Source organism: Chenopodium album, chromosome 7, assembly GCF_948465745.1.
Source record: "Chenopodium album chromosome 7, dcCheAlbu1.1, whole genome shotgun sequence".
Taxonomy (NCBI): domain Eukaryota; kingdom Viridiplantae; phylum Streptophyta; class Magnoliopsida; order Caryophyllales; family Amaranthaceae; genus Chenopodium; species Chenopodium album.
In genome coordinates this window covers 48,782,980-48,855,068 of record NC_137840.1, presented here as the reverse complement: position 1 = coordinate 48,855,068, position 72,089 = coordinate 48,782,980, and the positions used below count along the sequence as shown (strand labels likewise).

Below are 72,089 nucleotides of genomic sequence, written 5' to 3'. Positions count from 1 at the left end.
TTAAAGCATGTGGTGAATATGCTTGGCATTCATAGGAAGTGGGAATTGACATTACGATTAGGGACAAGGAAAGTAGGGAGCCGCCAACAAGTTTTTAAGGAACTTGTAAACCGTTCACGGATCATAAAAAGGCAACCACGATAGGCAACAACGATTGACCCGTGAAGGTTACACCCCATTCATAATCCATGAGATTACTAACTCCATATGGTTCGGAACCACGAAAGGAGGATCGGGGATGATGGTACGAAGTGAGTCATGGAGTCACATTCGCCCGTATTGGCCTCTACTCGATTCTTATATTGAAAAGCATTCCTGTGATCTCAAAGGCATACAAACAAAGATTCAATTTGCTCCAATCTATTATTATGCTAAATTGGTTGAATATTAATGCAACACATAATTCTAAAATATTGTGATCACTTGAATTAAGCAACAAGATTAAAAGGAACCTAAACCGGTTTGTCCAAATTATCTTATTAGGCGTGATTTTCAATTACATATTCCCTTTAAACATGCAATATGTTGATCATAACAATTATAGAACAACATTAATATTAAAACCAATTTAATCACAATTCCAACAACATAAAATCGTTAGAAAAATAATAAAAACAAAAGGAGCATGATCCTTACTTTGATTCTGTTTGTTTGCAACTACAAAATAATAAACGAGTTAGTAACTTCAAGGAAATAAATAAACAGTAATTAAATTAAATTAAATAAGATAAAGTTGATTTTGGGGCCAAACCCTCAAACAGTTCTACCTTTCACGCCTTGGCTTAAGGACAGAACCTCGAGTAAAATATGGACTCCTTTGAGTGCTTGAAGAAGGAATTTTGAAGTGAAAAGGGTAGGCTAGTGTTTAGGCTAAAGCATAGAAGAGAGAGAATAAAATAAGAGAATTACTCGGTGACCCGTACATCAGAAATGAGGGGGTATTTATAGGGAAAATGTGCTGAGGGAGCACACGGAACCCTAAAATGATAAAAACCCTAAAAAAGTATCCCGTGACACGATCAGACTGTACCGTGACACGGGAAGCCCCACCGTCAAACGGTACACTTTCCCGTGACACGGTACAGTTTTGGAGTGACGCGGGAAATTTTCAGAAAACGGGATGAAAAACGCGTTAAGGGTTTACGCGGAAAGGACACAGAGCGTCCCGTGTCACGGCAGACCTCCCGTGTCACGGGAAGTCCTACCGTCAGACGGGAAAGATTCCCGTGACACGGTGGCAGCCTGCCGTGGCGCGGGAACTTCCAGTCCATTTTTCCGTCTAAATTCATGTTTAACCCTAATTTCTTTCGGCTTTTTAAGTGCCGATTGATAATTTTGGGCTTTTTCTGGCTTTTAATATTCGGGCTAAAATAAGAAAATAATTAAATAAAAATAAATAAAAGGTTTGGGCCAAAAATAAATAATAAAACAATAAAATAAAAAGGTTTGGACTTAAAATAAGTTGGGCTGAAATTAAAACTATGCTTTTACCAAACAACAAGACTAATCCACAGACTGTTCAAAAATATGAGTTTAATAAAGTACGATTTTTTAAGCACTCTCGGGATTAAATACTAAACCCGACCAATAGTGGCGGTGAAAGGTTGTTCATCATCGGGTTTGGTTTTGGGGAGACATTTTTAGGTGTCTACAGTACTTGAATTTGATTTACATAAAATATGTAGCACTTACACATTATAATTATATGGTGCTATATATGTTTAGAGACAATTTACTAAATGGAGAAGGATCGTGGTTGGATGTATGGTAGACGCGATACATTGGAATTTTGGAATGGGGTTCAAGAGTTTTGCGAGAGGACTTTAGCTTATCAACGCATACTGGGAGGCAAAGCCCTTTATTGTCCTTGTGTTGATTGTAATAATGTGAATGTGGTCGATAGTGTTGAAATCATTAGAGATCATGTATTATGTCGTGGGTAAGTGTGTGTCTGAAATAATAGTGTTGAAATTCCTTTCCTTTAAATGCACACTTTACTCCTTTTAAAATACGTTTTAGGAATATCTAATACATTACCGCCACCGTGAAAACGGCTAAGGGAACTATCAAAGATACACAGCGGAAGACTTGAAAACCAAAACTATTTAGATAACACGATTTAAAAACCAAACCAACGAAAATAAAGTTGAAAATCAACAAAACCAAAGCCAATTAAAATCCACTACAACTTGGAACCATTTAAGGCCCTTATTCAAAACCGAACCACCAATCTTTTGTGTTAGTCCGTAAAGTAATATAATAAAATATTCAATGCATAAAACACATCGTATTCTAATAGAAGCTAGCATGATTCTCTCTTCACTCATGCCCCGTCATGAACATGCTTCAATACCTGAAAAGTGTATCTCTACTTGCCCCCACTACTCTCCATTAAAATGGATCATCGTAGGGCCAAGATAAAAACATGGCCAGACACAAACAACACATACAATTAGCAAAGCTGAGTACATAGGCGTAATTAAACACACTAACATGCATTCTACTATCATCACACACACTTACCTCATTGCACCTGTTTACAAGCACACACAACAATTAACACGACACTTTAACTAGACACTAAAAATTCATTTAACGTTGATTACGCATCGAACGGGTTTCCAACTAATCCTATCCCAATAAATTGGGGTTAACTGACACGGGAGCTAACCGTGCCAGCAACAAACCTTAGCATGATACTACTTGTAATTGATTGAAATTAAACCTAGCATGATTCTACATCATCAAAATATGCTAAGTACGCGAACGTACCTTGAATACAATCTTAAAATCGTCACAACTAGTAAAAATTGCTCACTTCGAAGTCTCCTACACATTAAAATTATAATAGAGCATTAAAACCCACTCTAAACAAATTTCCAGCAATATATACTATCCTAAAATCCCTCTTAGAATGATTAGAATAAGCTGAAATTATATTTAAAACACTCTAATTAAGTCCAACTTAATGGGTAATTTAAATTTCCTTCAAAAACATAATATTAAGTGCTCTACATAAAATTCCAGCACTTTATTCTAATTAAAACTTGCTGTAATTTAGTCTTAAAACACTTAAATTGAAGATCCAAACATTAATTCCTCATATGCTTTCATAATTTTCATAAATCAAAGACCTAGGGTTTCAAAAATTGGGGCTTTTTAATTAAAACCAAATCTGAAAATTAATTCATACAATTACAATTATCAAACATCAAAATTAAACCCCCAAACTCATAATTTATATTTAGATCCAAGAATAGATTCAATTAAAACAAGAAAGCTTCAATTTTTTTTTTTTTTTTTTTATATATGGTTCGAAAAAAAGGGAAAAGGGGAAGAAGGGCGGCAGCCACCACCGGCTGCCGGCTGCTGGCGGCGGCGGCCACCAGCCTGCCGGTGGCTGGCAGCGGTGGTGAGGGAGGGTAGCCGAAAGTTTAAGGGGAAGGGGGAAAAAGAAAAAGGAAAAAAAATAAGGAAGAGAGAGAGAGAAGTTTACCTTGGGTTTTCTCCAATCTGGGCAAAGTTTGATTTGCCTCATAAGTGGAATATTTATACCCCTTCTCTACTAACCCTCTTCTAGGTTTTTCCTAATTCCTTCCCTAATAAAACTTGTTAAAAAATTAAACTTCCAAAAATAAAACCCCAACTTTTAAATAAAATAATTAAATAAACTTTCCTTTAATAATAATATTAATTAAAATACTTTAATTAAAATAATTACAACCATTAAATACTTTATAAAATACATACTTTAAATAAAATGCGTATAAAAATACGGGGTATTACAGTCTACCCCCCTTAAAAAAAGTTTCGTCCCGAAACTTGGGGAACGAAATTCAAACCTTTTTCCTTAATATGTATAGTATTGCTGTACTTTTTGTCACTCCTTTACTGTTTTATGTCTCTTTGAGAGCATAAATACTCGAAATACTTGTTTAAATTCGTGCAAAGAGCACAAAAATAACTGAATTATAGGGAAAAAGCGCGAAATTCTACCGCATTCTACCCCCCTTAAAGAAAACGAGTTACGCCCCCGTAACTCTACATACCTGAAACAACTCTGGGTATTTCTTTTTCATTTTATCCTCTGCCTCCCAGGTGGCTTCCTCATATTCTTGGTTAGACCAAAGTACTTTTATAATCTTAACGTTCTTGTTGCGTGTACTACGCACTTTACTGTCAAGAATCTTGACAGGTCTTTCTTCATAAGTTAAACTTTGATCTAACTCGATGGTTTCGGATCGTAGCACATGGGATTTATCGGGGATGTACCTTCTCAATTGGGACACATGAAATACGGCATGTACTTTACTAAGCTTGTAGACACCTAAAAATGTCTCCCCAAAACCAAACCCATTGATGAACACCTTTCACCGCCATTATTGGTCGAGTTGAGTATTTAATATTTGGAGTGCTTAAATCCATGTTCTATCCAATATATTTCATGAACCAATCCAATTTCTAGCTCATTTCCCTAAACCATAACCTATTTTCCACTTTTCGTGTCCACATCGCAAAACTGAGAGAAACTGATTTTATGGCTATAAAATTTTGATCCAATTATTATTTTTTTGGATAGGCCTTTAAATAAGCTTTCCAACCATATATCATAAGCCCAATTTCGAGCTATAACGAAAAAGATATGAGCAAAACATTAAACTCGGCCCAAAACCGACACCCTTCTACTAAAACGGCTATATCTTAAAATATACAAATTATTTTGACCTGATTTCAATTGGGTTGGAAATTATACTTGATAAGCTTTCCAATGATATATTATATGCTTTATTCCGAGTTACGGATCAAAAGTTATGATGATTTTAAAAACGCGTAAAAAACTGGAATTACCGTGCAGCAGCTAAAATGCCGCGACGCGGCAAGATCTGACTTGGCACGGGAGAAATTCCCGTGACACGGTAATTTGGAGGGGATTTTCATGTTTTTTTAGTGCCCCGTGACTTGGCATAAGTACCGTGACCCGACGCCATATGCCGTGACACGGTGGACTTTGCCGCGTCACGGCGTTTTCTGCCGTGTCACGGTGGGTTGCTGACGTGTCACGGTAATTAAAACTTCCCCGCGTCACGGGGAACTGTGCCGCGACACGGGAATTACTGCCGTGTCACGGTAGGAATTCCCGTGTCACGGTGCCAGTGCTGTGACACGAGACAACTCCGTGTCTTTTCTGCGTAATCCCTTCACGCGTTTTTACTCCCGTAGGTCAAATATTTCCCGCGTCACTCTATTTTTCCCCGCGTCAAGCTAATTTCCCCCGTGACACGGTAGAATCTGCCGTGTCGCGGTAGCCTTTTTTAGGGTTTTTATCTTTTTAGGGTTCCGTGTGTTCCCTCTGCTCATTTTCCCTATAAATACCCCCCTCCTTTCTGCAGTTCGGGGCACCAATAATCATTCTCTCTCACCTTACACCAAAAATCATTCTCTTCTCCCTCTTTAACCTAATTTCTAGCCTCCTTATTCTTCCATAATAATTCCCCTAAGCACTCCAAGGAGTCTATACTTAACCCGAGGTTCCGTCCTTAAACCAAGGCGTGAAAGGTACAAATAACTGAGGGTTTGGACCAAATCAACTCTACTTTTGTATTTAATTTAATTTTCATTTACTTTGTATTTTCATTGAAGTTACTAACAGTTTATTCATGATGTAGCAATTCAAAGGAACGCGCAGAATGTGAGTAATTAATCAATTTAATTACTCTTATTTTATTTTAATATTGCTAGTATCATGATTAGGGTTATTTTATATTTGATTTGACTAACGCTATTATTGTTAAATTGCTTCCAATATTAATGTTTATTCTATTATTATTTATTGATCACTATATTGCATGTTTAAAGGGAATATGTAACTGAAAATCACGACTAATAAGATAATTTGGACAACCGGTTTAGGATCCTTTTAATCTTATTATTAATTGAAGTGATCACAATATTTTAGAATTATGTGTGCATTAATATTAAACCAATTTAGTTAAATAATAGTTTGGAGCGAATTGAATTATTGTTTGTATGCCTTTGAGATCACAGGAATGCTTTTCAATATAAGAATCGAGTAGAGGCCAATACGGGCGAATGTGACTCCATGACTCACTTCGTACCATCATCCCCGATCCTCCTTTCGTGGTTCTGAACCATATGGAGTTAGTAATCTCATGGATTATGAATGGGGTGTAACCTTCACGGGTCAATCGTTGTTGCCTATCGTGGTTGCCTTTTTATGATCCGTGAACGGTTTACAAGTTCCTTAAAAACTTGTTGGCGGCTCCCTACTTTTCTTGTCCCTAATCGTATTATGTCAATTCCTACTTCCTATGAGTGCCAAGCATATTCACCACATGCTTTTAACGTAGGCGCACTTCGAGCGACGCCTACAAAGCTCCATAGGTAAGGCTAACCTATAAGCTACTTTGCCTACTCTTTGTAGTATTTCATATGGACCGATGTATTTTGGACTAAGCTTTCCTTTCTTCCCAAATCTCATCACTCCTTTCATCGGTGAAACTTTTAGTAACACCTTATCACCGATTTCAAATTCTTCTTCTCTTCGCTATAAGTCTGCATAACTCTTTTGGCGATCTTGAGCTGCTTGGATTTTAGATTGGATTTCTCTTACTTGCTTGACCGTGTCCTCAATCAACTGAGGCCCAAGAATCATAGTTTCACTAATGTCGTTCCAACAAATTGGACTCCTACATTCTCTCCCATATAAAGCCTCGAATGGTGCCATTCCTATACTTGCGTGGTAACTATTATTATAGGAAAACTCAATTAAATCCAAACTGTCTTCCCAACTTCCCTGGAAGTCTATTATACAAGCTCTCAACATGTCCTCCAAGGTTTGGATGGTTCTTTCGGTTTGCCCATCTGTGGATGGGTGAAATGCTGTACTCATCTTAAGTATGGTACCAAAATTTTCCTGAACACTCTTCCAGAATTTTGAGAGAAATCTGGAATCCCTGTCAGAAAAAATATCTTTTGGGACTCCATGTAACCTTACTACATGCTTGATGTAAGCCTTAGCAAGTTGCTCCATCTTCCAAGTTTCTTTCATTGGAATAAACACTGCCGATTTCGTAAGTCTGTCGACCACTACCCAAATGGTGTCATTTCCACACCTTGACTTAGGTAAGCCAGTCACGAAATCCATTGAAATGCAATCCCACTTCCATCCTGGGATTTCTAATGATTGTACAGTCCCTTGAGGCCTCCTGTGCTCTATTTTCACCTTCTGACATGTTAAACACTTTGCCACAAATTCAGCAACCTCCTTTTTCATTCTAGGCCACCAAAACATCTTCTTCAAATCCTTGTATAACTTGTCTCCTCCCGGGTGTACAGAGTAAGGTGTGTTGTGTCCTTCTTCCATCAACTTTCTCTTCACTTCCTCACATTTCTGTGGTACACACCATCGGCCTTCATACCTCAAGCTCCCATCTTCGTGAATTTTGAAGTCTATAGCTTTTCCTTGCTTAATTTTCTCACGAATCCTGTCCAACTTTACATCCCCTTCTTGGTTCTGTCGAATCACGTCGAATATTGTTGGTTGGATACTCAGATTCGCAAGAATACCTGCTGGTACTCCCCATTCCACGACTTCTAAATTCAATTTTGCCATTTCTCTACATAACTCATTAGCTACTACTAACGAGTTTAATCCATGACTAGTTTTACGACTTAGAGCATCCGCAACCACATTTGCTTTCCCTTCGTGGTATTGTATGTCTAGATCGTAATCCGTCGTATACTCTAGCCACCTCCTTTGACGAGAGTTCAAATCCTTTTGGGTGAAAATGTACTTTAAGCTCTTGTGGTCTGTGTAAATTCTACATTTCACTCCATACAAATAATGGCGCCAAATTTTCAGTGCAAAAATGATGGCGGCTAATTCCAAATCATGAGTTGGATAGTTTACCTCGTGTGTTTTTAGCTGCCTTGATGCGTATGCAATCACCTTTCCATTTTGCATAAGCACACACCCCAAGCCATTCTTTGATGCATCACTATATACATCATACAGTCCACTATCATCTGGAAGTGTAAGCACTGGTGCTGTAACTAATTTGTGTTTTAAGAGTTGGAACGCCTCTTCACATTTTTCATCCCATTCAAACTTCTTGTCCTTCTTCATTAGAGTAGTCATAGGTTTAGCATTCTTGGAAAAATCCTTAACAAAGCGCCTATAATACCCTGCTAAACCCAAGAAACTTCTCACATCAGATACTGTTTTGGGTGTCGGCCAGCTCTTAACAGCTTCTATTTTGGCTGGGTCTACCTCTACCCCGTCCTTGGACACAAAGTGTCCTAAGAATGCTACCTTCTCCAACCAAAACTCACACTTAGAGAATTTTGCATAAAGATGGTTTTCTCTTAATGTTTGCAGAATTGTCCTTAGATGTTCTGCATGCTCTTCTTTGTCCTTTGAGTATACCAAAATGTCATCTATGAACACCACTACAAACTTATCCATAAATTGATGAAACACTCTATTCATCAAATCCATAAAGATTGCTGGAGCATTCGTCAATCCGAAAGGCATAACTGTAAATTCGTAGTGTCCATATCTTGTCCTAAATGCCGTCTTAGGAATGTCCTCATCGGCAATTCTCAATTGGTGATATCCAGACCTCAAGTCAATTTTCGAAAACACTGTGGCACCCTTTAGTTGGTCAAACAGATCATCTATCCTTGGTAAGGGATACTTATTCTTTATGGTCACCTTATTTAATTCCCTGTAATCAATGCACAGTCTCATGCTTCCATCCTTTTTCTTCACAAATAGAACAGGTGCTCCCCAAGGGGAGGCACTTGGTCTAATGTACCCTTTGTCCAACAAATCTTGTAACTGATCCTTTAGTTCACTCATTTCTGCATGTGCCATTCTATATGGTGCCTTGGATATTGGGGCTGTTCCGGGTACCAAATCTATGGTAAAATCGATCGCCCTTTTAGGGGGCATCCCGGGGATCTCTTCCGGAAACACATCCAGAAATTCGTTGACCACTTCTATGTTTTCTGGATTTGCCACCTGTTCATGGTTCATATCCCTAACGCTGCAGAAGTATACTGGATGTCCCTTCTTCATGTACTTTGCTAATTTTAACACTGATATTATCCTTGGACACTTTGTTTTACCATCCATCCAGTAAGTCACTGATTCATTTCCATTTGTGATCATCTTCACTTTTTGTGATCTACAACTAATCTCAGAATTATACTTACTTAGCCAGTCCATCCCCAAGATAAGGTCAAAGTCGCTCAGCCCAAACTCGATAAGGTCAGACGGAAATATCTTTCCCTCTATTTCTAAAGGCACGTTTATAAAAGTTTTGGTACAATTCACTACCCCACCTGTCGGGATGGTTATAGGTAAATCTATTGCCTCTACTATTTTTAAGCAGTCCCTAAGTTTTGAAACAATACCCTTAGAAACAAAAGAGAAAGTTGCACCAGAATCAAACAATACTTTAACAGGAATAGAGTTAATAGAAAAAGTACCAGTGATAACATCTTTCATGGCCTCTGCCTCGTGCCTACTCAAAACATTCAGTTTCCCTGCAGTTCCTCCCTTTTGTTGGCTGTTACCATTGTTGGTGTTACTGTTTCTCGCCCCATTCTGTTGCACTCCCTTATTTCCAGAAAAATTGTTGTTGTTCCCCTGGAAATTCTTCTGGTTTCCTCCTGAGTTATAGTTGTTCTGTTTATTCCCATTAGCATTCTTGGAGTAACACTCGTACTCCCTATGCCCCAGTTTGTTGCAAGCGCGACAAGCAACTAAATTGCCTTCACAATCCCTCCTAGGGTGATTGTTCCTACACCTCTTGCAGAAGTAAGACCTTCCATTCTTATTATTCCCCTGGTTATTGTTTCTAGCCCCTCCATTGTTGCTACGTCCCCCTTGGCGGTTATTATTCTGGAAATTATTATTATTGGGGAAATTATTGTTGTGGTGGTACTTCTGCTTCTTAAACCATTCTGGTTTCCCTGTTGGTTTCCAGAAACTTGTCCTACTTCCTTCCTTTTCTCTCTTCCTTCTATTTCAGCTAACTCTTTCTTCTTCTTTTCCTCCAGAGCATAAAGGTGTGCGACCCTTCCATATACTTCATCTAGGGTCTCAAATACCTGCCCGCACAGCTTCAACTGCAGATCAGTAGTTAACCCACTCTCAAACTTCCTAGCTTTCGCTTTCTCCGTGGAGACGGACCCTTCAGCAAAACGGGAAATCTCAATGAACTTGGTGTAATATTCCGTAACTGTCATCTTCTCCATTCTAAGGTTTGAAAATTCCTCAGCCTTCTGCTTCTGCAAAAAGCTAGGATAGAACTTGTCTCTCACTTTTTCTTGGAATTTGGTCCAGTTGAACCCGGGTAACGCTCTAATGGTAGCCTCATTTTGTTGCCACCAAAGGTCAGCTTCACCCCTCAGATAGTAGGTAGCACATCCTACTTTGGAGTTTTCAGGACACCCCACAGCTCCAAACAGTTTCTCAAATTCCCTTAACCAGTTTTCCAACACCACAGGATCAGGCTCGCCCTGATAGGTTGGTGGCTTGCTTTGCGCCACCTTTTTAAATAGCTCCCCTTGAGCATCCCCATTACCAGTTGAGTTCCTTGCCAATTGTTGGGCAACCGCTGCCAATTGTCTTACTACATCATTCAAATCATTTCCACCACTACCTGAACTTCGTCCCCCTGCCATTTGGTTTCTCCTGAATATAGGACAAGGATAACTATTAGAATTTGCTAGGTTTAGCTTTCAAGACGAACACCCTTATGTATTTTAACAACTCTTTCGAACATTTACAGTAAAATGTGAAGCTAACAATTTGGGATAGCGATTGCTAAAATTTCCCTTAATGTAGCTTTATCAATCAATAATGATTGCTAACCAACCATCAATTAATAATAAATCACAATAAATATAAAAATAATTCCCTTGGACGTTTGGTTTATAGTTGTTTGTTGGAGATAAGTTGATTAGCATTTCGATAATTGCCTGAAATCAAAAAGTGCTTAAAAATCGTATTTAGAGGCTGAATTTGGCCACGAGAGGGTAGCGCTCACTACCAAAGGTAGTGAATCTTTCTTAAAACGTTGTTTCCACTCGAAAAACACTACTTTTTCATCAAAATTGGAGGAGTTTAGAACCCGATCGGGATTAAAACAAATCAATATTAACAGTCGGAATTCAAGTATTTGCGTGTTCAAATAGTGGTGTGAAATTTGTAAAACAAAAGAATTTATAAATAAAAATTTATCAAAAAAATAATTAAGGTTTATTAATTAAAATAGACTGAAGACATTAAAATAAAAAATGTGTTCCAAAAACGGATGTGGTCATGCCACTTATTTGCTAAAGCTGAAATAACAAATAAAAATTTTAAAATAAAGAATATGAACTCTTTGCGAGGAAAGTCATAAGATTTAATCCTTTCGAACGTTGTCCCTTTTGTCGGTGGATTGCTTGTAGCTTGAAGGATCGAAGTTAGAATCATTTGACTCTTCCATTGGTTCAGGTGATTCAGGTTCAGGTTCTACAGGAATAAACTCCCCTTCTTCTTCCTCATCCGATGAGATATCTATAATTATTGGAGTTGGAGGTGGATTTGGATCAGAAATGTCCATAAGTGAACTATCACCCTCTTGTTGTTCTCCATTCTCTGCTGGATTTCCCCCTGACGAAGAAGAAGAAGAAGAAGCGGAATTTTCTGGTTGTTGATTTGGAGGAGGATTGTTCTCTGCTGGGTTATCAAAGTAGTAGTCAGGGTAGGGAAGGTTTAAGCGCTGACAATAAACTTTCTCCACCCTTACGAGATATTTGGTTAAGAAAATATAGTCTGGATACCACTGGCCATAATAGTCTCTGTACTTATGGTAATTTGGGATGTCTCCTGGGAGATAAAAATCAGAAAATCGTTGTTTGACAGCAAAGTAAGGGGGCTCCTCTGGAAGACAATGGACAATCATTGCCGAAATACGATCAGGGGTGTCATAAACTTTCTCCCGTAGGACATTGCTCATGTAGGAACAAAAGTATCTGATCTTTTCTACAAAGTCATAGGGGTGTTCATTATTTTTCTTTACGAGAGATCCCATTTGGGTAAACTTGCTAGGAAAAATTGGCATCCTGTAGAGAAAAGGTTTAGAAAAGATTTCCCTCCCCTAAAGGAATAATTAAAAATTAAATAGATAGTACAAAGTTCGGTGTTCAATCATACAATCTGAAGAATCACATAAAATAATCCATATATTGCATGCTTTCATCACAACATTTAGTCATACAACATGCTTGAATATTCTAAAATAAAATTTATGCACACAGGGAAGAAATTAAATTCTAGCCTATATGCCTTTTCCTTTCCTACCCAAGCTCACCAACATGTTAATAAAAGCTTTTAACACATAATTCTTACCTCAATCCTTTGCTCCCTGCAAAATTAACAAACTAAAAATATTTTATTTTGCTAAAAAAAAAAAAATTTGAAATTATAAGGAAGGGCCAACTTTCGGCCTTCACAAAATTTAGAAAAAAAGGGAATTTCGGACACTAAAAAAAAATTTCGAGTGTCCCTAAAAAAAAAATTTCGGACTAAATTAAAAAAAAATGAAATAATTTTTAAAAAAAATTTGGCCCTCTTAATGAAATAATTTAAAATAAAATAAAATCGGAATGAAATTGACATTGTAAAATTAAATTAGCACTTGGCCAAGTTTAAATCAAAATAAAAAAAAAAACGTTTTCATGTTAGTGGTAATTTAAAATCTCAACCTAAGCTTCCAGATACCACTTTGTAACACCCTAGAAATTCCTTTCCTTTAAATGCACACTTTACTCCTTTTAAAATACGTTTTAGGAATATCTAAGACATTACCGCCACCATGTAAACGGCTAAGGCAACTATCAAAGATACACAGCGGAAGACTTGAAAACCAAAACTATTTAGATAACACGATTTAAAAACCAAACCAACGAAGATAAAGTTGAAAATCAACAAAACCAAAGCCAATTAAAATCCACTACAACTTGGAACCATTTAAGGCCCTTATTCAAAACAGAACCACCAATCTTTTGTGTTAGTCCATAAAGTAATATAATAAAATATTCAATGCATAAAACACATCATAGTCTAATAGAAGCTAGCATGATTCTCTCTTCACTCATGCCCCGTCATGAACATGCTTCAATACCTGAAAAGTGTATCTCTACTTGCCCCCACTACTCTCCATTAAAATGGATCATCGTAGGGCCAAGATAAAGACATGGCCAGACACAAACAACACACACAATCAGCAAAGCTGAGTACATAGGCGTAATTAAACACACTAACATGCATTCTCTTATCATCACACACACTTACCTCATTGCACCTGTTTACAAGCACACACAACAATCAACACGACACTTTAACTAGACACTAAAAATTCATTTAACGTTGATTACGCATCGAACGGGTTTCCAACTAATCCTATCCTAATAAATTGGGGATAACTAACACGGGAGCTAACCGTGCCAGCAACAAACCTGTGCCACACATAGGTGGCGGAATTCCAGCGCAAAAAAAAAAGGAATATACAGCGTCCTGTACTCCGTTAGAAGTTATGATCAAATATAAAGTCACATAACTCCCCCCATATGTTCATACTCAAGGTATATATGTTCCAAGAGTTTTGGTGCGTAATCTCTTTCACTTTACGTTTTTTACATATTATTAGACTTGGTGATGACTCTCAAGGCATAATAAGTCAATCAACAATAATTATTCAATCAAACAAATATACCAATTTAATTCTTGAATAATTAGTGACCACATATGATTTAATGTTAAACCCTTTTTAATTCTACCTCAGTGTCAAAGACACCTTAAACGCATAATGCGCCACAAATCCTAACCCTCGGTGTTAAACACACCTTAAGTGCACAAAGGCACCGACATACAATTTATTCCTCGTGTACATAGACACTTATCTAGCTCCTTCCTAATGCTTAAAGCATCAATAAAAATTATATGAACCATAATTAAATTTCTTTTCAATATTCCAAACATAATTAAACAATTAGTTTAATTAAACATGCTCTCTATCATGCCATAAATAAATATGTAGTCCATATAATCATGCCAAAATATAATTTTCCAATCCATAAACCATCACAAATAATTCATGCTTCACAATTCAATCACCAACACCAAAAATTCACAATTTAATACATAAACCTTAGCATGATACTACTTGTAATTGATTGAAATTAAACCTAGCATGATTCTACATCATCAAAATATGCTAAGTACGCGAACGTACCTTGAATACAATCTTAAAATCGTCACAACTAGTAAAAATTGCTCACTTCGAAGTCTCCTACACATTAAAATTATAATAGAGCATTAAAACCCACTCTAAACAAATTTCCAGCAATATATACTATCCTAAAATCCCTCTTAGAATGATTAGAATAAGCTGAAATTATATTTAAAACACTCTAATTAAGTCCAACTTAATGGGTAATTTAAATTTCCTTCAAAAACATAATATTAAGTGCTCTACATAAAATTCCAGCACTTTATTCTAATTAAAACTTGCTGTAATTTAGTCTTAAAACACTTAAATTGAAGATCCAAACATTAATTCCTCATATGCTTTCATAATTTTCATAAATCAAAGACCTAGGGTTTCAAAAATTGGGGCTTTTTAATTAAAACCAAATCTGAAAATTAATTCATACAATTACAATTATCAAACATCAAAATTAAACCCCCAAACTCATAATTTATATTTAGATCCAAGAATAGATTCAATTAAAACAAGAAAGCTTCAATTTTTTTTTTTTTTTTATATATGGTTCGAAAAAAAGGGAAAAGGGGAAGAAGGGCGGCAGCCACCACCGGCTGCCGGCTGCTTGCTGCCGGCGGCTTGCGCCTGCTGGCAGCGGTGGTGAGGGAGGGCAGCCGAAAGTTTAAGGGGAAGGGGGAAAAAGAAAAAGGAAAAAAAATAAGGAAGAGAGAGAGAGAAGTTTACCTTGGGTTTTCTCCACTCTGGGCAAAGTTTGATTTGCCTCATAAGTGGAATATTTATACCCCTTCTCTACTAACCCTCTTCTAGGTTTTTCCTAATTCGTTCCCTAATAAAACTTGTTAATAAATTAAACTTCCAAAAATAAAACCCCAACTTTTAAATAAAATAATTAAATAAACTTTCCTTTAATAATAATATTAATTAAAATACTTTAATTAAAATAATTACAACCATTACATACTTTATAAAATACATACTTTAAATAAAATGCGTATAAAAATACGGGGTATTACAGCTAGCTGGCAAAAGAAGAATCCTAGGCATTGGAGATGTTAAGGATGAGGAAGAATATGATGCGTTTGATGATTCAGCACCTTTCACTGTTCCTAGACCTGTTGTACTAAATGACATAGACAACGAAGCAGGTTATATGCGATCAGACCACAACGAAGGAATTTCAGAATGAGGTAGTTTGATTTAAAGTTAGTAATGGTTTCATTGCAAATATAGTTTAGTTATCATGTATATAGGAGCATAAGTAGTCGAAAATGATATATTTGTAGTTTGAAATTGCCTAAGTGTACTCATTATCATGCATATACAAGGTTATAGGACCATGAGTAGGTGAAATTGGCTTAAATAGCTTCTACTTAACCCAATTCTTTTGTTTTGTGTATGAACTAACATTTATTCATTCTAACAACCTACATTCAATATATTTAACATGTTTGTAGTTTGAAATTGCCTAAGTGTACTCATTATCATGCATATACAAGGTTATAGGACCATAAGTAGGTGAAACTGGCATAAATAGCTTCTACTTAACCCAACTCCTTTGTTTTGTGTATGAACTAACATTTATTCATTCTAACAACCAATTTTCCATATGTATATTGAAATTGGCGTTTTGTACTCATTATCATGCATATACAAGGTTATAGGACCATAATAAGTAGGTGAAAATGGCTTAAATAGCTTCTACATAACCATAATAACTATCATGCATATACTTTACTATACACTAATATTGTTTTATAATTGCTTTGACAGGTGCTTATATCTCATGGCGGACGATCGTGATCCTCCTTTGGTAGAGGACATTGACGATGATGAGTATGAGGACGAGTACGAGGATGACGACTCCGATGATAGTGATGTGCCTTATGATGTGAATAAGGAGGATGACTTGGGTGAGCCAGAGGATCAGGCTCAAGATGAGTTCGAGTGTAGGCTTGACGATTTTGAAATTTCAGCTGAACGTGCACCGGCCATTGTAAATACAGCACGTGAGATTGTTGGTGAGAACCCGACTCCTGAAAGTCAAGGCCAAGGACAAGATGAAAACAACACAGGCGGTGGAGGGGGGGAAAAGGCACCGGCTGAAAGAAAAACAAGGGGTCCGACGAGAAGCTTTAAGAAACCGGACGGTCCCATGGTCTTGGAGTATGACAACAAAGGCCAACCCGGGCCCAAATGGCGTCGACAATATGCTAATCAAGTTGGCTTATGTTCGCGGAAAATCCCCATTACACTTGTAATGCGGCAAGTACCTCCGGGTTTGATTCAAGCATTTTGGGATGATACAAGGGTAAGTGTGTTTTTGGCACATTTAGAAAATTTAAGATACCTTAACCTTATGGTTGTTACTAAATAGAAACTAATAATCGGTTTTAATTTGTGCTTGCAGAGGCTGTTTTCTATTCCTAATGATCCCGAGAAGAGAAGGGTGTTTGAATCTTTATTAGGGGAAAGATTCAGAGGCTTTAAGACCAAGTTCACTAATCGGTGGATCTACAAGAAGAAGAAGGTGCAAACAAAGAAGAAGAATTCCAAAGAGGATAACCGTCTCCCGTGGCAAATATGGCCGACCGTGTCAAAAGATGATTGGGAAAAGTTCGTTAGAATGAAGAGTCAAAAGAAAGCCATTGTAAGTTTGTGTAAATCTGATCTCAATTGAATAATAGCTTGACACTTTTTGTAGTAATGAGACTAACATTTTTTGTTTTGTAGGAACTTCGAGAGCAAAATCAAGCGAATGCAGAAAAGAAGGAATACGTCCATCGTATGGGTCCTAAGACTTTTGGTGAAAAGAGACCTGAGTGGGTCGGTTCGGGTTTATACCCTAAAGCGCTTCTAGTGGCATCGAAGGAACCCTCTAGTTCCACGATCACTACATTGGTGAGTCGTGCCGGTAATTTCTTTTGTTCTCTCCATTCGTTTGATAAGAAAACCGGAAAATGGGTCATCAAGGGTCCGAAAGCCAAAAAACTGGCGGATAAGCTTGTAAGTTACCTATGAATTGTTGAAATTAAGTCACTTTTGCATCTAAATCATTTTACAAACCATTAATTGTTTTACTGACCTCATTTTTCCTTATGCTATAGCTTGAGCACACTCAAGAGATGGTGGAGGGCAAATTTGAACCAAGTGTGGAGAATGACCCTTTCACCATGGCTTTGGGAAGGCCATACCATCCAGGACGAGTAGTAGTTTCGGGAGGGTCATTGCTTGGATGGAATAAGGTGATGGGTCCCGAATACACAAAATCGGGTAGATCTCGAGCCAGTGTTAACTCACCGGGGGAGTTGGATGCCAAGGTGGCATCAATTAAGGAACAAGTACGCAACGAGTTAGTTGGTGAATTGAATGCTTGGGTGAAGCTGATGAACTTACCGACTTTGTCGTTCCTCACGAGTACCCCGGTCGACTCATGTTCTGAACCAAAAGGACAAGGAGAAGGTGATAGACATGGAGGAGATGAGATACGTGGTGAAGATGTGCCACCTGAGGTAAAATCAATTGGGTTATTAAAAGTTTTAAAATACTGAGTTAATTGAGATTTGAGGTGCAATGATTGATGTACTGTTGCAGGTTCCTACTCCTACACATGCGGACTCGAGGGAGCTTGAAAATCAAACACCGCATGAATTTGCAGAGTTACAGGTGATTTGTAACCCTTTACCTTAATGAATTTTTTTATATTATCTATGTTGTTGTAAAAGTCCTATTTAACTATCTTCTTTTTATATATATACTTGTGTAGGAAGACACCCGGTGTGCACTTCTAGCCCCGGGCCATGAAAATAGTACGGCGTTGAGTTTGGTGGCGTATGGTAGTGCCCAACCGACGACGGGTGCTACGGCGGGGCCACATCATTACTCGGTTGGGATCGATTCAGTGGTTGTGGGGTTCGAAGACATCCCACTACCCGTACCGATAGAGGATATTGAGATAACAACGCTTTGGCAAGCTGTAGGTAGCTTCGTTGATTGGCCACGTGCATGGGTGAAGTTGATTAATAAGGAGGTAAATTATTTAGTTCTCAATTTTGTCAGTGTAAAACCGTTAGACACTCTTAAAATAAAACCGCCAAATATATATATATATATATATATATATATATATATATATATATATATATATATATATATATATATATTTTACAATATGCAAGGTCTGCCAAGTTGATTTTGAGCCGAAATGGCTACTCACTTGCCTATTTTCTTCATTTCTCAACTAATAAACTTATACATTCTCAAACCATATCATAATTACATATGTATAAGTGATTGTGAGTTGAAATTGCATAAAAGAAGCAAAGTTCTAATTTTTTTGGCGCATTTCATCAAAATAAAGCCAATTTGAGCTGAAATGGCTACTTACTTGCCTATTTTCTTCATTTCTCAACTTATAAACTCCTTGCATCTCAAAACAACTCATAATCACATATTTATAAGTGTTTGTCATTTGAAATTACATAAAAATCGCCAAGTTCTAATTTTTTGGGTCCAATTCATCATAATAAAGCCATTTTGAGCCAAAATGGCTACTCACTTGCCTATTTTCTTCATTTCTCAACTAATAAACTTATACATTCTCAAACCATATCATAATTACATATGTATAAGTGATTGTGAGTTGAAATTGCATAAAAGAAGCAAAGTTCTAATTTTTTTGGCGCATTTCATCAAAATAAAGCCAATTCGAGCCGAAATGGCTTCTTACTTGCCTATTTTCTTCATTTCTCAACTTATAAACTCCTTTCATCTCAAAACAACTCATAATCACATATTTATAAGTGTTTGTCATTTGAAATTACATAAAAATCGCCAAATTCTATTTTTTTTTTAAATATGCAACTTCCGCCGCACCGGGACACCCGAGGGAGCCGCCCCCGCTGCCGGAACAGCGAAGGCAGCCCGCGCCGAGGCCACAGCAGCCTCGACAGGTGGCTGCCAAGGCTGTAGCAGCCACGGCAGGTGGCTGCCAGTCTGCTGCAGCCTTGGCAGCAGCCTGCCTGGGCTGCTGCTGCCTCGACAGGTGGCTGCCATGGCTGTAGCAGCACAGGCAGGTGCTGCCAAGGCTGTAGCAGCCATGGCAGCCGCCTGTCGAGGCTGCAGCAGTCTGGCAGCCACCTGCCGTGGCTGCTACAGCCTTGGCAGCCACCTGTCGGGGCTGCTGTGGCCTCGGCGGGGGCTGCCTTTGCTGTTCCGGCAGCGGGGGCAGCTCCCTCGGGTGTCCCGGTGCGGCGGAAGTTGCATATTTAAAAAAAAATAAATAAATTTAAGCAATTTTCATCATTTCATCAAAATCAAGGTCATTTGAGCCGAAATGGCTACTTACTTGCCTATTTTCTTCATTTCTTAACTAATAAACTTATACATTCTCAAACCATATCATAATTACATATGTATAAGTGATTGTGAGTTGAAATTGCATAAAAGAAGCAAAGTTCTAATTTTTTGGCGCATTTCATCAAAATAAAGCCAATTCGAGCCGAAATGGCTACTTACTTGCCTATTTTCTTCATTTCTCAACTTATAAACTCCTTGCATCTCAAAACAACTCATAATCACATATTTATAAGTGTTTGTCATTTGAAATTACATAAAAATCTCCAAGTTCTAAGGTTTTGGGTCCAATTCATCATAATAAAGCCATTTTGAGCCGAAATGGCTACTCACTTGCTTATTTTCTTCATTTCTCAACTAATAAACTTATACATTCTCAAACCATATCATAATTACATATGTATAAGTGATTGTGAGTTGAAATTGCATAAAAGAAGCAAAGTTCTAATTTTTTTTGCCACATTTCATCAAAATAAAGCCACTTCGAGCCGAAATGGCTACTTACTTGCTTATTTTCTTCATTTCTCAACTTATAAACTCCTTGCATCTCAAAACAATTCATAATCACATATTTATAAGTTTTTGTCATTTGAAATTACATTAAAATCGCTAAGTTCTAAGGTTTTGGGTCCAATTCATCAAAATCAAGGTCATTTGAGCCGAAATGGCTACTCACTTGCCTATTTTCTTCATTTCTCAACTAATAAACTTATACATTCTCAAACCATATCATAATTACATATGTATAAGTGATTGTGAGTTGAAATTGCATAAAAGAAGCAAAGTTCTAATTTTTTTTGCCACATTTCATCAAAATAAAGCCACTTCGAGCCGAAATGGCTACTTACTTGCTTATTTTCTTCATTTCTCAACTTATAAACTCCTTGCTTCTCAAAACAATTCATAATCACATATTTATAAGTTTTTGTCATTTGAAATTACATTAAAATCGCTAAGTTCTAAGGTTTTGGGTCCAATTCATCAAAATCAAGGTCATTTGAGCCGAAATGGCTACTCACTTGCCTATTTTCTTCATTTCTCAACTAATAAACTTATACATTCTCAAACCATATCATAATTACATATGTATAAGTGATTGTGAGTTTAAACTTATTATTTCTCAAACTATTTCAGATTTCGAATGGAAGCAAAATTTCAAGAGAAAGAGGGTGGAGAAGCCTAAAAGAATTGATCAACCTAAGAAGAAGCTAAGTGAACAACGGTCCAAGAGTGAACAAGCGTCGAAGTTGCACTCTTCGAAAGGTTCACCCATTCCACCTACTCCACTTGTTGAAGACATTGTTCTTCAATCGCTCTCTGCTGACATGACCTTTTTTCACAACCGTGCTTGTCATTTGGTCGATCCCATGGAAGTTGCACTTCCTAAGGCAATGTTCCACTATGATGAGGATGCAATTGCATGGATCAGCAAAGAAGATGTGAAGGAATTTCTACGTGGTGCAAAGCTTAACATTTCCCTCATTCAAACATTCATGAGGTACTTCAATGCCCACATAATCTATACTTTTTTCAAGTTATTCAAATTGATGGTGATTATCCTACATCTGATAAATTATTCAATGTTCATGCACGCATAGCACTACAGGAGCACTTAACTGACACTGATTCTCCTTGTAAAGTTGGGTGGTTATGCCCCGAGCAGTTATCCATTACTAGAATCATAGGCAACCCCCATGAAGTGTTGTACTATGTTGAACAGAGTATAAGGGAATCAGCGCGTGCGGGAGACAAGTTCATATTCGCCCCATGTTAAAGAGAGTAAGTCTAACCATGTCAAATTCAATCGATTTGGCCTCATTATATGTTGACTCCTAAATATTAATTACCTTGTCTATTGTGAACTTATGTAGGGAGCATTGGAGCCTCATGGTGATTTGTAATTCCACTAACACAATTTATCACCTTGATTCAGCTCGATCATCGGAGAAGTGGCTCGTGAAGTCTATATTGCAAAAGTAAATATATATAGAAACCTAGTGATGATTATTGCTAATAATAAATAATTTAGTAATCATACGACTAATCAAATTTGAATGTACTTTTTTTTACTACAGTGTTATGAAGAAGCTACATTGTCGTGCTCCAAAGGGTCCAACATGGAAGACACCGTTGGTAATTTATATGATATTGTGATTATCTTGAAAATCTATGTTAGTAAATATTTGCTCATTTCCTTTGCATGTTTCACTGATGTGATTTGTTTGTCATATGCTAGTGCGCACAACAAGAGAATGGACTTGATTGTGCTTTGTATGTGATGAGATTCATGCTTGACATTGTGACTCATTGTACGGACACTCAACAGCTTGATGAGGTAAATCCTAAAACTTATTGAAATGCTATATTGATGTGATTTCTAGACTTAGACACCTAATATTACCCAACAATGACATGTTATGAGAAACAAAAAGGCTATTTCACAAGAAAGGTAGAAAATGGGCTGAATAGAAGTCATATGGGCCATATTAGGGCCATTTTGTGTTAATATGCTCTTTTGATGTGATTTCTTTCCTTATACACCTATAACTAGATAATATTGACATGTTATGAGATAAATAAAGTTCATTTAATAAGAAATGTAGTAAATGGGCAAAGTAAAGTCATATAGGCCATATTCGGGCCATTTTGAGTAAAAAGCGTCATAAACCTTAATAAAATGCTCTCCTATACAATTTTAGGGCTTACACACATACAACTACCCAACATTGACATGTTATGAGAAAGAAATAGTTCATTTGATAAGTAATGTAGAAAATGGGCTACATAGAAGTCATATAAGCCCTATTTGGGCCATGTTGAGTAAAATGCGTTGTTAAACTTATTGAAATGCTATATTGATGTGATTTCTAGCCTTAGACACCTAATATTATCCAACAATGATATGTTATGAGAAACAAAAAGGCTATTTCACAAGAAAGGTAGAAAATGGGCTGAATAGAAGTCATATGGGCCATATTAGGGCCATTTTGTGTTAATATGCTCTTTTGATGTGATTTCTTTGCTTATACACCTATAACTAGATAATATTGACATGTTATGAGATAAATAAAGTTCATTTAATAAGAAATGTAGTAAATGCGCAAAGTAAAGTCATATAGGCCATATTCGGGCCATTTTGAGTAAAAAGCGTCATAAACCTTAATAAAATGCTCTCCTATACAATTTTATGGCTTACACACATACAACTACCCAATATTGACATGTTATGAGAAAGAAATAGTTCATTTGATAAGTAATGTAGGAAATGGGCTATATAGAAGTCATATAGGTAATATTTGATAAAATACATATTGTTTTGCCTAATTAATTATTTTTAAAATAATGTTTTTGTATTTCAAGTTTTGCAAGGTCCAAAAGGATGGTCCGTTGACAATCAAGGAGCTTAATGAAGTTCGTGACATGTTGGCGTCTTTTATCACCTTCAACATGTAAATGGCATTGTAATTGTAAATTATTTATGTTAACTTTTGAATTATATAACTTATTATTCATTATATATGTACTTACTATTATTTGTATATGTAAGCAACTTTTTTTTTTTTTGTATTGCGTTTGGGAATATTTATATCTATATATATAATTGAATTCTTGTTTTTAATATTATTTTTGTATCTTATTGTAATAATTAATAATATTATTATTATTAGTTATTATAATAATAATATTATTAATTATTATATTTAATATAATTGCTGGAATTACAGGTTATTATTATTGCTGGAAACAGGTTTTTTTTTAAAATATTATTGCACGAAAATTGGAAAAAAAAAATTTTTGGTGAATAGGCACCGGTTAGGCAGCAATCGGTGCCTAAAATATCTACCACCAAAAAAAAAATTGGCGGGAGAGCAGTATTAGGCACCGGTTAACCGGTGCCTAAGTGGGCATATAGCACCGGTGCCTATTTTACCGCACCGGTTTTGAACCGGTGCCAAAAGCTTGGTTTTTGGCACCCCTCACATAGGCAGCGGTTCAAACCGGTGCCTTAGACCGGGTTTGAACCGCTGCCAAATGCCTTTTTTCACCTAGTGTAATATGTGCAAAATTCATCAAAACCGGAGTGGGTTTGAAGGAAACTTACATAGATCGGGAAAGTAGATGAAAGAAGCTTCAATTTGCAACAAACTTGAGTGAATTTGGTTGAGAAACGAGCAAGAACGAGTGAATTGAAGCTCAGCGGCGATTTTTCGAACAAAAGCAAGCAGCAGCAGCGGAAATGACGAAGAAAGGGATATATACGGAAATCCCAACTCTAGCGCCAAGTGACAGGCTTCGGCGCCAGACGATAAGGTTTAGCGCCTGACGCTAGTTCCAGCGCCTGGCGCTAGAGCCAAATTTGTGGCGCCAGCAGAATTTCAGTGGCGACGACACGCTCAGCTACTTAGAGCAGTTATTTTGACCTCGTACAACACTTTTGGGTTCCTTGGTACGCCAGTTAGCCCCTCTAAGCAATTTGACATGATTTAGTGATCGGCTTGATTACAATTGCATAAAGTGATCGACCTGCTAAATGATCATCTCACTTAGCTTAAAGCGCCTAAGCATTGGCTCATCGCAAAGCACCGACGTAATGGTTCATACAGCAAAGGCACCGACGCAATAGTTCAATCAGCAGAGGCACCGACATACTGGTTCACAATTCAGAAAGCACCGACGTACAGGTTCGAAAGCAGCAAAAGCGCCGACATACAGGCATGGCAAAAGCAAAAGATCGACAGGCGTGGGTCTTCGGTAATTTTCCTCGGAATATTATCGCAACAAATGAGGATAGATTCAGGCGAGGATGTCTTTGACAGCGTTTCCTAGATTGTGGAGAGTTGTCACAAACAAATGGAGGTGATTTCAAGCGAAGTTATCTTCGATCGTGTTCCCTGGCTTGCGGAAGATGGTCACAAAGCGCTAAAAGGTCGTTTCAGGCGAAGCAATCTTCGATGGGGTTCTCTAGCTTGCAAAAGTCTATCACGGCGGAATTGGAGGCACTTACAAGCATAGCAGTCTTCAGGCGGTATTCTCTAGCTTGCAGAAGATCGTCAAAACAAACAGCAGGATGGTGTTCCCTGGCTTGTGGAAGGTTGTCACAACAAATACAACAACAACAACAAATCGGTTACTTCTAGAGATGCGTGCTCGACGGTGCAAGATACGCGTTTCTTTACTCTTTTATCTGTTTTAACTAACGCTAGTTTTGCAGGTGTCGGCGGTACAAGAATGATTTAGGATCGCAGAACGTTCTGAATCATTCTCCGCCCCTATCGATACTTTGACTTTTATTTTCGAAACTTGCGTTTCTCCAAACTCAGTCAAAGTGGGGGCTTCTGTAGGCACCCAAATGTGTCTCCCCAAAACCAAACCCAGTGATGAATTCCTTTCATGTCATTTGATTATCAAACAAAGCGAAAGTGTGAAAAGTCTAGTGATGAGGATGTTTTTAATTAAAATATCTCTTCTTTCTGTTTTTGGAAATATTTCTTTTCTAACCTATTTTAATAAAACATCCAATCTAGTTTGGTTTGGTCCATGACAAGGGTCCAATAATGGTATCGTTGGATGGGGCTTGAAAAGAGCTTTCCAACGATATATTATAAGCCCAATTCCGATGAATAATGAGGAAGTTATGGCCAAATTACTAAACTAGGCCCGGTTGATCTTTATGTGCGGCCCAATTATCTAGAGGAGGGCCTAATATAGATTTATCATTCCTAATGCAATTAGAATTGATTTTAGTCTTCTAGATTATTCTAGAAGGTTCTTTTCATTCCTAATTCAATTAGCATTGATAAATTGACTTTAGTTGAATTTTTAGAGTTTTAATCAGAATAAAAGAATGTTTTTAAGGAAAATACGATTTTGCCCTTCTGTACGGCTAAATTTTATCAAAAATAAGAAAACGCGTGAAATTAATTACTAGCACCTGACGACAAGGATTAGCGCCTGGCGCTAATGCTTGGCGCCCGACGCTAGTGTCCAGCGTCTAGCGCTAATCGAGTTTTATTCTCATCGAAACTCTAATTTGTTTTTCTATCCGTCCGGCTGATTTTCTCTATAAATAGCCTCCTAAAATCTCCGTTTTCAATAACCAATTCTCTAGTTTTCTTATTCTCTCTAGTTTTCAAGATTTCTCTCTCTTTCTTTCTCTCTAGCTTTCGCATACAAAATTTCGCATTCACAAGACCAAGAAACACCTAGCCAAGTTCAAAGTTGCCTTTGCCCTAGACGTGAAAGGTTTTAATTTCTGAGGGTTTGGTCCCAAATCTCTTTTTCAATTATTTAATTTAATTGTTTGTTTTATTATTTTCCTTGAAGTTACTAACGTGTGTATTTTGTTAATAGAAAGAGGTACGAGGCATCCAAGTAAGTGCTTTAATTGATTTATTGATATTATGATATAGAAATCATGTCTAGGTTGCTATTATGATTCCTAGTGTCATGTTAGGGCGTTTTGATCTTTCTAGTATCATGTTTAGGGTAACAACTATAATTTCTAATATCAAATATGACAATTGTGATTTATGCGATGCTTCCTATTTTTTTTCTAATATTCTTGTTAGTATCATGTTAGGGATAAAGCTTTGATTTTTATTGTTTAGTGACATGCTAGGGTTTGTTATTAATCTTGTTAGTATCATGCCTAGGATCTTGCTATTATTATTATTATTATTATTATTATTATTATTATTATTATTATTATTATTATTATTATTATTATTATTATTATTATTATTATTATGTTTTAACAGGATTATTATTATTGTTATAATTATGATTTTAATTGTTATTATTTATGATTATTATGTTGCTTGATCATATTTATTTTTATTGCTTGATCACACCTTTTATGCATGTTTAAAGGGAATCGGTACTTGTAATCACGCTTAATAAGATAATTAATAATCTTGTTTAGGGTTAATTTGATTATAATTCAAGTGATCGCCAATAATAGGTTTATTTGTGCATTAATATTCAACCAACATAGATAAAGAGGTTTAGGGTTAACCTATTGATTGCATGTTAGTCAAAAAGCGCATATGAATACGATCAGAATAAAGTAGAGGCCTATTATTAGGGCAAGTTCAATCTCTTTTAGGTTGGATTTGTACCTTCATCCCCGAACTACCAGTCATGGTTCCACACCTATTGGAGTTGACGATCTCCTGGATCGTTAAGGGGTGTAACCTTCACCTCGTGAACGGTTTACAAGTTCCTAAAACTTGTTGGCGACTCTTTTGCTCTATCTTCTTTCCCTTTGGACGCTACCGTACTTTAGTGTATGATCACAGTAGGGTTCAAGATAGGGATAATGCTTGAAATATTCCCTACAGGCACCCTAATTTTCGGAACGGTTACGAACGGCTCCTAGATACACTCGTGAAAAGAAACGGTAACAAATGGGTGAAAGACTAAAAACTAGTATTAATAATATGGAGTACAAGATATTTAAACAAAAAAATTTATGCATGTATTAATAAGCGTGAAATATTCAACATTAAAAAGAAAACGAACAAAGTATCTGCTGTTCAGTCACAGCTCCTCCTACCCTTGCATCGAATCCCTTTAATTTTATCTCGTACACAACACTTTTTCATTGTTTCCCACTACACTCTCTCTCCACTCCCACACTCCCCTATACCATACCACTCCCCCCTTCCCTTTATAGAAAACCAAACTCAAACAAACTCTACTACTTCAAAATACAATACCAAATACATTACACAAACTAATGGATGAAAGGCTAGAAACTGAGCTTATTTCAATCCCCGCAACACCGCGGGCAACATCAACACCAGAGATACTAACACCCACCGGACAACGCTCTCCGAGGCCACCAACTGCGGGTGGTGCGGCGGCGAAAGAGTCCAAGTCTGCAGCATGGACACCCACTTCATTTATTTCACCAAGGTTTTTAAGTCCTATTGGAACACCCATGAAAAGGGTGTTGGTTAATATGAAAGGTTATTTAGAAGAAGTTGGTCATTTAACTAAGCTTAACCCACAAGATGCTTGGCTTCCGATTACTGAGTCTAGAAATGGTAATGCTCATTACGCTGCGTTTCATAACCTTAATGCTGGTGTTGGGTTTCAAGCTCTTGTTCTTCCTGTTGCCTTCTCTTTTCTTGGATGGTAATTTCTTTCTCTCTCCTTTTAACTCTTTTTTTTTTTTTTTTAAATTTTAATTCTTACTTTTGAGTTTGGAATTTTGTGGGTGTTTTATTATTAATTTGGGTGCTTAATTGTTTGTCATTTACTCCCTCAGACAATTGTATTCATGGACAGACAATTGTAGTCTAGGGACAGTGTAATTTGAACTAGTAATGCTAGAATATTGATTTGCCTGAATTTGGTGCATGAAATAAATTACTGGTAATATCTGATTTTTGAAAGTTAATTTCCCTGAAATAATTGTAGATTCCAATTTATTGCAAGAATTTTTACAGTGGCACACTTGTACAAATGGTAACATAAAGGGTACTTGTATATCTGAGACTCTGAAGGACCACATGTATTGATTCTTACCTCTCTAACAAAGTAAGAGTCTAACTATTTGTTGGTCAAATATCAATCATGTGATTATTTGGTTGTACAAACAAGTAATACACCTTTGTTGCAACCAAAAATTAATGAGGGTATTAAAATATACTGTAAATACTCATTTAAATTCCTTCATCAAATTTAAGTTTCCGGTTTTTGTTGCTAATAAGCTCTAATCATGGAGTATAATTAAGCATGCTTAATCTAATTAAAGTGAACAAGAAGTGGGGATGTTCTTTATACTTTTTGGATGAAATTAATCTATATATTTCTTTTAATGGTAGAAAAAAGAAGAATAAGAAGAAAGATGATGTTTGGATTAACAAAATGATTAAGTTATATCACACCCAGCTTTTGCTTTCTGCATACCTCCCATGATTTTTGACTTGCTGTTGCCAATTACCGGGACCAGTAATGATTTTGTTTCAATGTTGCTATTTGAATGAGGGGACCATTTAGGTTCACATTCTCAATTTCTGGTCAAAATATAAACTTTATTATTTTTTTTTTTTTTCTGTTTTTGTTTTTGTTTATGCCAAATTATGATATTGTTCTATTTAGTGATAACAATGATGTGCTTTTAACACCTTTGCAAATTTGTCTGACTTTGGTACAAATTGTAAACCTTTTTACTTTTTCACTTTTCCTTAGTAATCCTTAAAATAGTACTACATATTTGGCATGGATTCTTAAGATATCATTAGCTTCGAACACCTTGAATAGTGCAATTGCAATGACTGTTAATAGTGTAGTTCATTTGAAACTGTATGCAATGATTTGTACAGAATAATGATTTAGGCTCTCTTTTCCTTTGCTAAAAAAAACACAAGTAAGCTGTGGAAAACCGAAAACATAACCTTATTCAGTTATTCTATGCCTTGACTTTACAAATGAAGGTTTTTATTTGAAATTGGTAGTGAAAACGTAACATTATATGTATGTTGTCTGTATCTCAATACCACCTTACGAAGCATGGACTCAGATTTATCCCAGAAATAGCCGGTTTGGATGATATGGTTGCCTACTTGTAAATGCCAGCAGAAACCTTATAGTACAAACGGTTGATGTTATTGCAATTACATGAACATCTTAAATACGTAAATTTTATCTAAAATGATCTCTGAATTTTATTGCTTACATGCACCTTTTTGTCCATTTAAGCTAATTACATTGTAACAAAAGTATTACATTGCCTCACAATTTGATGTGACCAAAATATATTTTCTTATAGTTGAAAGTAAGAAAGATATCTGTCTCAATGCTTCAAATCAATGTATTGCAGGGGTTGGGGTATATTTGCATTGACCATAGCCTACTTTTGGCAACTCTACACGCTGTGGATTCTTGTTCAGCTACATGAAGCCGTGCCTGGGAAAAGATATAACAGATACGTTGAACTGGCAGAAGCTGCATTTGGTATGCTTTCGTACATTTTGTGCAGTCACCTCTTATTGAAAATGGAAAACGAATTCTGGTCCTAATCAGTATAATTTCTAGCATTCTTCATTTCATATTGACGACTGTCAGACTTCAATAGCTTCTCAGCTAATTACCTCAAATCATTCTTTGTTATGTAGGGAAAAAGCTTGGTGTATGGCTTGCACTCTTTCCAACTGTATATTTGTCTGCTGGAACTGCAACTGCTCTGATACTGGTCGGAGGGGAGACAATGAAACTTTTTTTCGAAATAGTTTGTGGACCACTTTGCTCATCAAATCCTCTGACTACAGTTGAATGGTACCTGGTTTTCACTTCATTGTGCATCGTTCTATCTCAGCTTCCAAATCTAAATTCAATAGCTGGACTCTCACTTGTTGGGGCAGTCACTGCTATCACCTATTCTACCATGGTTTGGGTGCTTTCCGTAAGTCAACGTAGGCCACCACAAATCTCGTATGAGCCAGTCTCATTTCCATCAGCAACAGCTTCCTTGTTTTCAGTTCTCAATGCTCTTGGAATAATAGCCTTTGCATTCAGGGGCCACAATTTAGTCTTGGAGATCCAGGTATGGAATTCTTCAGCTTTAAAACAGTGATGTCATAATATTGTTTTCTGTCTCTAATGTATCCCATTTCGTAGCTCTTGTACTTGGAAAAAAGATTTTTAAATTGACAGCAGCAGACTATAGCATGATCACTTAAAGCATGTGAAATCAAAAGTTGCAAAGAAAATCTTGTGCAGTAGTTAGAATGTATCTATAACTTTGTGAACTTGATTTTGATGATTTTGTACATTTAAGCTCATGACATGGCTGTTTCAGGCTACAATGCCATCAACGTTTAAGCATCCAGCTCATGTACCAATGTGGAAGGGAGCTAAAGTTGCGTATTTTTTCATTGCCATGTGCCTCTTTCCCATAGCAATTGGAGGATATTGGGCGTACGGGAACCTTGTAAGTCTGGCTTCTACATATCTAATAACTTTGTGTATCTATATGTATATAATTATTATTCAGATCACCTAAAGGAAAACATAACTATGATCAGGGATTCATGGTGAATAAAAATCATGCTCTCTAATAATTTGAATAAGATCACGCAACAAATGGAATCTTATATTAGAAATTGCACTTTCCTTTGTTATATTAGGACTTGAGAGAGTCAATACTCAATATCAATTTATAGGGTGGATTTGGTTAAGATAATCTGTGGAAGTTCTTGAACGCTACCATAATTTACATATAAACTAGATTGTCTTTCAAGCAGAATTAGAATATTGTTTGCATTAACTGCACTCTAGATTAGAACTAGCTGCTCAAATGTTTTAAAATTCATCTTCCACAATCTGTGTCAGCATGCTATGGCCTGCACTTTGCTACTGAGAAATTAAGTCGGCATCGAAAGACATCACTGCCTTTCTGATCAAAGATACTTACATGATTGTACCCATAATGCATGACCTTGCTCTTGCATGATTGTACCCATAACGCAGGACCTTCCCTGCTGTTTGGTAAAACTATGCTTCCTGTTTCTATTTGATATTCATGTGAATACTTCATCTCATGAGAATACCTACTTACTTTCTCATAGACCTGATATTCATACATTATATCATGTCTTTTGACCACTTAATAACAAAAGCTGGAGTTGAAAATTATGTCAGATCTAGACAGATTCACATAATAATATGATTGAAAATTTATCCTGATGATCTATTGATTAATTGATTATATGATCTTATCGCTTTCATTCATGATGTTCTGTCAAAAATATGAATTAAGTGCATTTCCCTCTTACAGATGCCTTCAGGGGGGATGCTCACTGCTATATATGCATTCCATAGTCATGACATTGCTCGAGGACTACTAGCAATGACTTTCCTTTTGGTCGTATTCAGTTGCTTGAGCAGCTTCCAGATATACTCCATGCCTGTTTTTGACAGCTTCGAAGCCAGCTATACAAGCAGGACTAATCGCCCATGCTCAGTATGGGTTAGGTCCAGTTTCAGAGTTTTCTACGGATTTGTCAATCTCCTTATAGGCGTGGCATTCCCCTTCCTATCAAGTCTTGCTGGCTTGTTGGGAGGGCTCACTCTTCCTGTCACATTTGCTTACCCTTGCTTCATGTGGGTGCTCCTTAAGCAGCCACCGAAACACAGTTGCAGTTGGTATTTGAACTGGATCCTAGGATGGATTGGAATTGCTTTCAGCCTTGCGTTTTCAATTGGAGGAATTTGGAGCATTGTTACTAGTGGACTCAAGTTAAAGTTCTTTAAGCCAAACTAATAGTAGGACTTACCAACTGCTATATTTGTATGTGCGCCACAAGGGCGAAGACCACGCTGTTTTGCTTCTTGATTATTTGTGTAATATGTAAATTTTGAGGATGCTTTTGATTTATTTTTGCTTTTATATAAGTAAGGTTTTTTCACATTATGTTTCACGATTGTTTTCTACGCTCTCTAGTATTCCAGTTATTAATCCAATTATTCCTCGAATGGATTTATTGAATTTGATCCCTAAACCACAAGGATATGAGGTGGAGAGCAATATCATTACTCATGTGCTCCATTACCTTAAACTCAACAAAGACTGTAAGGTGTTTTTAATACCATTTGTTGACTTGGTATGAAGTGTGTTGTACTTAAAGAATTTTTTTTTTTTTTTTTTTTTTTTTTTTTTTTTAAAAAAAAACACTTATACATGGTGACTAGATGAATTGTGGAATTTGTATATTATATTTTGTAGGTAGTAGATTAACCTTATCATGGTTAATTCGAGACGAATGTAATACAATTTAAATTTTCTATCCAAAATAACTTTGGTTAAAAAAAAAGTATAGCAAAATTAAGGATATTTTTGAACATTATCACCAGGCTAATTAAGAACTAGGAAATTATAATATTCATCAATAATCTTTTTATTTTATTTTATTTATTTATTTTTTTTTTCTTGAGGAGAGCAACAAACGCTAATGTTTGAATTCCCATCACCTAAAACAAGAGTATTACATAGTTATAATAAAACCATACTAGGAGATAGGAATCTAGGATGCATGAATCATGATGATATTTAACCGCAACACTACCAATCGAACACACTAACAAACCAACATTATTTAAAAAGTGCAATTTTGATTGGATGCTGTTAATCCAATAGAGTACAATAATAAACAAAACATCCACTCCAATTCACACTAACATTCCAAAAACCGTATCATTCCCTTCTTCACACTTTGTCCCCCAAACCCCATAACAAAACCCTCCTCCCTAAGCAACTCACTCATTCCCTCACACACCCCTCTTCTCTCACCCTCTCTTCCCCCAAAAACACATCTACAAACAATGAACGCCGAGGTGGAAGGCTGCGGTGTCGAACCACGGCACGAGCCAGAAAATCTACCATGCCCACGTTGCGACTCAACCAACACAAAATTCTGTTACTACAATAACTACAACTTATCTCAACCTCGCTACTTTTGCAAGTCTTGCCGCCGCTTTTGGACTCGCGGTGGTACTCTCCGCAATGTCCCTGTTGGCGGCGGCACTCGTAAGAAGTCCAAGCGTTCTCGCTCCTCCTCCTCGTCTTCCTCCTCCGCCACCTCATTTCCACTCTCTTCCGCGCCCGCGGGTATCAAAACGGCGGAAATGATTTCGCAGCTACGGAACAATGATGACTTGGAATTGGACTTGAATGATGAAACGAGTTTCACTTCTTTACTCACTACCACTGCCACCACTACTAATAATAATGCTAATCATGTAAATGGTGGAATGTTTACGGGATTGCCCGGGTACGGGCTCGAGCTCGGGTTTGATATTGGGTCATCTGGATTTGCTGATATCGGGTTCGGGTTTGGAGGATCCATGACTATGAGTGATGAGACTCATGTTATGGGTCAGAATGACGGTACCAACACGTGGCAGTTTGTTAATGGAGATGGAATGGACGGTTCCGATTGCTTTGGTTGGTCTGACCTGACAATATCAACGTCTGGTAAAGGTTTAGAGTGAAAGTTTTTTTTTACTGTGTCTTTTACCTTCCCTAGGATGATAAACTTTTTTACCCTCGAAATGTGTTATTTCGGTTTCCAATTGGTAGTTTTATTGGGGTGTGATGAGCATAAGATATCTTTGTAGAGGATGTTCCCTAAAATTGGGTCAATGAGTGTATGGTTTAGTGTTTAGAGAGTGGATAATGCTTGTTTTTGTGGATAATAGTATCCTAATATTTCTCAATCTTCATTACTTTAACTACGATTTTAAACGGTAATTACGTGAATAAAACGAATCATATGATCGAACAATCACTTGTGTATCGAAGCATAAATTAGATAAGATCGTCATGCTTCTCGAAATCTTTTATGATCATGAGAATCTACATATATAGCTACAATGTCTACATTATGCTGAATACAAAGTTTCATATGTGGTTAGGATTACTTGGTTAGAGGTTACTTACTCAGTCAGACATTACTCACTCGGTTATAGGTTACTCAGTCAGTCAGGGTTTACTTGGTTAAGGGTTACTCGGTCAGAAGTTACTCAGTTGGTCAGAGGTTATTTAGTTAGTCAGGAGTTGCTTGATCAGTGGTTATTCGATCGGTCATGAGTTACCTAATCAGGATTGCCACACAATGTGGTCAATCGCATAAAAATATATTGTAAGCAAAATTATGGGTTTACGACAACCACAAAAAAATTAATTGTTTCAATAAATTTTAGTAATCACAATAGAATAAACGTCCTATTAAAACAATAGTTTCTATTACCTCAGGTATGGTGGTTTATAAGAATAGGAGTCCAATATATGCAATAAATTTGTCATTCTATAAAAATGTTAAAATTTAGGAAATTTTGTCAAATAACTCCTTTTAAGTGTGTTTTGTTGTGAGAAAACACCTTATAAAATATTTTTGTGAAAACACACCTAATACCAGAAATTATTTGTGAAATAACACCTTAAGGCAGTTTCCGACATGTTGACTTGGTTTTACGGTGTTGACTACCACGTGGGAGTCACGTGCACCAACTTACCCCCTCCCTTCTAATTTTTTACCCTTTCTTTCCCTTTAACTTTATTTTCTCTCTCCTCTCAATTTCTTCCCCAATTAACCCCCTGCTCTTCCACCCAAACTCCATTATTGTTCCCCTTTGAAGAAGATGAACTCCAAATTTGAGCTCCAATTTCTGCAAATATACTCAATTGGCATAATTACGAGGCAACTATGTAAGTAGCATTAATTAAAGGCTTATTCCATTAATTTTGTTGATTTTGCGAATCATCGTAAGTTAGGGTTTTAAATTGAAATTAGGGTTTTTTATTTGGGGGTCAATTAATCTTAGCAATGTTCTATAGGATGGAGGTAGTAGTAATGTCGAGGCTTCCTTTTTTTACCCATGGCAGACACAAAGAAAAGGACAGAGAAATTTAGACAAATACTCAAACATAAATTGAGTAACAAATGAGAGGAGAGATAAATTTTTACACTTACCCAATTCCTTGGCCGGATTTAAACCACGAATTGAAGCAGTCAATTTGTCACTACCATGGCCTAGCAACTTCCAGAAGCTTTTAATGGTGATGTGAGCAGCAACAAAGAGAGAAGCAATTGAGAGGAGAGAGAAAGAAATTGAGAGGAGAGAGAAAATAGAGTTGGAGGGAAAGAAAGGGTAAAAAATTAGAAGGGAGGGGGGTAAATCGGCGCAGGTGACTCACACGTGGTGGTCAACGCCGTGAAACCAAGTCAACATGTCTGAAACTACCCTTAGGTGTTATTTTACAAATAATTTCTGGTATTAGGTGTGTTTTCACAAAAAAAAATTTATAAGGTGTTTTCTGACAACAAATCACACTTAAAAGGTGTTATCTGACAAAATTTCCTAAAATTTAAGCAATAAAGAATTTTGTTGATACACATCTCCTTGTATGTGTAAATAATTTGTCAAGAACTGTAGTTGATGTGCTAATTAAACTTCTGCAAAACAAACTATTAAGGAAGACAAGATTTATAATAACCGAATCCATTGCCATTTTTATACCTATGTAGACCTTAATAATTCTATCTTTTAACCCGTAAATAACTTTCATAAAATGTAAGAGAAATACTGACGTACTACCACCATGTGTTCTAACGTTAAGGCAAAATCACAATTTAGCAACATTAAATTTAACTAAAATAAAATAAGAAAAAAAAATTAGAAAATAACACCACAAATTTCTCAAATATTGGATTATAATACCACAAAATCTCAAACTTTTATTGTAACAAAAAAAAAAAAAAAAAAGGATTTCACCACCACGTAACGGATTTTTGATGGAATCCGTTAGTGGAGCTCACCCTAGACACGTATCACTCAACGAATTGTTAAAATTTCTTTATTTTTTTTTAAAACCTAACCCAACTGTAGGGAATATTTCAAGCATTACCCCAAACTTGAACCCCACTGTGATCATACACTAAAGCTCGCCTCTTGCCTTGTTTCATTTGCTTTATCATCACTCGCTATTCTTGCTAGCTGGAGGCATGGGAAGCTTGTCATTATCGATCAAATGTTGGATAGCCTCCTTTAGCTTCCAATAGCTCTCAATAGTATGACCCCTACCTTGATGATATTTGCAATGTGCATCTAGATTCCAACTAGGCAATCTCTTTTCAGGTGCGGGATCTTGAATAGGTCCAATGGGAGTAATGAGTCCCTTAGCATGGAGTCGATCGAAGGCAGTATCGTAGCTCATCCCAATGGGGGTGAAGTCTTTCTTTAGTTGCCTCTTAGATCCTTGGTTATCCATGGCTAAAACTTCACTGAGATCCAAGGTACTAACATTGTTACTAGAGTGGGCGTTTTCGGAAGAAGGAGGATTGTCGTTCTTCTTTCCTTTCCAGCCACTGTGATTACTATTGTTAGTAGCTTTTTGCTTTGCGAGGTCATCTTCGATCTCGATGCCTATGTCATTGACAGGGTAAATTCGTATCCCCTAATAAAAAATAAATACCTAAGTCCTCTAACTAAAGTAGATAGGGAAGTAGGGTCGAACTTCACAGGGAAACAAGTCTTTTACTCCTAATTAATTAATATAATCTAAATTATCTAAGTAACCAATATTTTTAGGAATAAAGTCTATACTAAAAAGAATAAGTTTAGGGAGAAAAACAATAATAAGAAGGCCTAGGGTATAGGTTCACCAATAATTAATATTCCGGGATAAAACATAATAACTAATAATCAACATTGCACAAATAACATGATCAACAGGCTCTCGCAATTTATTAATCATCACAGATCTAACAGGCTCTCGCAATTTACTAGATCTAAGTTCCTATTAAAAATAGCCTTTAATATTAAATTAACATCTGCTCGATTCATCAATTCAATATTGCTAAACATTCAAAATCAAATTACATCTGCTCGATTCATAATCTAATTGCAAAGAATTAAAACAATTCAATAAGAAATTATCATGCAATACCAATAATAACAAATTATCCCTTCATATTAATTATGGATCCCCATAAACCCTAGAATGAAACTACTCAGACATAATCATAACTAAACTAATCAAATAAATAAAACAAAACATAATCAAATAAGTAAATGAAATAGCTGAAATTAAAGGAGAAGAAATTGTTACCAAAGGAAATTAGAATTAATGGAAGTAATTAAGAACAAGAGTTCAGAGAGAATTTAAGAGAGAGAAATATACTAAGTAGAGAGAGAAAATCTAAAAAAGAAGGTGAAATAAAATTACGTACATAATTCGTACTTAAACATTCCTCAAAACAAAAATTAAACTAAACTAATCAGGTCTGATAAAAACACGCGCCAGATCGGGCTAGAGACCGCCCGATCGAGCGCGCCTTTTTCTTCGTGCCCCTACTCAGCAGCGCCGCCCGATCGAGCTAGATGCTCGCACGATCGGGCGCGCCTTAGGCCACGCATCAGCACCATGCATGCCGCGCCCGATCGTGCTAATCCTTACCCGATCGGGCCCTTGCTTCACTTCGAGGCTCGGACTTCGATTGGGCTTGATTCCTTGGCCCAATCCGGATTTTCTCTTCGGGTCTTGAATACTCGGTCCAAGTACCTCGGTATCCCGATTACCGAGCCCTTAATCACCGGCTCGATGACTCTAACCGGCCTTGGGCTTCAAAGATGGTCGTGCTCTTCTAATTTTCGTAGTCGCTCCATGAAAAACCCGAGAAAATGCTCCAAAGGTGCAATTTCCTACAAAACTCAACAAAGACTACGAAAACACTAGAAAACACCAATTAGCAATAAAAGTGGCTCGAAAGAGCCAAAAACACTACTAATTAAGACCAAGGGACGGGGATAAATTACTATATAAAATGGACATATCAAACTCCCCCAAGCCAAACCTTTGCTTGTCCCTAAGCAAAGAGCTCATCAATGAACATATAAAACATGCCTCACCCCAATAATCAAATCAAGCACAAACGATTCAAGACAAATCTAATGAACATGCTTCAACATCAATCAATCTTATTCATCTAATCACCCTTCCTCCCCAACAATTGTCAAATAGAGCAAACCATAAGAGCATATAGAATTCAAGACTAGTGCTCACACACTCAACTCTCATTTATGTGGCGGGGTAAAAGATGTACTCGATCGCTCTCCAACCAACCCCTTTAATTGTGAACAATGCCCACCCATCTCACACTCTCGTGTGTTTAAAACAATGAACGCTCAACCTACTAGTCGACTCGAAATATGTCAAGTCATAACTTGCATTGATAAACAACACTTTCACATTCACACAACACTTTCACATTCACACAACTCTATGCACAAGGTCGGAAGGTCTTTAAAGCTTGTAATGTAAGGCTAGGGTAAAGGGTAGGATAAATTTGGGAGTATGTGAGAGAAAAGCTATGCATTAAGGGAGCCAAATCCTAACAAACCCATGATAAAAAATAAATGATGATCATACATCTCCAACAACATAACTAACTCCAACAAGAACCACCAAATATAACTCCAATCAACATAAACAAACCCATTACTTACAAAATTCACTCATAAAAATATGATAATGTAGAACTTGAGTGAAATACAAAATTTGAACTCATTCTCCTTTTTTTCTAACTTGAATTTTTTTCTTTTTCTTTTGAATTTTTTTTTTCATCCTTCAAATAGAACATTTGAGCATTAAAAATTTTTCCTTTTGCTCTTTTTTTTCTTTTTAACTCATATTGGAAATTTCAACTTTGAAACACAACATATCAATATTTTCCAATCAAAAATCAAAGAACAATCACTCTTCTTTTATTCCCACATTGTGTAAATAATGTGCACACCACAACTCCCTCACCTCACCAACTAATAGCTTCCCCAAGCCAAGCTTGGGACTAGTAACCAATGGGGCTCATATAGGTTTGTAATGTGGCTAAATAAACAATAAAAGGGCACAAGCAACAACATGGGTAGCAAGAAGGGAACAAATGTATCTAAATACTCTGAAGGCTACCTAAAAGAATGAATGCCTTCGTCCTCCTCATGTGCATAATAATAAGTCATGAAACACTACTCATAGTTTCTAATTAATACTCAAATTCATTGACATACCAGGAACTATCACACATTCCTAACCAAATCAACTAGTCAAGCACTATATTCACAAATAGTTGGCAAAATTGACGCATGTTTAGGAATCCAGACAATTAAACTTCAAATCATGACCAACAAATCCACAATGCTCATTATCAATAACCAAGAATCAAAACAAATTTTCTCAAATAAGGGGCACAGGGAAGCATGATTTACAATTCATTGGAACGTATTTTTGGATTTTTTTATTTTTTAATTTTTTTTGTATTTTTCTCATAAAGGAAAGCAATAAAATCTACACTAGGAAAGCAAATAAAAACTATACTAGAAAGCAAATAAAAAGAGAAAAGGAAGAGAATTACCAAGCGAAAGATTACCCCCCCAAGCCAAATCAAGCAATGCCCTCATTGACTTGGGAGTGTAGCCTACTTCTCATCCTCATCCATCCTCGAATAGCCCCCTCCATGGCTAGAACCGGCTCCTCCATGGCTCGAACCACCACATCCATAACCCGAACCACCTGCAAAGTAGTTAGGATCTACATTCCCCCCAAGCCCACCAAAAGGAACATCGGTCCCATAACCATGGACCGATGAGTAGTCCACATAGGTACCGTAGGCACTTGGGTCCGTGTATCCTCCTTGCGGATATTGGAACCAATCGGGAACAAGTGAATCGGGGGGAATAGCCCCCCGACGTGCATAATCATCGTACATGGGGTATAGACCCCTCCCGAGATTCCTCTCCACATACCCCACCCGTCTATCTAGAGACCCAACTCTAGTGTCCAAGTCCCTAACCATACTCTTGACTCTCCCTTGCCCCATCTCAATCCTATCCAATTGGCTCCTAAAAGCCGAAAAGTCATAAGGGGCGTTGGGGTCAATGTTGTAGTTGGTTGAGGAAGTGGGAATGTCATATGTGAAGGGTGGAGGTGGTGGGTAGTGTGGTGAATGGTGATGAGGGGAGTGAGATTGGTGGGGTTGTGGTGAAGGGTGAGGTGGTTGAACCTCACCTTGACCGTTAATCTCAAAAGTATAAGAAGGCTTCCCCTTCTCAAATTTGGTCAAGGAGGGGTTGGGCAAAGTAAAAGCATTGTCCCTTCTACCCGATTCCCTTTGAATCACCCACCAAGTCTCACCTCCCATGACATTTATCCAATTTAGGCCACCTAAATAGGGTAGGTCCATAATTGTTGGGCCGACTACCTTTCCTTCGTTGTTAGGGACAAAGTTAAGGTGTTTGACCGCTATGTGAGTTACTAGACCACCTAAATAAATGGGTACCCTAGACCTACCCGCCTCGGCCGCATTGGCCACCCTTTGGAAGTGGTTGGCCATCTTATGGACAATGTTGAGCTTATCACTCCTAGGTATCATGTATGACCCTAGAAATTCTAGCTCATCCCTCCTAACATTGGCGGGTTCATGCCTCCCAAAGATGGTAAGGCCAACAAACCGTTGCCAAAACTTTAACACGGGATGTTGTATCCAAGTGCCCTTGGCATGTTGGAGGTTCAAGTTGGCATCCCCCGTAAGGGATTGATAGACAACGACAATGTTGTCTTGGGGAGGTTCAATTGGTCTATCCGATTTTAACTCAAATAATTTGCCAAATTCTTTCAAAGACAATCTAACATCATTATTAAGTAATCTAAATTGAACATGAGAAATCAAAGCATTAGATTTTATGAAATTAAAAATAGAAATAAATTCCAAGGTCAAATAGTCATAAGTATCATAGTGCAAGTTAAACAAACCACTCATGCCAATTCCTTTAAACAACTTTTCTACGGGTTTATCAATTCCTAATTTAGCAAGGGTGGGGTGATGAACAAAACGTGTAGGAATTACCTGCCTTGACGTGAGATTGATCATCCTTTGCTTTTGCCCATCCCGGAACTTGCAACTCCGGGTCAATCCTAGGCTCTTGTTGCCTTGAGCTTTCCCCTATTACGGTCCTAGATCTTTTGAGAGCCATTGTTTATGAGAAATAGTAGGAATTGAAGCTTTCTCTCTCTTAGGGTTTGATAAAAATTGAGAGAAAGTGGTAGAAATTGGGTGTAGATTGTAGAGAAAGATGAAAGGAATAAGAATATGCAAAAATAATTGAGTTTTGATGGAGGAATTGGAGGAGATCTTGAAAATAAGGGAGTTTGAAGGTGTGAGAATGGAGGTTTTAGAGAGAGAAAGTAGTAATGAAGAAGATGAAAGAAGAAGAAAGTGAGGAAAGAAAGAACGGAAAAGAATATAAGGGACGGCCAAAAATAGGCGCGCCCGATCGGGCGAGTTAAGCTGAATTCCAGATGTCTGGTTGCGCGCCCGATCGGGCGCGAATACGAAGTAAAATTTCGCCCTTTCACTCGCCCGGTCGGGCGAGCTTCGCCCAACATTTCTTTTCCTTCACTCGATTTTTCACAAAAATGCGCCCGATCGGGCAGCCTCGCCCGATCGGGCGAATTATGCTCCAATTTCCAGCTCCAGTTACACGCCCGATCGGGCAGCCTCGCCCGATCGGGCGAATTAAGCTCCAATTTCCAACTCCATTTGCGCGCCCGATCGGGCGAATTAAGAGCTGAAAATTTTCCTTGCTTTCGCGCCCGATTGGGCGAGCTCCGCCCGATCGGGCCCGTGCCCAGTCGGATTTTCTTAGCTTTTTCTTCGATTTCTTTTCGTCTTCAAATTTTTCTAAGTCTCTTTACCTCTCAAACCTATACCTGTACAAAAACACTTATAAAAGGTAAAATTTCACTCTCCTCGCCTCTCTAAAATAAAAATAAAAATAAAGAAAAAGGAAAACTAGTCTAGAAAGAAAGAAATACGGGTTGCCTCCCGCAAAGCGCTGGTTTATCTAGGTCCCGAACGACCTTCTTACCGCAATATAATAACTAGGACCCTTGGCCTAACGCTTGATCGGGTGGTTTCTCACCCGGTCTAGCGGTGTTTCGGCTGCGACGCGGCTTCTTGACATGCCTTGTGGGACGCTAATTCACCTTATCTGGTGGATCCTCCTTGACTTGGGTAAGGGGTTCTTCAATGCTACGCACCAAAGATCCTTCTTTGATCGAGGGTTGCTTCATATTGTCATTGCATTCAACACTTGCAACTCGATCTGGCGGAACACTTACCGTAGGCTCAAATCGCACAACTTGCTTGATCGGTTCCACCTTTTCATCCTCGAAACCCAGACCAACAGTGTAAAGTGCTCTTTCTATTGCATCGACTTCCCTCTGCCATTTGTCTATCTCATCTGAAAGGGATGCAACATAAGATACCGCCTCCAAGGGATCTTTTTCAAGAGCTTGGGGCTTGTTAGAATAGTTCTCAACCACATTAACACTAAAACATTTCTCCTTAGTAATGGAGATTTTAGGGGCATTATTAAGATTAAAAATAACTTTATCATCCCCTACTAATAGTGTTAACTTACCACTTCTCACATCCATGATTGCTCCTGCAATGTTAAGGAACGGTCTACCCAAAATAATTGGGGTTTGCACATCCTCAGCCATATCAAGAACAACAAAATCAACAGGTATATAAAATTTACCTACTCTAACGAGGACATCCTCTAAAACACCTAAGGGGTATTTAAAAGAACGGTCAGCCATTTGTAGAGTAATATTGGTAGCTTTTAATTTACCCATATTCAGTTTGGAACACACAGACAATGGCATGACACTAACACTAGCACCCAAATCACACAATGCATTATTAATCATTAGATTGCCTATATGATAAGGGATAGAAAAACTACCCGGATCTTTTAATTTAGGTGGAGACTTATTTTAAAGTACGGCACTACACTCTGCAGTGAAAGCTACTGTCTCTACCTCACTAATAGACCTTTTCCTTGTCAATATTTCTTTCATAAATTTTGCATATGAAGGAATTTGTGTGATTAATTCAGTGAAGGGAACTGTTACCTTCAAATCTTTCACCATCTCCAAGAACTTACCAAACTGCTTATCCAAATTTGTCTTCAAGTGACGATTGGGGAATGGAAGCTTGATAATTGGCTTTTGAGCATTATTACTCTTATCTGGAGTAGCCACCTTCTCTGGATTCGTACCCTGCAATGTAGAATTAGATGTATTAGTATTATCCTTTAGCCCTGCAGGGCTATTAACTACATTGTTTGGTTTAACGGAATCAAGATTAGCATTATTTAATAAAGCAGGTTCATCAACTCTGGGCATAGGGAGCCCTTCATAGTTTGAACCACTCCTTAGAGTAATTGCATAGGCTTAATCCGTAGGCCTGGTCGGCTGTGCCGGTAGAGCTCCCTGTTGGCGGGCTTGTAGAGTAGCGGAAAGTTGCGCAATTTGATTATCTATAATTTTATTATGTGCTAGAATTTGATCAATTGTCGCATCTCTACTCTCCATGTGCTTTTGCATATTAACCAACATCGCTCTAATTTCCACCAGAGAAGGGTCAGAAGATGAGGAGGTTTGTTGTGGTTGGTTCTTCTGGCCAACATTGGGATGATAATATTTCTGCTGCTGTTGCTGTGGCGCCTGTGGTTCTTGTGGTGGTGGATTTTGAACATTAGTACTCCGGTAGGAAAGGTACGGATGATTCCGATACCCAGGATTGTAGGTGTTGGAGTATGGGTTATTCTGCCTATAAGCTTGAAAGGCATTAACTTGCTCCACGGAACTCCTGCAATCTTGTTCCCAATGACCTATAATACCACAATTTTCACATAAATCCTCATTAGAATTATTATTAATTGCAGAAACATTAGCTACATTGGCAGTGCTCAGATTATCTAATTTTTGGCAGATAGAGGTCAATTGAGCTTGCAAAAAGGATACAGAGTCAACACTATGTTTCCCCTTGTTAGCAAATCCTCTAGGATTCCCATATTGGGAATTGTGTATCGCCATATCTTCAATAACCTGACCTGCATCATCAACATTAAGATTCATAAATCTCCCACTAGCTGCAGAATCTAAAATTATTCTAGAAGAATTTCCAATGCCATTATAAAAGGCTTGGATTAACTGCCATTGTGCTAAATTATGGTGAGGGCATTCTCTTTGTAAGTCCTTGAACCTCTCCCAAGCCTCATATAAAGATTCATCGGCTTCTTGGGCAAAGTTCTGAATCGCACTCCGTAGTACGGATGTTCACTCTGCAGGATAATACTTGTTATAAAAAGGAAAATTTGTAAATTACCACCCATAAAGGGGTCCTATTTTAAAATTACCACCCATTAAAACTTTTATTTTAAATAACCACCCAATAAATTAAAAAACATATCAGATTACCACCTTTTTTGAAATTCCGATGGAAAATCCGATTGAAGGCCACACCTTATTAACTTCCTTCCTTTTTTTTTTCATTTACCTCGACCTAACCTTCTAATTGAAATATTAAACTCAAAAAAACATCTTCTCTCATCAATTTCTTCAATGAATTCATCCAAAAGCATCAATCTTTCCCCTTTTTCTTCCTTTAATTCTCTGTCAACTTTGCAACTACCCCTTAAGGATTGAATCAGAACCTTAACTTTTTTTTTTTCCTGCAAATTGGGACCCTATTTGTACTTGCATTTGCCGTTGAAGTCGCCATCTTGGGGTGTTTTCTAGGGACCAAAAGCGCGTAGGTGAAACTCCTGTCAAATGGTGATGTCAATGGCGCCGCCTGAGGTAAGCAATTGGGACCCTTTACAATTTCAGACATGTAGCCTAATTGTAAAAAAAAAAAAAAACCCAATTTTAAAGCCCCAAGAACCCTAATTCCAAAATTGCATAAAACCCTCAATTTTATTGCCCCAGGAACCCTAATTCCAAAATTTCAGACATGTACCCGTTGCAATTTGAGTAAATTTGGATGAAATTTGGGGCAAAAGTTGTGAATTGATGTTGGATAATTTATAAAGAAAAAAAACGAGGAGTGAAACATTCAAAAGAGTCAAATTCGCTGTTTTTAGCCGTTATGTGGGGCCCTTAAACGGATTTACCACCGGAATTACAAAAAAGGTGGTAATCTGAAAACTTTTTATATTTAATGGGTGGTTATTTAAAATAAAAGTTTTAATGGGTGGTAATTTCAAAACAGGATCCCTTTTTGGGTGGTAATTTACAAATTTTCCTTATAAAAATTCAAAACAAGAGTTTCCCAGTCAGTTATACCAAGTGCAGTTCTATTTAAGCCATTAAACCACAACTTAGCTTTTCCAGTTAAAGAGAAGGGAAAGAGAATCTCCCTGATTTGGTCTTGAGTGACCCCGGCTTGCCTGATGGTATTACAATATTGACAATAGTCGACAATGTGAAGATTCGGGTCTTCACCCTTAGCTCCACCGAATTGCTTCCTCTCTATCATCGTTATAAATTGAGGTTTAATTTCGAATTGAACCCCATCAAGAGCCGGAGTAGGGGTGAGATGTGGAAAATCTGTAAGCTTTGGTTGTGAGTAATCACTAAGCTTCTTTGGAACCGCCATCTCTGATTCTGCGTCTGATGATACCTTTGAATCGCTAGAACCAGTCGGAGGATCGCGATGATTATTACTATTATCACCAGAATCCGCCAGGATTTTCTTGTATAGATTTTTCTGTCTATGGAAGGAACGTTCGATCTCAGGATCGAATGGGATGTACCCTGATCTGGAACACTTGGGCATAAACAAAAACTAGAAGCAAATATGAGATTTGCCTCTCTGAGACAAAAAGAAAAATAACCTAGACTACAAAAATAATCAGAAATAAAAATAAAACCGTTTCCCCGACAACGGCGCCAAATTTTGACAGGGTAAAGTCGTATCCCCTAATAAAAAATAAATACCTAAGTCCTCTAACTAAAGTAGATAGGGAAGTAGGGTCGAACTCCACAGGGAAACAAGTCTTTTTACCCCAAATTAATTAATATAATCTAAATTATCTAAGTAACCAATATTTTTGGGAATAAATTCTATACTACGAAGAATAAGTTTAGGGAGAAAAACAATAATAAGAAGGCCTAGGGTACAGGTTCACCAATAATTAATATTCCGGGATAAAACATAATAACTAATAATCAACATTGCACAAATAACATGATCAACAGGCTCTCGCAATTTACTAGATCTAAGTTCCTATTAAAAATAGCCTTTAATATTAAATTAACATCTTCTCGATTCATCAATTCAATATTGCTAAACATTCAAAATCAAATTACATCTGCTCGATTCATAATCTAATTGCAAAGAATTAAAACAATTCAATAAGAAATTATCATGCAATACCAATAATAACAAATTATCCCTTCATATTAATTATGGATCCCCATAAACCCTAGAATGAAACTACTCAGACATAATCATAACTAAACTAATCAAATAAATAAAACAAAACATAATCAAATAAGTAAATGAAATAGCTGAAATTAAAGGAGAAGAAATTGTTACCAAAGGAAATATGAATTAATGGAAGTAATTAAGAACAAGAGTTGAGAGAGAATTTAAGAGAGAGAAATATACTAAGTAGAGAGAGAAAATCTAAAAAAGAAGGTGAAATAAAATTACGTACATAATTTGTACTTAAACATTCCTCAAAACAAAAATTAAACTAAACTAATCAGGTCTGATAAAAATACGCGCCCGATTGGGCGCGCCTTTTTCTTTGTGCCCCTACTCATCAGCGCCGCCCGATCGAGCTAGATGATCGCACGATCGGGCGCGCCTTAGGCCACGCATCAGCACCATGCATGCCGCGCCCGATCGTGCTAATCCTTACCCGATCGGGCCCTTGCTTCACTTCGAGGCTTGGACTTCGATTGGGCTTGATTCCTCGGCCCAATCCGGATTTCCTCTTCGGGTCTTGAATATTCGGTCCAAGTACCTCAGTATCCCGATTACCGAGCACTTAATCACCGGATCGATGACTCTAACCGGCCTTGGGCTTCAAAGATGGTCGTGCTCTTCTAATTTCGGTAGTCGCTCCATGAAAAACCCGAGAAAATTCTCCAAAGGTGCAATTTGCTACAAAACTCAAAAAAGACTACGAAAACACTAGAAAACACCAATTAGCAATAAAAGTGGCTCGAAAGAGCCAAAAACACTACTAATTAAGACCAAGGGACGGGGGTAAATTACTATATAAAATGGACATATCAGTCATAGACGGCTTTGAAAGTATTCAAGTTGTGTTGATATTTTAAGTGCTTTGAATACTTTTCTTGTAAATTTTTGATGAACATCCTCACAATTCTTTTTCGGAAGGTACCTCAATCATTTTAGCGGATGTTTCTCTCCACTTATTGAAGAAAGAAGTAAAGCCCTCATTCTCTTTTTGTCTTAGCATCTCAAGTTGTCTATAATCGGTTTCGACTTGAATATCACATTTATATATATCAATGAAAGCGTTTACAATAGCATCCCAAGTAGAGGTTTTCTCTTAATCAAGGGAGAAGAACCATTGTTGGCAAACACTTTCAAGAGACAAAGAAAACAAAGAATGAAAAACTTTCCTATCAATCGCCTTAATGTTCATTATAGTTTCAAAGGCTCTCAAATGAAGGTAAGGATTATCGGTTGCCTTGAACAGAGCTGTCGCCAGGCGTTGCACAACAAAGTGTGGTGTTGCAGTCCAAATCGTGGCACCATTGCTGGAGCGTTAATCTGGGACTGCTTTCGGTATTATTACTCTACGGGACATGCCTAAAGTCGTACTAAGTCAATTCCGATTAAATTATTAGACTTTAATTACTCAAATTAATTAATTAATTAATTAGGCAAATTCCTTTTAGTCATTAATAAGTTTATTTAGTCTTAAACACAAGTCAACAAACGGTTAGGAAAAACACATAACAAGTAATGCACAATTAGTCAAGTAGGCACAATATGATGCAATGAGTTTGCAACCTAACCGTGGCTTAAGTTCTCTAAAGTTCGGGATATGGGTTAGTTAAAGAGGGTCCATGGTTAATTGTTCGGATGCACCGCACAGAAGCCTTACCTTTTGAAGGGTTGGCGCGAGTGGATGGGACACCGCGAGTTAAAAACTCGCTTCCATAGTTTGGTGAATTCAACATTCCCGGGTGTATCCTTTGTTGCACAAAGTGTTCAATCAGGTAGATGGAGCATGAATTCCTAGAGGGTTATGTCCATATGTAGAACACATATGGGTTTCAGAAAAGTGAGAAAAACTCAATAAGGAAGTAGGATAAAGAAAACAGTATTAAAAACTGGTCAAAATTAGAACGCATATTTCTGGCTCGGTATTGAAAAAACTTGGCGCCAGCGAACAGAGGCTGTCGCTGCAATTTGGTTTTGTCGCCTCGAGTCAAATCCTCGGCGAAATAATTTATTTTCTAACGCCATTTCCTACATGCCTCAGCAGCTTTCTGTGCTCGATAAAATTTTTCAGTTTCGCGCAGCATTATTTCGATCCTAGTTGTGAAAGATATTCCTCAAATTTCCTACGTGTAAAAATCCTATGTTTTAAACTCATTACAGATGGTCTTTCCAATGAGATCTTTTTTATGCATATGACAATAATGTTAATCAAAATTACGCACATGAAATACTTAGAACTTTTCGAGTCTCATCCACTCATTCTAAATTATTGCCGAAAAAATTTCAGGAATTTATATAGAAATCCTCCCCAGTGAGTCGCCAAAAACTGTAGGGAATATTTCAAGCATCACCCCAAACTTGAACCCCACTGTGATCATACACTAAAGCATGGTGGCGTCCAAAGGGAAGGAAGCTAGAGCAAAAGAGTCGCCAACAAGTTTAAGAAACTTGTAAACCGTTCACAGGGTGAAGGTTACCCCTTAACGATCCAGGAGATCGTTAACTCCAATAGGTCTGGAACCAAGACTGAAAATTTGGGGATGAAGGTACAAATTCAATCTAAAAGAAAAAGAACCTGCCCTAATAATAAGCCTCTACTTTATTCAGATCGTATTCATGTGCGCTTTCTAACTAACATGCAATCAATAGGTTAACCTTAACCCTATTTAATCTATGTTGGTTGAATATTAATGCACAAATAAAACTATTATTGGTGATCACATGAATTATAATCAAATTAACCCTAAACAAGATTATTAATTATCTTATTAAGCATGATTACAAGTACAAATTCCCTTTAAACATGCATAAAAGGCGTGATCAAGCAATAAAAATAAAAAACAAGCAACATAATAATAATAAATAACAATAATCATGATAATCATAATTGAAATAACAATCATAATAATTAAAATAATCATGTTCATGTTAAAAATAAAGCATAATAATAGCAAGATCCTAGGCGTGATACTAACAAGATTAATAACAAACCCTAGCATGTCACTAAACAATAAAAATCAAAGCTTTAACCCTAACATGATACTAACATGAATATTAGGAAGAGAATAGGAAGCATCGCAGGAATCACAATAAGCATATTTGATAATAGAAATTTTAGTTATTACCCTAAACATGATACTAGGAAGATCAAAACACCCTAAACATGATTTCTATATCATAATATCAATAAATCAATTAAAGCACTTACTTAAATGCCTCGTACCTCTTTCTAAAAACAAAATACACGTGTTAGTAACTTCAAGGAAAATAATAAACTAAACAAAACAATTAAATAATTGAAATAGAGATTTGTAACCAAACCCTCAGAAATTAAACCTTTCACGTCTAGGGCAAAGACAACTTCGAATTTGGCTAGGTGTGTCTAGATCTTAGTGAATGCGGAATTTTGTGTGCAAAAGGCTAGTTTAGAAAATAGAGAGAGAGAGTAATCAAGAGATTCTTGATGAGAATTGGTGAGAGAGAGAGAGAGAGAGAGAAAGAGTAATCAAGAGATTCTTGATGAGAATTGATGATTGAAAACGGAGGTTTTAGGAGGCTATTTATAGAGAAAATCATCCGGATATGATAAAAAACGAATCAGAGTTTCGAAAAGAATAAAACACGACTGTAGCGCCAAACACGCGCCTGTCGCCAAACGCTAGGTCTGTCTTCAGGCGACAGAGCTGTCGTTTGGCGTTAGAAATAATTTTCCACGCGTTTTCTTATTTTGATAAAATTTAACCATACGAGAGGGCAAAATTGTATTTTCCTTATAAACACTTATTTTATTCTAATTAAAACTCTTAAAAGTCAACTAAAGTCAATTTATCAATGCTAATTAAATTATGATTCAAAAGAACGATCTAGAAGATTCTAGAAGACTATAATCAATCCTAATCACATTAAGAATGATAAATCAATAATAGGCCCTCCTCTAGATCATTGCGCCGCAGCGCATGTAAAGGTCAAACCAGACCCAGTTTAGTAATTTGGCCATAACTTCCTCATTATTCATCGGAATTGGGCTTATAATATATCGTTGGAAAGCTCTTTTCGAACCCGATCCAACTACACCATTATTGGACCCTTGCCATGGACCGAATCAAACTGGATTGGCTGTTTTTCTTAAAATAGGTTTTCAAAAACAGAGAGAAAGAAAAGAAATAAAAACTAACCGCAACACTAGACTTTCCACACTTTCACTTCATTCGATTATGATTATTCGACGCGAAAGGTACTTATCACTGGGTTTGGTTTTGGGGAGACACAAATGGGTGTCTGCACCAACCTAGGCCCACCACCAGAATTACCAGCCCTAAGTTGTCGACAGCCCAAACCCAACTGTTAGAACCTCCTGACCCTTCGCTGGAACCCCTTGATCCCACTAAAACTGTTGACTCCACCAATTCCCCCCTTCCCCTTCCCCACAAACTACCCTAGCCCCCGCAACCACCTCACATATCGACACGACGCATCACCGTAGCCACTGAAACCGACCATGAAAACCCAGAATGTAACCTGACCATGGAAACCCTTCACCTTAAAATAGCCGAAATTGACCATGAAAATCCAGTTTGGTCGATTTCCATGGCTGATTTTGCCCTTTCAAGGGAGGAGGATAGGAGGCGTGGTTTTACGCGGTGGTCGGAAAATGCTGGCTAGTTTTCCGTGAGGGGGAAAAGGGGAAGGCGATAAGTTGCTGGTTTTAGGGGTGGTGATTGGGCTAGTTTCGCTGGTGAAGGTGAGGTAGGGAGTGCCGGCGGATGGGGTTGGGCTGTCGACAGTGGCAGTAGTGTTGGTGTGGATGGGTTAGGGTTTAGGTTTTTTTTTTTTAATTTTTTGTTTTTATTTTTATTAATATGTTTTTTAAAACAAATCGATGAGTGACATGTGTCTAGGGTTAGTCCCAATAACATATTTTATCTAAGAATCCGTTAGATGGCGGTGAAATCCAATTTTTGGGTTCTTTGTGGTGTTAAATAAAAGTTTGAGATTTTCTGGTGTTATAATCCATTTTTCGCAAAATTTGTGGTGTTATTTTCTAATTTTTCCTTAAAATAAAGTTTCAAAACCAAATGCAAATCTAAATTAAGTCTTACAAATTGAAACCATTAAGGCCCTTTATTTAAACCAGATTAACAAATAAATAAATAACTCAAACAAAAGTTTAAGAAAGTTCAAAGTTCATGCAATGAAATAAACTACGAGTAGTAACCAACTTTCCACTCAATTCCCATGATGCATGTCCAAACTATGCAAACACCTATGATAAGTCTACTCCCCAATATTATAAGGTTGTCTCCCTATGCTCCACTTAGGATAATATATATATATATATATATATATATATATATATATATATATATATATATATATATATATATATATATATATATATATATATATATATATATATATATATATATATATATATATATATATATATATATATATATATATATATATATACATACATCAACCATGCATCCTTTCAAAAACATCAATAAACATCCAATGGAAGACAGGCTCAACTCCGTGGCCATAGGTAGTATGAGATCTCATCTAACTCCTTATAGTTTCAAAAAATATTTGAAAACAAGAGACTAGTAGATTTGACGGTCTTTAGAAAAGTGCACGGTTAATACCCCATGAACCCCAGCCCCTGTTTGTCAATACTCTAGATGTGCACAAATCCAGAGTTTAATTTTATTGCTCATCCATCTTACACTTTACGAGATTTACCAGTTTAAACTTAGTGATAACTCATATACAAAAATAGAACCATTCAAACATAAATCATTCATACAAATCACAATTCAATTAAATTCTTAAATTATTAGTGACAGAAAGCATTTAATATTAAACTAGTTTTTGGGCCCAGACGATGCCCTAGATTATTACATGAAACTAACTGATCATTAATATACATTTTAATTTATAACTTAATTTTCTTTGTATGAACATGTGTGTTTTTAAAAAAGAATGTATACTTTCTTTTTCATATTTATAACATGTTTGCTAATTAGCTTAGATGGCTAAATACTCAATTTTGTTGTAAGTGGTTTGGGGTTCAAATCCTCTTATCTTCATATTTTTATATTTAGTAATGATGTGGCATGTTGTGATCGATGTTGGATAGGAGACGTGGCATCATCAAGTGTTTGTGAACTAATGTGGCATCATGAATTGTTAGTGAAGTGACGTGGTGTAATTTGGAAGAGCCTACGTGGCACATGGATGTTTTTATAAAGACCTTTTAATATATTAGTATAGATTCTTTTATAACTACCTCGGTGTGTAACACCTTTAGTGCATAAGGCACCTCAAAATCTTTAACCTTGTCTTAGAGACTTCAATTTTCCCTTTACTCATTACGTTTTAATATTCATGGTCGAGTAATAAGACTTCCATATTATATAATAATTCAATTTGCGTAAATGCACGTAGTACATGAATCGAAACCAATTATCACACGAATCATTAAAAAAGCTTGCTACCATACAATTTCAACCAAACACAAGTTCCCTAAAATGTTTTTAAGTTTTTCCAAATCCTTAAACATGCTCCTAAAGTCAAGGTTGTATTCTTATACGTACCTTGAGTAAAACGAATTGGTTGGCCACTTTATAAACTAAAAATCGTTTTCTACGAAATCCTCTTTTAAACCAAACAATCTATATCTATACTTAGTATTTAAAAACTATAACCAAGAAGCTAAGAAAGACACATGTCCCCATCCATTCTATTACACTTCTCTAACCATAGTGCCACATGTCATCTTACACTATTAATTTTTTATTACACCATTTTTTAAAAATCTTTCATTAAACTTATAGTACTTTATTTTTCATACACACTTCATCTCTCCCCTTTAATCCAACCTTTTCCTATTCTCTTTAATTTTAGCCCTTCCACCTTCTATTTATGCCTCTTTTTCGATTAAAATTCTAAAATTTTAATTTATTTAATTATGTTTCCGATCACATATTATACCCTATAATGACTTATTGATATTTCCTTACTTATCTCTCAATACAATTTTATATGAATAACCCGTGCATTGCACGGGCCACAAGGGTAGTTATAATTCAATCAATACCCAAGCAATTTAATTTACAGCTTTACAACCTACTTAAAAATTTTAAAAATCCATTCAAAGAACACATTAAAATCTTCCCTTTAATTAAAAATCAAAAGTTTATATATAGTTCTTAAGTTTTCTTCATAAAAACCTTAAAATACACTTTTATATATGGAATTATAGCATACTTATTAAGCTACTCACTAAATCTGAAAATTTAGTTTATATACATCGATCTTTTGGAAAATTAACAACCCATACTTTTAATAGTGAAATAATAGCCTAAATATATATGTCGTAGAAATATTAAAACCTATTTCTTTATACCAAAACAATAAAATTCATATTATAAAAATCTGAATTAGTTTAAACTTTAAACTTAAATAACCTATTAGCATAGTTTAATTATTATAGTCATGTAATGTATAGAAAACTGTAAGAAACATGGTTTAGAATAGTTTAAATCCCTAAAACTTTGCTTTTAATAATATGAAAATTAGTTCCAGTCACCAAAATTATAATTTTAACAAATATAAACACTATATACTTAAATATCTTGACTAATAGGTTTTTAGACCCTAAAATCATGAAAACGAAGATTTTAACCCTTATTTTCTTAATTAAATAAATTTGAAATTGTACTTATTAATTTAAACACAATAAAGATCATGAATTTAAAATCTTTCGTATCAAATACTCTATTAACTCAGAAAATTTATCTGGAAGGGACATATATGTTCACTATTTTGTCTAGAAGGACCTTATATGTTTAAAGTGGTCATAAGTTTATTTTATTGTTTGGAGGGACCTTATAGTAAGAATCCGACAATAATTGACTTTTTTCTCCGACGTTGACCTCTTAAGTGACCTTAAAAAATGACCCCTTTTCTCTATAAATAGGGTCATGCGCGGCCGCGCCTGGAGTAGGGCAGCCTCCCTCGTGCATCCATCGATGTCTCCATACGCTCCACTTGATGAACATTGGGGGTGGCAGTTTCCAAAGGCTCCCACGGTGGGTTTAACACCACTTGATGTCCACGCAGCTTGAGAGCGCGTCCTAGAAGAGTTGGAGCTTGCATACTGATGAGTGTCATTTACGACACTGTTTTAGGGTCATGTTCCTTAGATTTTAGGTTAGTTCCTTTAGCACTTTAGTGCTTTTATCTATGTTTTTGGTATTTTGTGATTTATTTTCTCATTGTGTGTTTGATAAGTGATTGAGCCATTTTGGATGATAAAAAGATGAACTGAATAAAAGAGACAATGTCAAATGCAAATGAATATATGCTGAGTTCCTTCGGAGGAACTAGAAGACTGACGCAGACGCTAAGGAACTTGCTGGCAATTCGAGAATTGTCCAGATTCATTGCAACGTGATATTTGGTTACTTGGAGAATAATTCTTGAATATTTACTGCTGGAAGGAAGATATATTTAATAAATAGAACATCCTATCATTTAGGAAAAGATTTGGCAAAAGATAGAATTTCATAGATTATATCTAATTACTTTCCTTATCTTAGATTTATCTTCCATATTTTTAGGGATTTTACTTGAGGAATAATTTATAAAACCCCAGAGTTATTCATCCATTCATCATCCATTATTAATTCATCTCTCACTTGTGCTCACGTTTAGAAGAAACCACCAAGAGGAACTCGACATGTTTTTCTCCAAAAACCTTTCTTCTTTGCTCTGTAACCTGAGTTAGTAGTTCTTTATGCTCAGTATTAGTTAGAGGAGGCCATGTAATTAGTATTTGAGACAAGTTGGTTTGATTTTTATGGTTAATAATTAATGTTTTGAGAATATTCTTGAATTACTGCTTATTTCTATGAATGATGACTTCTTATAAGTAGGTGTGCAACTATTTGTTTGGGTGTGATTTCTATTGCTAATTAATACTACTAAGTCCATAATTGCTTGGGAATGTTAATGAAGTAGCAACCAGTTGTAGAGGAGGATGTTCCACTTTATTAATTGTAAAGTAATTCTTGATCTAGGTGAAACCATGTTCCAATAATGTCATGGTTGCATAGACTTGATGATTTCCTAGTTCCTAATGCCGTCAACACGTTAAATTCCTTGCTCGTAGTATAGGGGTTATTTGTTGGTTAGAGTTAGTGAAAGTCGTACCAAATATAACCATTAATAAGGGGAAAAAGAGGAATTTGTTCCATAAGTCAAGTTATTCCAAGTGGGTTAATTATTGTGTCGATGATTTTACGAGTTTCATGGCTGGAATCTGATTATCTATTGAGTGTTTTCTCCATTTATTGTTTTTTATTTAATTATAAATCCTTTTTATATATTGTTCCTGTAGTTACTCTTGTGGAACTTTATATTACCTTTCTTATATCAACCCCCCCCCCCCCCCCCCCAAATCGTGTTACTCTTGTGGAACTTGGATCTGGTGACTTGTTACTTTGGACTTACTTTCTTCGTGGGTTCAAATCTTACTTGCCCTACCTATTTTTTAAGGTGAATAAGGTTTAATTTTGTGTGCACTTTGACAACAAACCAAATTTTGGCACCGTTGCCGGGGAAAGTTGTTCTCTTTGGTAATATGTAATAATTCTAAGTTCCATTGTTTTTATTTAGTTCCTTGTTAGTATATTATCAATACTCGTTATACTAATCTTGATTTTTTGAAGTTTGATCCAGAAATAGAAAGAACTTTGTCCAGGTTAAGAAAGGAAGCAAAAAGTGATTTCGATTGGGAACTTGACAAATTCTTTGAGATGGCGTTGATTAACAATCAGACCATTAAGGAACTCGCTGCTCCTGATCTCGAACAGGAACCTCTCGACATTTTTTTTCCTACCTTGGAAAAACCCTTTAAATTGAATTATGGTTTTATTAACTTGCTTCCTAAATTTTATGGTCTTAAGGGAGAAGATCCATTAATGCATATAAAGGCTTATTTCATGACTTGTTCTGCACAAAGGACTGAAGGGGTGGAATTTGATGATATTTTGTTAATGTCTTTTCCATTCACTTTGCTAGATTATGCTAGGGATTTGTTATATCATTTAAAATCTGGATCCATCACTACATGGAAACAATTACATAAACAATTTCTAGAGGACTTTTTACCTGCATATATGATAGGATCCATTTGAAATAAAATATGTGGAATTCAACAATTTTCTGATGAGACTTTACATGAATATTGGGAACGATTTAGGAGACTTTATTCTAGTTGTCCCCAACACCAAATCCATGAGCAATTGTTGATTCAATACTTTTATGATGGACTTTTGCCTAATGATAGGAACATGATTGATGTTGATATTGGTGGGGCCTTAGTTGATAAAACACCTGAACAAGCAACAAAATTGATTTCCAATATGGCACAAAAATCTCAATGTTATGGAACTAGGAATGATGTTGTGTATAAGACAGTCAACAAAGTTGGTGTGCATAATTTAGAGGCTTCTCTTGCTGAAAGTTCTAGATAAATTTCACAATTCACTAATCTTGTTTCTAATCTTGTCTCAAGAACTCAGGTTGATGTGGTATGTGGAATATGCAATGCTAATACTCACCACACTAATGCATGCCCAACATTGCAGGCTTGAATTTATTTTCTCTTGATATGCACCATCTTTGCATTTCATTTCTTTCATGGTTTTGAACCTAGTTCTTGTTTACTTGTGTGTAGATGGTACCTCTTCGCCGAGCCAAGAGGGCATGGACTTCTAGTTCTAGGGAGGTTGTGCCACCTCATCCCAATGTCAAAGAGACTTATGGCATCGAGTTTACCAAGCAAGAGCATTGGGATAATTTCATTTATCTTTCATCTAGGAAGCTTCTATCAACTCGATTCTATGATGCATCGGCAAAGACATCATTAGGAATTAATGAAGATGTGAGATTCTTGGCTCGGAATTTGGGGTTGGAAGAATTCATTAGTCTCAATGCTCCGACCTATGCCCGCATCACCTTCGAGTTTCTTTCATCTTTGGAAGAACATGAGGAGAAGTTGGATGACGTGTCTACTCAAATGCTTACTTTTCAAGTTTTCAACAATGACCACTTGGTCCCTCTCTCCTACTTCAACGAAGCCTTCAAGTTTCCTTCGACAATGGAGGGTACTCCCTACATCTATCCGGCCTTTGAGGTTTTGCAACGAGATCATAATTATAAATAACGTCGTTGGTGGAGACACATATCAGTTGAAGATAGTTATCGTCCTCAATATTCCAAGTCGGCTTCCATCATCCACCCGACTTTGAGATACTTTAGTTGGCTTCTCACATATCATTTTTCTCTAAAGAGTCTCTCGGAGCCATTTCTAGGGAGGAACTAAGTAGGCTTTGGTTGGCGGACAAAACTCTTGAAGATAAGGTCGAGCTCCTTAATTTTGTGTCCCATTTGTTTGATCGATTCATCGATATTCGTGATGGTGTCTTTCTCTCCGGAAGCATTCAATTGGGAGGAATGATCACTATCTTTAACCTCTATCTCAACAAGAAATATGGGAAGATGCTTGAGTCCCTTGAGCCTATTCGTGATAAATGAGAGAAAACTCCATCCTATCTACTTAGTATCTATGCTTTGATCAATCAAAGGTTTTTGGAGCGTACTTCTCAAGAGGACTTGTTTATTTGGAAAGTTTCAAGGACAATCGATTGGTGCCCCATCACTCATCCGAAGCCTGTCGCTCAATGCTTGGACACCACTCTTCCTTGGCGGCCAAACAAGTGGCCGATTGACCAATCTCTCAAGAAGTCTCCTTTACCAAATATTTACCACAATCCGTATGCATTCCCCCGTTCACTCTCTTGCTCTTGCTTTGCCCCTGGTGTCCCGGGGAGGTACACCTTTGATTCCTTCCTCTTCATCTTCTTTCTCTACTTGTGACTTGTCTATTTTCCATGCAAAGATCGATTCCATTGCAAATGTTTTGAATTGTTCAGCTTTAGGGAATAACTTTGTTTTAGGCTATGATTACCCTGCTAGACAAGTTTATGATATGCATGTAATGAGGGGGGAGATTGAGCCTTATGTTAACTACCCTTATCTCCTGGTTTAACAGGGACCCATACCTCAATGGGCCCCGTATGACCGGGCCCTTGGACCTAGATTGTGTTATCCCTATTGGGAGGGGCCCCATATGCCCCCCATGCGATTAAGGGGACCTCTCAGACCTGTTACGATTATAAGAGGCCCGAAGGATGTGACTTGGCTTATGACCTGGATAACCCTAGCCCAATCCCTAATCTTGAGACTTTTGGTCGATGGGGGCTCTTGAGTGAGCCGATTCTAGATGATTGGCCCACTATTTTGCTCGGGACAAAGCCATGAGGGAGATTCGGTAGAAGGGTAAGGGTCTAATGGATGTGGATGATGTTATGAGCCATGTTTCTTCTGAGGTTGGTGAGGGGAGTACCCATTCTACCCCTTACCACATTGCCGAGTGATGCCATTTTGGCTACCCTCGCTTTTATGCTCGTTTGCTTTTGTGTTGTTATTTTGCCAGCTTGTTGCTAGGTTTTGGCTTGGGGGGGTTCTCATTTTAGGCCCGAGAGAATTTTCTTATGTTTGTTGTGTTGTTTTGGTTTCCCCCTTGCCTTTATGGATCACTATGGCTTTGTCTTCGATTTTGTCTCTATTTTTGATGATGATTTATGTTGGTTTCTGTTTGCTAGATTGTTTTCTAATGATGATGACATGATGTTGGTCTGTCGGTTGATAATTGATTTCTGATTGCCCTATTGCTTTCTTGATGGACGAATTTTTCCTCTACTCTGTGATTTCACTTCTCTAGTCATATGTTCATGATTTTCTTTAGGTTATTTTGGGTTTTTGTCTGGAAGTTACTAACAATTTTTTTTTGTATATATATCTCTATCTCTCACTTGGGTTTTTATCCTTTCTTTTGCTTATGAGGTATCCCGACAGTTTTATGCTTGGTTCTCCTCTTTAGCTTAGTCTGGAATACCCAGTGAGATCATTCTATTTCTTCTCTTTCTTTTTCTTTCTTGATTGCTTAGAATAGTTTTAGTTTAGGAAGATTTGATTGTTTGAGAATGTTTTCCTTGTAACACCTAGCGTGTTTGGGATCATTGGCGATGTTGCCGAATGACCACTTGTTTGACGATTGGGTTTTACTTGTCTTGCTTGCATTTGTATTTTTATTTTCTTCTTTCTTTTCTTTCCTTTTTCTCTCTTTTCATTTTCCCTTTTTCTTGCATTTATGAAACAAAAAGAAATAAAAAGATTTTGAGGCTATATTTTCTTTTTACTTGTTTAGCTCTTGTATTTGGACATACTATCATCCGAGCTTTTGCATTTGAATATGTGCCTTCCTATGTCTTATCGGTGTGCATGCTTTGAGAGTATCCATGGTTGACTCTAGGATAGGGTATGCTAAGGTAGCGGTTTTAGACCTTTTGGGGCCTTGAAGCCGGATTCTATTGGTTTGTGGTAAGATGGAGTTGCTTCCTTTGATGGATTTGAAGCCTATAGTGAGTTTTTGCTACATCCATGCGAGGTTTCATTCTTTTCAAGCCTTCTACAAATTTTTCTTGAGCAACGCATGGATCCTGGGCTATTATGTACTTGTCTTTCATATCCCGAGATTGCGATCGAGCCATTTAGGAAGGACAAGGGCATCTTTTTAGGGTGGTAATTTTACTTTTCTAGGATTGATTTCATTTCTTTATTTTGGATTTTCATTTTCTTTCTTGCTAACCATTTGAGCCATATACCCTTCTTTTCAAGCCACATCTTTAGTTCTTGAGCCTTTTGTTTCGTTTTTGTTCCCATCTTTGGTTTTTGTGAAGCATTTGGTCCTTATGTTGGAGTTTTGGTGGATGAGAGTGATTGTTTGGTTCTTTTGATGAGAGCAAGTTTGTGTTGTAAATATTTTGTGAATAAAAAGCAAATGCAAATGTTGAAAAAGCCGTCCATAGTTAAAAGAGGCGAGGACAATGAATTAAATGCAAAAATGAAAAATTGAAATAATGAGAAAAGCAAAGCACATTCAAAAGCTTAAACAAAAAAAAATTGAAAAAAGTGAAAAATGAAAAAATTCGAAAAAATATTTTAATGTAAGTTTGTTTCTCCAGATTTTACGCATTGAGGACAATGCTTTATTTTAGCTAGGGGGAAGCGTTCTTACGCTTTTTGTACATATGTTTGTGATTCTTAATTTTGAATAAGCATGGGGGTGTTGTGTTTTTGTTTGGTGATTACTTGGTTTTGGTGTTGAGATTTGGCCAATCTTTGCTTCACGATTTAGGTATACCACCAAATTTCAAATTGTAGCCTACCCTCGTTCTTCTCGCCTTTACATTATAACCTTTTCCAAGACCTTTGACCTCTGTGGTTGAGTCCCTAGCCAGTGGAGGGAGATGTAGGTCAAGCTTATAGAGCGATATGTAGTAGCCGAGATGTCGAGAAGCCTCAAACTTTATTCTTTTCTAGTTCCTTTGAGGAACCATTGTGATGCTTACTAAAGGTATATTTGAAGCCATTGGGAGAACGCGGTAGATTGGTTGGGATGAAAGTGGGTTATGCCTCACTAGTTCTCTACGCTTAGTATATCTTATGCTTCAATCAACCTTAGATATCTTGGAGCATGCATTCCCCTATCATATAGAAAAGTGTTTATTCAATTGCATTTGATCATTTGCAAAAGTCCTTGTCAAGAGCTATTTGTTTTAATTTTTGATTTACCTTCCTTTCTTTTAATGACTTTGCCTCATTTTACTTCAAAGAGTTATGGGTAAACCTCTTAGGAAACCCTTACGAGACCATCACTTGTCCTCTAGAGCGATTTAGGGGTTTAAAGGGCTTGTTGTAGCTAAAAACAACAGTGATTCCTACGATAGTGAGTCTTAGTGTATATTCTCATCTCTTGTTTTTCTTTTTCTTATTTAAATAAGTCTTTCATCCTTATTCTTGCTTACTCGGTTTTGCTCGAGGAAGAGCAAAAGTTTAGCTTGGGGGAATTTGATGATTGTCATTTATGACACTCATTTGATCCCTTTTAGGGTGAATTTCATTCTCTTTTGTAGCTCTTTTTATTCCCTTTTCCTTAATTTTGCTCTTTATTTATTTAGTTTGCATTTTCCATAGTAGATTTTCCATTTTCATGTATTTCTTGGTTTATTTCGCCTTTTTCCCCTTTATTTGTTTTCTTTCTTTTATTTTAAGGAGAAGTTTGTTCCCAAGGTCTCTTCCTGGGTTTTACATTGATTGAGATGCTTAGTGTCTTCATTTGAAGCCTAAGATTGGAGATGTGCAAGTTCCAAGCATCCTTAGGCCGTGCATTCATGCCGTGGGGGCACCAACTCTGGTGTTGAACCTACTATCAAGGTGCCTAGAATCTTCCGTGCTCCGTGTTCATCAAGCACACCAAGTGGAGCGCACGAGGAGCATCAAGATGAAGGGGAAAAGATCTGTCATGCTCCCAGGCACGGGCGCGCACGACAATGGCGCGGTCGCGCGGCCTAGTGACGCGGTCGCGCGGTGTCTTGGCGCGGCCGCGCCTGTTGCTTCCCCTATTCCATACCCTTTTCTTCACGACCACGCATCTTTAAAGTAAAGGTTGCGCCGGAACGGGCTCTTTTGGGACGACTAACTACTTTCTCCTTTGTTAGTTTTACTAGTTATAGTTTTCTCTTCATTGTTGGAGAGAGAATGAATTGGAGAGAGCTTAGAATTAGAATTAGGTTTGATTTTCTTAGAGAGAGAAACTCCCAGGTTTTAGATTTTGTAGAGAGAGAAACTTGAAGATTGATGGTTAATGATAGTTAGAACTGGTATTGATTTCAAGTACATTTCCTTTGATTCGATAAAGTTTGTAAGAATCCTCTTTACTTTAATTCAATCTTTAGCTTTTGATTTCAATTGTTTTGTTGATTGTTCAAGTTTATTGATTGTTTGATTGAATTGGTTTGATTAGAATGATGTTGATGAATTGATGAATTGTATAACTTTGCCCTTGATTTCTTCAATGGATTGTGAGTAGTTTGCTTTCTAGGGATGTGGAGAAGCATGTATTAGTGATAGATCATAGCTAATTGGGGGGGGGGGGTTTGATTGATTTAGCTTTGTGATTTAATTAGTTGATTGATTTTGTGCATGTGTATGGATTGGAAGGAGTGATCAACCTTGTTCGTCTTGCTAGATTGCATTATGTCTACATTGATACGGACCATTGATTTGTAGCTCGCATTTGTCGATTGAGCTTGGTTAGTGATGTTCCTAGTTAGAGTCTTTCGAAGTTGGCGCTAGTTAGACCTCTAGGAAATAACTTGTTCAGTGATGTTCCTAGTTAGAGTCTTTCACAGTTGGCGCTAGTTAGACCTCTAAGAAATAGCTTGGTGAGCTCTTTTGATTTCATTGTCTATCTAACCTCGCAATACTCGAATTAATCAATCTCCAATCCGATTAGTGTGTGTTCATTGGAAGTATATGTGGATCCTAATTCCCTACTGTTTTGATTTATCGATTTACTTTGTGATTTACTTTGTTGTTTTGTTGAATTTAGATAACCTACACTACCTTTTATACTTCGAAAGAGCTTGACTTTGGCCGTTGCAAATTCCCCCCCATTCCTAGTGGTTCGATCCGAACTTGCCTTATTACTAAGTGTAGGTTTGGTTACAAATTTAGTTTGATTGGAGGAATTTTAGTTTCAACGACCTAGAATCCACCTCTCGATCAGCAGGTCACCTACTCCCAAGCAGAGTAGTTAGTATCCAATTATACATTCATCCGTCCATCCTATTGGGAATACTTTGTGTAGGTTAATAATTTCAAGCCGTAATCTAAGTAAGGGCATTATGCGAATTCCGGATGTGTTATTAGACACAACCTCACTCAAAGTCCGCTTGTGTTCCCTTTAGATTACTTTTGTCAGACGGCTATCAATTGACCAATTTGATCGTACAATCTTTACTGTACTTATGTGGTTGTAGATAGGGATGTCGGTGGGAAATCCACCCCCGCTCCATCACCCATGGCGGGTATGGATTTTAGACCCATTCCCGCCCCGCGACCCACCGGTCTAGCTTTGGCGGGTCGCGGGGCGGGGATAGGTCGAAAATCCATACCTGCCATGGGTGATGAGGCGAGGTGGATTTTAAGTAATACCCGCCCCATACCTGCCCCGCCTGGCCTGACCCGCCCCGCCTCGCCTGTCCCACCCCATACCTGCATTATACCCATACCCGCATTATAACATACTTTGTATATATATACAAAAAAAAAAGTTTACTGTTTTAACTTGAAGTTTCTAGACTTCCTGACTTCTTGAGAAAAAAAAAAACCCACCTTCTCATCAAGTCATTCTCATTTCTCAACCCTAGCTGCACTATCACACTATTCTCTCCTCTCTCCTCTCACCTTACTTCCTCTCAAGATCTAATCCTCTGAAAGTCTCATTATTTGAAATTTTGAACTCATAACCTGTGTACAATCTTACCGACCAGCAATACTACCGGAATATTTAAGGTGAGACTGCCGTCGAGTTGGTTGCCGGAGTTGTACTCAATACTTGCTGAGTTGTGCATCGGTCATCTCTCCGACCAACAATTCAAGCTCACCCACTTGGTAATTTTAATACTTTTTCTTTTGTTTTTCCCTTAATTTCTTTTTCTACAATTTATGTTCTTTAATCATCAATTAAAATTTTACTAGTTAATTACTAGCTTCGACAACCGTGTTATGGTTTGCTGTAATTTTGTTAATTAATTTGATATTTTTCATAATATTTGAGATTTTTGGATTTTGTTTTTTTTGTTAAATTTCTTTATCTAGGGGTTTTATGGGTGAAGTTTGTCATGTTGAGATTTTTAATTTTACAGATTAGAATTCTGATTTATTTTTGCATTGTCAACTATTAATTTCCTTTAAATTAAGTCTATCATTCAAATGGGTAATTTTCAAATTCATTTGCTTTGGTTAAATGTGTTCAAAGTTGCTGTCTTTTGTGGTAATTTGTATATAGTGGCTTGATTCTTGTATTACAACTAGTAATTAACTAAATAATTTGCTATGATGTTTGATTACTTGTTTTTTTGAGTTTCATGTTATTGAAATAATCGTTCTGCTCTAGAAGTCTAGATAAGCTGCAACATTTAGAAAATTATATTTCATGTCTATTTGTGTTTGATTTTGTGAAGAAAATCCTAACTGAATAATTTATTAATCTTATTATGGACTGATGGTGAATCAATAAATGATAGGTTATCTTTTTTTAAGTACACTAAAGGATTATGTGTTGAGTTGTTGAAAGTCGTAGCTTGTTCATGAATTAACCAATACATTACTATAATTTTTTTAGGGAAGAATGGCATCAAAGAATGACAATAATGCTAGTGTTCCCACTTTAGCTAGTAATACTCCAATTACATCGGATGATGATGAAAGTCTTGTGGAGACTAATTTCAATCATTCTGTCCTACCAATAACTAGTAGGCATACTTCAGTAGTGTGGTCTGACTTTAAGAGAAAGAGGGTTGTCGATGCAGTAAAAGCTAAGTGCAACCATTGCTCCAAGCTCTTTGCTGGTGGGTCGAAAGCAGGAACTACTCATTTGAAAGATCATTAAAAAATATGTCCAAAGAGAGTATATCAAGATATTCGACAAACAAGATTGTTTGGTACAAAAAAAAAACCTTAAATGATAAGAATGACACAATGACATTGGCTCCTTATGAGTTCCACCAAGAAGATGGAAGAAGAGACTTGGCGGAGATGATTATTTTTCATGAGTATCCAATTAGCATGGTTGAGCATATGGCTTTTAGAAAATAAAGCAAGACACTCCAACCTGGATTTAAAGTTCCATCTCGCAACACAACTAGAAAAGATATTATGAAAAGATATGAGCTTGAGATGGAGAATGTTGCAACCTTGTTGAGGAAAGCAAAGGGTAAAATTGCCTTAACTACTGACATGTGGATTGCTGACAACCAGAGAAAAGGTTATATGGCGGTCACCTCACATTTTATTGATAATACATGAAAGTTGCAAAGTCGGATCATAAGGTATTGTTTTCTAGTTACTTAAAACTTGTTTAATTTTTTGGTCGCCTTTGTATTGTTGTAGTTTTTTGTGTGAGATTTAAAATTAAAAATACCTCTATATTGTTGTTCCCTGGAAAATATCATAGTAATTATAAGTGATGATGATATGTTTTTATATGTCAATTTCATTGGTTTTGATAGGTTTTTTATGTCCCTGCCCCTCATACTGCCGAGGTTCTTGTTGATGCATTGAAAGAAAGCATTCATTCATGGAATATTGATCTTAGGATGTCCTCTATAACTGTGGATAATTGTTTGACTAATGATGCAATGATGGAAATTCTGAAAGGAGTGTTTCCATATAGCTCACTTTTACTGCGAGGTGATTTTTTTCACATGCGTTGTTGTGCTCACATTTAAATTTGATTGTTCAAGATGGTTTAAGTGTTGTGGTATCAAATGGTGTTCAAAGAATTAGGGATAGTGTTGTGTTTTGGACTGCTTCTGATAAGAGAGTACAAAAGTTTGAACAAGTTGTTAAGCAAATAGCTCCTGAGTGTACTAGAAAGTTAGCACTTGATTGCAAAACTCGGCGGAATTCTACTTATGAAATGCTTTCTATTGCTATTTGTTATGGATAAGTGTTTGTTGTTTTAAGTGCTCGAAATAATTTATATAAGAATCCACCGACCCCTGAAGATTGGGAAAAAGTTGAGAAAATATGTGAACATTTAGAAGTGTTTAGTAAAACTACCCTTAACTTTTCAGGAACAAGTTACCCATCGACCAATCTTTATTTTCCTAAAATTTGTGCTTTGAGAATTGCTATTTGGTTGGCTTTTATCTCCCCATGATTATGCAAGGAAAATGGCTGACATTATGTTACAAAAATATATCAAATATTGGGCTAATGTAAATGATTTAATGGGAGTGGCAACAATACTAGATCCTTGATACAAAATGGCTCTTATTCGGTTTTATTTTGCAAAATTTTTCGATGAGCATGACTTTGAAATTGAGGTTGGTAGAATTAGTGATCTTCTACGAAGATTGGTTGAAGAATATGGGTCTAAGATTGGTAAAACTCAAGGTAGTAGTAGCCAACAACCTTTTGATTTGGGTAGTAGTAGCAAAGCCAATGAAGAGGCCTTTATGCAAGAATTTGTAGATTTTTTGCAACAAGATAAGGATCCTAGTCATGAAATTTCTGAATTGGATAAGTATTTAGATGCTGCTAATGTGCCTCTAGTCCAAGATTTTGATATTCTTAATTGGTGGAAGACAAATGAAGGCACATATCCCATTCTTCAGCAAATCACACGAGATATTTTGAGCATTCGTGTTTCTACTGTTGCATCGGAGTCCGTATTTAGCACAAGTGGTCGGGTTCTTAATCCTTATCGTAGTCGGCTTTTACAGGAAGCAGTCGAAGCTTTGATGTGTACTCAAAATTGGATATTGGCTACTCTTAAAGGTAGATAGCTAAAATAACATTTTATTATTATTATTATTATTATTATTATTATTATTATTATTATTATTATTATTATTATTATTATTATTATTAAGTCTCATTGTATTTGTAGATTGTGGAGAATTCAAGGATGATGAATATGCTAAATTAGTGGGAGAATTAGAGGAAGAATTTGAAACATGGGATATCGATTCCGGAACAAGTGGAGTTTGCACCGAATAATTCAAGGCCTAATGGATTTCTTATATGTATTATAATATTTCTATACTTGTAGTATTTTTAATATTTGGAATTTGGACAATTTGGAGTTACTGTTTTTTTTCTCCAATAAGTTAAGTATGTACTTTTGATTTGAGCGGAAGGCAGTAGTCAGGCCTACTGTAGTAATTTTTTTTTTTTGAGATTTGAATATTTTATTTGTAGTGGATTTCAGGTGGGGATTCGGTGGGGATGGGGCTGGGATTAGGTGGGGCTGAGACGGGGATGGATATCCACATGGGGATGGCGCGGGGGTGGTTTGAAGTTAGACCCGCCGGGGCGGGGATGAGGAAAATTTCCAGACCCGGCGTGGGGATGGGGCGGGGATGGGGATGAAAATGGGAGGCGGGGATGGGGATGGGAATGCCAAAACCCGCCCCGCCCCGTTGACATCCTTAGTTGTAGGGCACTTTGTCACCGAGATGGGAGTTACTCTCCACGACATTTCCACCCGGATAGGTGTCACCGGATGCCTTACTCATGGTTGAGAAGACGAATTATAAAATTTAATTTCATCCGGCCATAAGCCTCATGTCTGTTAGATATTTGTTTGGCCATTGAGTTTTTAACTCAGTTTATCATCCGGCCTATGGCCTTATTTCGTTTGGTTATTAGCAATGTCTGTCTGTACCAGGTATAGGCGGTACTTAGAAAGTTACGCATGTATACCAAGGAATAAACAATAATACTGAACACGAAAAGAACTTTTTCATTGACAAGTTTTTTCATTTACAAACCTTTAGAAGTAGTACTTTTCAAGTTATCTACATTCCAAGTTCTGGGTAGTCGCCTGCCTTCTAGAGTTTCTAGGCGGTAGGTGCTATCTCTTACTTCTTCATAGACCTAGTAGGGGCCTTCCTAATTAGGAGTTATCTTTCCATGCTCTTTGGCCCTACCGGGTGCCTCCATTTTTCGTAACACAAAATCCCCAACTTTTAAGGGTTGTTTGTGTACTTTTTTGTTGTAGGCACATGTCATTCTCAGATGGTAAATCTCATGACGCAAGGCGGCATTGCCCCTGCGTTCTGAGAGCGAATCCAATGCTAGCCGTATGGCCTCCCAGTTTGCCTCTTCATCGTATAGCATGACTCGTAGAGTTGGCTCATAATGCTTGATGGGCAAGATGGCTTCAGCACCGTATACCATGAGAAATGGGGTTTCACTAGCCGCCTCTTTTTTAGTTGTTTAGATGTCCCATAGGACATGAATTAATTTTTCAGCCCATAAACCACCGGCTCTTTCAATTTTCTATTTGATGCCGTCTAAGATGAGTTTGTTGAAGGCTTCAACTTGGCCGTTTGCTTGTGGTCGCTCGACTTATGCAAAACAATGTGAGATCCTTTGATCTCCCAACCAAGTCTTGACGTGGGGAAAACTAGGTCGTTGAACTAATCCTCCCTACGGTCAAACAAATTTTATAATCACTCAACTAACCTAAATACAAGTATAGAGGTAAGTCAAGGGTCGAACCACTAGGAACGGTTATGTTCAAGTGCTCTCAATTATGTGCCTAAGCTAGGTTGAAGTCTAAGGGTAAAAGGTAAACACTAACCAACTACCTAAGCAAAGAACCAAGCAAATAAAGCACTAGGGAATGGGAATCAACATGCATTCATGATAACCAAGCTAATTAGGGAATCAAGCCATCCAAGCAATGCAAAGACAAATAGTAGGAGCAATTAGGAGCATTCAACTAATCATCCTCATACTCTCTAACATAGATTTCTCTAGTGCTAAATAATAAGAAGAAACATAATCAATTACTCAACCAATTATGATCAAATCGATATCAAGTGGTCATGTCAATCAATTCAATCATGCAATCAATGCTAGCAATCATGGTTAGCTATTTCAATTAACTAAGCAACATGCAAACCTCTATGAATCAATTTAATCACAACACTAGAACTACTCAAATTCCCAAATCAATCTCAATTCATCAATCGCAGCAAATAAAGCACTAGGGAATGGGAATCAACATGCATTCATGATAACCAAGCTAATTAGGGAATCAAGCCATCCAAGCAATGCAAAGACAAATAGTAGGAGCAATTAGGAGCATTCAACTAATCATCCTCATACTCTCTAACATAGATTTCTCTAGTGCTAAATAATAAGAAGAAACATAATCAATTACTCAACCAATTATGATCAAATCGATATCAAGTGGTCATGTCAATCAATTCAATCATGCAATCAATGCTAGCAATCATGGTTAGCTATTTCAATTAACTAAGCAACATGCAAACCTCTATGAATCAATTTAATCACAACACTAGAACTACTCAAATTCCCAAATCAATCTCAATTCATCAATCGCACATGTCTACCCAAACCCTAGCAAGTAAACTACTCAAGAAACATCATCATCAAATCAACTATCAACTATAGAAAACAATAATCAACAAAATATCAAGAACAATTACTCTAATCAAACATTAAATATCAAAATTAAACCAAACAAACATGAAATTAAACAAAGCAATAAGGTGAGATAGAGTTAAGAATGCTCATTGATAATAGAGAAGGTCTTGAACACAATTGTCACACTTGTATCTTCAATCTCTCAATCACCATTGAAATCCTTCACTTTCTCTCTCTAAAACTACTCCTTATCTAGAGAGAGAAACTCCCAATCTAAGCTAATCCTCCATAGAGGAGAGAGAAACTATCCTAAACTAAAGTATTTCATGAATCAAGAATGAAGAAGGTCGTACACTATATATACAAAAGGAGAAAATAAATGAAATCGCAAGTAAAACCCAGAAAATCGTGCCCGCGGAGAAATCAGCCGCGCCCACGGGGCTAGGACTGCGCCCGCGGGGTGCCCGCGGCCAGCCCTCTCCAAGTTCCTGTCGAAAATGAGCAGAAATAGGTTGCAGCAGCCCCACGCCGGCGGGTACTGTAGCCCGCGGCAGATTTGCAGGGCCAACTTCGGAAGGTTGTAACTCAGAATCTAGGAATTGTATGAAGACATGAAACCTATCATTGGAAAGCTCTTCAAGTCTAGTTTCCAACCCATCTTGAATCACCTCAATCTGATATGTAGAACTCGAGATATGGCTGAAACAATGCACAAAGGTCTTTTTTGATACTTTGCAAGCCTTCATTTTCCTTTGTTTCTAACTCAAATTCAAATCCAAAAAGTGCATATCGATTCTAGTGGATGCTATTTTCAATTCCTATGCACTTTTAGGAGCTCGGGCTCGCTTCCTTGACGCTCAAGATTGCCACCTCGGAACTCGAGCTTGCGGAGCTTGCTTGGATTAGCTTGACTTGCGTGCTTGGCTTCCCTAACTTGGCTCTGTTAAATTCCTTGAATGCACTTGAGCTCCCTCCTTGATTATTAAATCTGTGAGAACTCGACGTACCTACAAAACAAGACAAAGAAATGGAGAAGCGAGAGAAATAGCCGATAAATGAATAAAATGATAAGAAAACAATTAAAAGCACGCATTTCTCTAAACTAACACAAAAACACGCAAATCGATCATCATTATTCTCTAAAAACACGACATAAATGACTAAAAACGAGTATAGAAATATACAGAAAACATAGCCTAAAGGTGCCATAAATGGCATGGATCAAGTCTTGAGTTGAGGCGTCTCAAACTGAGGGCCATTGTCGAACACCATAGACATAGATATCCCGTACCGGGTAATGATGTTCTTCCAAATGAAAGAGATGACATCCTTTATCTTGATGGTCTTGACCGCCTCTGCCTCCTCCCACTTGGGGAAATAATCCACAGCCACCAGAATATAGCGCTTTCCGCCTGGTGTAGGCGTATAAGTACCTAAAATGTCCATGCCCCATTTAGCAAACGAAACTGGGCTGTGGATTGCTATCAGGTCGGTTGTCAGTTGCCGGATGATGGATGAGCTTGCCAATTCTTTGGAACTTGTCACACTTTTTGACCATCTCCATGGCGTCTGACTTATGAGTAGGCCAAAAGTGACTTTGCCGTCTAGTCTTGACAGCTAGAGATTTGCCCTATGTGAGAGACGCATTATCCCACGTGCAGCTCTTCGAGAACTTCTTTCCCCTTTTTTCGGGGTAACACACTTCAAGAGAGGTTTTAGGAAACCCGCCTTGAAGAGCTCTCCATTTTTCAGCTGGAAGCTTGCAACTCATTTCTTTAATACGGATGCCTCCTCGGGTGAATAAAGAAGCGTACCTGTAGGCATCGCTCAAAGTGCGCCTACGTTAAGCATGTGGTGAATATGCTTGGCACTCATAGGAAGTGGGAATATACATTACTATTAGGGACAACGATAAGGGACAAGGAAAGTAGGGAGCCGCCAACAATTTTTTAAGGAACTTGTAAACCGTTCACGGATCATAAAAGGCAACCACGATTAAGGGACAACGATAGGCAACAACGATTGACCCGTGAAGGTTACACCCCATTCATAATCCATGAGATTACTAACTCCATATGGTTCGGAACCACGAAAGGAGGATCGGGGATGATGGTACGAAGTGAGTCATGGAGTCACATTCGCCCGTATTGGCCTCTACTCGATTCTTATAGTGAAAAATGATTCATGCGATCTCAAAGGCATACAAACAGAGATTCAATTTGCTCCAAACTATTATTAAGCTAAATTGGTTGAATATTAATGCAACATATAATTCTAAAATATTGTGATCAATTGATTTAATTACAAGATTAAAAAGGAATCTAAACCGGTTGTCCAAATATCTTATTAGGCGTGATTTTCAATTACATATTCCCTTTAAACATGCAATATAGTGATCAATAATAACAATAGAATAAACATTAATATTGGA

General features: G+C 37.0%; 2 protein-coding genes, 1 non-coding gene and 1 pseudogene across 3 annotated transcripts; 3 read left to right on the top strand and 1 right to left on the bottom strand.

Moving 5' to 3' along the window:
- Nucleotides 1-6,782: 6,782 nt before the first annotated feature.
- LOC145640255 (uncharacterized) lies at nucleotides 6,783-11,981 on the bottom strand. The gene is made up of 8 exons (XM_081691557.1): nucleotides 11,654-11,981; nucleotides 11,358-11,373; nucleotides 10,138-10,723; nucleotides 9,514-9,928; nucleotides 8,110-9,321; nucleotides 7,440-7,587; nucleotides 7,011-7,295; nucleotides 6,783-6,882 (listed from the first exon to the last, which is right to left on the bottom strand). The coding sequence occupies exons 1-8, from the start codon at nucleotides 11,979-11,981 to the stop codon at nucleotides 6,783-6,785; spliced, it is 3,090 nt and encodes a 1,029-aa protein (XP_081547683.1).
- Nucleotides 11,982-27,196: 15,215 nt separating this feature from the next.
- LOC145637873 (lysine histidine transporter-like 8) lies at nucleotides 27,197-32,627 on the top strand. Its single transcript, XM_081688883.1, has 5 exons — nucleotides 27,197-27,794; nucleotides 29,485-29,618; nucleotides 29,780-30,207; nucleotides 30,463-30,594; nucleotides 31,441-32,627. Exons 1-5 carry the CDS (start codon nucleotides 27,394-27,396, stop codon nucleotides 31,924-31,926), a joined length of 1,581 nt encoding a protein of 526 aa, XP_081545009.1. The 5' UTR covers nucleotides 27,197-27,393; the 3' UTR covers nucleotides 31,927-32,627.
- A 357-nt stretch (nucleotides 32,628-32,984) lies between these two features.
- LOC145640254 (dof zinc finger protein DOF3.4 pseudogene) lies at nucleotides 32,985-33,653 on the top strand (annotated as a pseudogene).
- Nucleotides 33,654-44,230: 10,577 nt separating this feature from the next.
- Nucleotides 44,231-44,337, top strand: LOC145641123 (small nucleolar RNA R71). Its single transcript, XR_014115188.1, has one exon. It is a non-coding gene; the product is annotated as a small nucleolar RNA R71 (small nucleolar RNA).
- The last annotated feature ends 27,752 nt before the right edge of the window (nucleotides 44,338-72,089 follow it).

Coding starts and splice junctions, on each gene's coding strand:
- LOC145640255 (XM_081691557.1), bottom strand. CDS start 11,981: ATGATTGTCCATTGTCTTCCAGAGGAGCCCCCTTACTTTGCTGTCAAA. Junction 9,322..9,513: donor CATGAAAGATGTTATCACTG/GTACTTTTTCTA, acceptor ACGTGCCTTTAG/AAATAGAGGGAAAGATATTT. Junction 7,588..8,109: donor GTTTGAATGGGATGAAAAAT/GTGAAGAGGCGT, acceptor GAGTACCAGCAG/GTATTCTTGCGAATCTGAGT.
- LOC145637873 (XM_081688883.1), top strand. CDS start 27,394: ATGGATGAAAGGCTAGAAACTGAGCTTATTTCAATCCCCGCAACACCG. Junction 29,619..29,779: donor ACTGGCAGAAGCTGCATTTG/GTATGCTTTCGT, acceptor TTTGTTATGTAG/GGAAAAAGCTTGGTGTATGG. Junction 30,208..30,462: donor ATTTAGTCTTGGAGATCCAG/GTATGGAATTCT, acceptor TGGCTGTTTCAG/GCTACAATGCCATCAACGTT.